This window comes from Mustela lutreola, chromosome 4 (genome assembly GCF_030435805.1).
Source record: "Mustela lutreola isolate mMusLut2 chromosome 4, mMusLut2.pri, whole genome shotgun sequence".
Taxonomy (NCBI): Eukaryota; Metazoa; Chordata; class Mammalia; order Carnivora; family Mustelidae; genus Mustela; species Mustela lutreola.
In genome coordinates this window covers 41,617,785-41,689,873 of record NC_081293.1, presented here as the reverse complement: position 1 = coordinate 41,689,873, position 72,089 = coordinate 41,617,785, and the positions used below count along the sequence as shown (strand labels likewise).

The 72,089-nt window shown below is 44.1% G+C and overlaps 1 protein-coding gene and 1 long non-coding RNA gene across 3 annotated transcripts; one reads left to right on the top strand and one right to left on the bottom strand.

Moving 5' to 3' along the window:
• Window positions 1-42,208: 42,208 nt before the first annotated feature.
• On the bottom strand, window positions 42,209-57,100 carry LOC131830316 (uncharacterized). Of its 2 annotated transcripts, XR_009353105.1 has the most exons (6): window positions 57,013-57,100; window positions 56,634-56,874; window positions 47,071-47,120; window positions 45,726-45,797; window positions 43,205-43,286; window positions 43,065-43,102 (listed from the first exon to the last, which is right to left on the bottom strand). It is a non-coding gene; the product is annotated as an uncharacterized LOC131830316 (long non-coding RNA). The 2 variants fall into 2 exon arrangements; XR_009353106.1 differs by lacking the exons at window positions 43,065-43,102; window positions 43,205-43,286 and adding an exon at window positions 42,209-42,390.
• Window positions 57,101-61,981: 4,881 nt separating this feature from the next.
• ZNF488 (zinc finger protein 488) lies at window positions 61,982-70,168 on the top strand. The gene is made up of 3 exons (XM_059172493.1): window positions 61,982-62,335; window positions 62,548-62,744; window positions 68,866-70,168. The coding sequence occupies exons 1-3, from the start codon at window positions 61,982-61,984 to the stop codon at window positions 69,995-69,997; spliced, it is 1,683 nt and encodes a 560-aa protein (XP_059028476.1). The 3' UTR covers window positions 69,998-70,168.
• The last annotated feature ends 1,921 nt before the right edge of the window (window positions 70,169-72,089 follow it).

Sequence of the window (72,089 nt, the reverse complement as noted above, 5' to 3'; positions counted from 1 at the left end):
TGGACTCCTTTTAATACATGACTGGGTAGAGGATGCTTTATAAGTCCATTAAGCCAAGTTTATTGTGTTATTCAAATATTCAACAGTTTAATATTTTATAATCTTAAGAAGTGAGTTTTGCAATTTCCTAGCATAATAGTGAATTTGGCAATTTCTTCTTATTGTTTACCATTTTCATTTTATAGGTGTATATCATTTTAAAATTGTGTAGCTTTCTGGAAAATGGAACTCTATCATTAGGAACTCACCCTCTCTAACCCTAGTACTGTTTTCCTGTACTGAAGACTGTAGTCCTTTGGTTTGTCCAGCATTCCTGGCATATCTTTTTTCCATTCTTTTACAATCAACTTTTTCATTTCTTTATGTATTAGACAAGTCTCCTTTAAAAAGTTTATAGATAGCTTAACAACCACCACCTGAGGAATTCTGCCTTTAACTGGTGAGTCAAGTCAGTTTGCCTGTGGGACCTCTGGAAATACACCAGCCAGATCTCTGACCTCCAGGGAGATGGATGCTCTGGGATCACTACTCACCATCATCACCGACCCCACTTTATCAAGAGGCAGTACCCTTGCTGGCAGCCAAGTACTAAGCCCAAAAGGGACAGTGTTGCAGACTCCTCCAGTGGCCCCAACACTTCCTGTAAAGATGGCTGAAATTTTCTGGAACTATTCCGTTCTTTGAGACCATCCTACTCATCCTACCTTGATTTTCTCCATCCTTTTTAAGAGATAAACTCTCCCAGATGGTGACTATCCCTGTGATTTTCAGTATAGAGGTATTTCCAGTGGTCAGCATGTTTTCCTGTCTCTGCTGCTCACCAATGGTTCTTGAAACCCTCTCTTTTCATCTGAGTTCAGTTTCCTTTGTTCTGAAGCACTTTTTTATGTTCTGTTACCAGATTTGTGTGGGTGATAAACTTAAGCTATGTACATCTGAAAATATCTGTTTTCTGCTTACTCCTGAATAATGGTTCAGTCAGATGCAAAATTCTAAATGGACGGATTAGTTTTCAGGCTATCCTACTAGATATTTTGCAATTTCACTTAGGCTATATAAATAAAACAAGTTTATTATGTTGTTCAAATATTCTACAGTTTAAGGAATAGTTTATAATCCTAACAGATGAATGTTGAAATTTAGGGATTTGGTATCTCATTTCCATATTCGCAAATGGGCTTTCTTCGCCAAATAAAGTTTTGCTTTGGGGATGATCCCCCAAAGTTTTAATATATCTTCTGAATCAGCTCTCCCCACCTTAGATTTCCCATTTTTGTCTGTTACAATCTTATCTTTGTAATAGATTCTCCTAAAGCTTGGGCAAAGTACAGAGCCTTGACATCTTATGTTGCTACACCATTTCTCCCTGGACATCCTGAGCTTTTACTGAGTGAGTGAATTAAGGAATGAAGGAGCAGGGACTCAGGACTAGTTTTTCTTTCAGTCCCTGAAGGATTCTCTTTCTTTTCTAATCTGCTTTACACTCCCTGGATCCCTGAACCCCACACCTGCTACCATTGCACCAACGGTTCAGTTACTTGAGTCACTTCTCCCATCTCCTCTCAAGTGTCACTACAGGGAGAAGTCCTATGTTGTTCAATTCTTGGCACAAAGGATGCCTACTCAGAAGCCATTCCCTTAAGCCCCTTCTTAGACATTACCTACTCCACCCTCAACCAGTAGTTAAGTTCCCAGACTCATTTGCACTCTGTCAGGTCACAGAACTCACTACTATCTGGTATAATCCTCCCATATCATAACTGTGGAGGGTCGCCAGAGGCAGAGTGGCAGAGGGAAAGCTCCCAGTAAAACCTGGGAGATTCTCAGGGTGTAGCAAAGATACAACTTGTGTGGCCACTCAGCTAGGATGGGGAAGGAATATCTTGAACTCTAATGTGGACTCTTGGTTATACATGGTGTATTCACAAGTGTGGGATGTGACCAGCTGGGTTGATATTTCAGCTATCACTTGAGCCAGCAAACCTAAAAAGGAAAGGTCTCAGCCCCAATGGTGAGTGAGCAGTGGCTAGTGCAGCCTTAGCTCTGGCCCAGGTGCCACCTCCAAAGACAGCATGGGGCCGAATGCACCATGGGGTGGCCTATGCCAAGATGTCTTCTTATGTACCACAGCCTGGAGGAAGCCAACACTGGGCAAAGCCAAGTGGGAAGGTGGATCTAGGTTCCAGGAGGTGAGTCTGCAGTCAGTGTCTGGTGAATGGGGAATAAAAAGAAACATGCTTTTAACACTTTGTTATGGGTGAGGCTTCATTTCTCAGAACATAGTATATCTTGTATTAGTCAATAGAATCATGGGTAGTGGCCCAGGAAGGTTGAGAGATTGAGGAAGAAGTATCCTTTATGGCAGGGAATGCTGGATATTGCCAGAGACCCTATTGACTTGGGGAGCCCAGTATCCAAAGCTTTCTAAGACCCATCAGTTTATATCCTATGATCCAAGTTCTCAGAGAGTTTGGAGAGTCTGGGATTGAAATCAGTTTCAATAGGACAGCCATGGGATGTTACTGAAAGATATGTGTATGACTCTGAAAGTTATTTTGTTGAACTTGGCCTGAGAAGAACCAAAGAAGACAAGAAAGCCTCCTCTAAGGACACAATATTAAGAGTGACAAGAACACATACTATCAGTGATGAGAACCCAGAATGAACTGTTTCTTAACGACAGTGGAGGATAGCAAAGTGTTCATTAATATTGGATGGGAGCAAGAAGAAGGGGGCTATATAGACCCATTCACTGCCAGGGGAGCTTCTGTCTTATTACTGGAAGTTTGTAATTTCTGACCATGTTTTCCCATTTCTCCCACGTGTGCCCTTTCCTCTGGCAACCACCAATCTGTTCTCTGTATCTATGAGTTTGGTTTTTGTTTTTAAGTTCACAATAAGTAAGATCATACTGTATTTATCTTTCCCTGTCTGACTTATTTCACTTAGCATAATGTCTTCAAGGCCTATCCATGTTGTAGCAAGTGCAGAATTTCCTTCCTTTTATAACCATATGTATATATATATATATATACATGTATATATATACATATTATATATGTATATATATATATACATATTATCTATTATCTATTATCTATTATCTATCATCTATTTATCTATCATCTATTTCCATTCATCTGTCAGTGGGCACTTACATTGTATTTTGGCTGTTGTAAATAATGCTTTATTAAACATAGGAGTGCAGATATTTCTTCAGGTTAGCAATTTTGTTTCCTTCTGATATATACTCAGAAGAGGAATTACTGGATAATATGATAGTTCTATTTATAATTTTTAAAAAATTTTCAATATATTCTTTAAAATTTCTGTATAGTTGACATGCAGTGTTTTATTAATTTCAAGTGTACAATACAGTGATTCAACAGTTGTACAGATTACCTAGTCCTCATCAGTATGAGTATACTCTTAACTCCTTTCACCTATTTCAATCATCTCCAAATCTACCTTCCCTCTGGTAACTAGCAGTTTTTCCTCTATAGTTAAGATTCCATTTTTTGGTTTGCCTCTTTTTTCTTTGCTCATTTGTTTCTTAAATATCAAGTATAAGTAAAATCATATGGTATTTGTCTTTCTATGACTGAGTTATTTCACTTAGCATCATACCCTCTATAATTTTTTGAGGAAACTTCTTAGTGTCCACAGTTTACATTTCTATCAACAGTGCACCAGGACTGCTTTTTCTTCAAATCTTCATCAGCATTTGGTATCTCTTGTGTTTTTTATGATATCCATCCTACTAGGTCTAAAGTGACATCTCATTGTGGTTTTGATTTCCATTTCCTTGTGATTAGTGATGCTGAGCACCTTTTCATGTACTACTGTCATTTGAATGTTTTTACTGGAAAAATGTCTGTACAGGTCCTTTGACCACTTTAAATTGGATTATTTGTGTTTTTTCCCCAGTATTCCAAGATTCATTGTCCATGAACCACACCCAGTGTTCCATGTAATACATGCCCTCTTTAATATCCACCACCAGGCTCACTCAAGGGTTTCCTTATCTATCTTGTATATCAATCCCTTTTTAGACATGTGGTTTGCACATATGTTTTCTCATTCTGTAGGTTTCCCTTTTTATTTTGTTTAACATTTTTTTTTAGCTGCACAAAAGCTTTTAATTTTCCCAGAACCATTTATTGAAGAGAATGTCTTTTCTTCATTGAGTGTTTTTGGCTCCCTTGTCAAATATTAGTTAATGGTATATATAAAGAATTATTCCTGGGTGTCAGTTCTGCTCCTTTGTTCTATGTGTCTATTTTTAAGCTAGTACCTACTGTATAGATTACTATATCACTGTTACATACTTTGAAATTAGAAAGTGTGATGCCTCCAGGTTAGTTCTTCTCAGGTATTTTGGTTATTTAGAATCAGCTGTAGTTCCACATGAATTATAGAGTTTTTCTTCCTATTTCTATATAAAAAAAAACTCCATTGGGATCTTGCCTGACATTGCATTGAACCTATAGATGGCCTTAAGAGCATGGACATTTTAACAATATTCTTCTAATCCATAAATACAGTATATCTTTCCATTTATATATTCCTTCTCTAATGACTCACAGTTTCAGTGTGCTGATCTTTTACTCCTTGGTTAGAGTTATTCCTAAATATTTTGTTGTCCTGCTATTGTGAATGGGATTGTTTTCTTTTCTTCTTTTCCAGACAATTCATTGTTAGTGTATATAAATTCTAGTAATTTTTATATGTCGATTTTGTATTCTGCAACTTTACTGAATTTGTTAATCAATTTTAATAATGTTTGAGTTCTTTGGATTTCCTATATATAAAATCATGTCATCTGTGAACAGATTATTTTACTTTTTCTTTTCTGATCCAGATGACTTTTCCTCCCACATTATTGCTGTGGCTAGGACTTCCAGTACTAAGTTGAATAGAAGTAATGATGCTGGGTCACTTCGTTTCGTCTTGTTCCTGATCTTAAAAGCTTTCAATTTTTTTATTAAATTTTCAGCATAACAGTATTATTTTTGCACCACACCCAGTGCTCCATGCAATCTGTGTCCTCTCTAAACCCACCACCACCCTCCGACCCCCCGCCCCTTCAAAACCCTCAGATTGTGGTTTCCAGAGTCCATGGCCTTTCATGGTTCACCTCCCCTTCCAAATTCCCCCAACTCCGTTCTCCTCTCTAACTCCCCATGTCCTCCATGCTATTTGTTATGCTCCACAAATAAGGGAAATCATATGGTAATTGACTCTCCCTGCTTGACTTTTTTCACTCAGCATAATCTCTTCCAGTCCCATCCATGTTGCTACAAAAGTTGGGTATTCGTCCTTTCTGATGGAGGCATATTACTCCATAATGTATATGGACCACATCTTCCTTATCCATTCGTCCATTGAAGGGCATCTTGGTCCTTTCCACAGTTTGGCGACCGTGGCCATTGCTGCTATAAACATTGGGGTACAGATGGCCCTTCTTTTCACGACATCTGTATCTTTGGGGTAAATACCCAGGAGTGCAATGGCAGGGTCATAGGGAAGTTCTATTTTTAATTTCTTGAGGAATCTCCACACTGTTCTCCAAAGTGGCTGCACCAACTTGCATTCCCACAAACAGTGAAAGAGGGTTCCCCCTTCTCCACACCCCCTCCAAGACATGTTGTTTCCTGTCTTGCTAATTTTGGCCATTCTAACTGGTATAAGGTGATATCTCAATGTTTTTTTTTTTTTTTTTAATTTTTTATTTTTTATAAACATATATTTTTTATAAACATATATTTTTATCCCCAGGTCTGTGAATCACCAGGTTTACACACTTCACAGCACTCACCAAATCACATACCCTCCCCAATGTCAATGTTTTTTTTTTATGTTTTTTTTTGTTTTGTTTTATTTTTAATTTTTTATTTTTTATAAACATATATTTTTATCCCCAGGGGTACAGGTCTGTGAATCACCAGGTTTACACACTTCACAGCACTCACCAAAAAAGCTTTCAATTTTTGATGATAGATTATGATGTTGTTTGGGAGACTGTCCTATATGGCCTTTATTATGTTAAGGTACAGTCCTTCCATATTCAATTTGCTGAGGGTTTTTTATCATGAATAGATGTTGGTTTTGTCAAATGATTTTTCTGCACTGATTAAGATGATCATAAGGTTTTCTTCTTTCATTCTATTAATGGGATGTATCACATTTATTCATTTGTATATGTTGAGTCATCCTTGCATTCCAGGCATAAATCCCAATTGATCATGATATGGGGCAATTTTTGCATTATAATCATCAGTGGTATTGGCTGGTAGTGTCCTTTCTTAAGGAGTCCTTATCTAGTTTTGGCATCTGGGTAATACTAGTCTTGTGAAAATGAGTTTGGGAGTTCTTTTCAACGTTTTGGAAGAGTTTGAGGACAGTTGTAAATTCTTTAAATGATTGGTAGAATTTGCCAGTAAAAGTTTCTGGTTCTGGACTTCCTTTTTTTTTTGGGAGGATTTTGATTACTGATTAAATGTCCTTACTCATTATCAGTCTTCTCTAATTTTCTATTTGTTCATTATTCAATATTGGTAGGCTGTATTTGCTAGGAATTTTCCATTTCTTCCAAATGATCCAGTTTGTTGGTGTATAATTGTTCATGGTAAATTTTTATGAACCTTTTTATTTTTGTGGTATCAGTCATAATGTCTTCTCTTTCATTTATAATTTTATCGATAAGTCCTTTTTCTCTTTTTCTTGCTTAGTCTCAGTAAATGTTTGTCATTTTTGTTTATCTTTTTGAGGAACCAACTATTAAATTTTGTTAATCTTTGTATTTTTTAATTCTTGATTTCATTTATTTATGCTCCAATTTTTATTGTTTCTGCTCTTCTGCTAATTTTTTGCTTAGATTATTTTTTCTAGTTTATCAAGGTGTAAAGTAAGGTTACCTATTCAAGATTTTTTTTTTTTTGTTGATATATTCAAGCTCGCTTTATTTCTTTCTTTTTTTTTTTATTTTATTTTATTTTTTTTTTATAAACATATATTTTTATCCCCAGGGGTACAGGTCTGTGAATCACCAGGTTTACACACTTCACAGCACTTTTTTTTCCCTTGCCTTATATGTTTATTGTATAAACTTTCCTCTTAAACTGTTTGTTCTGCATCCTATATGTTTGGTATGCTGGGATTCCATTTTCATTTTGAAAGATATGTATTTTTTATTTTCCTTTTATTTCCTCAAATTCCACTGATTGTTCTAGAATGTGTTCTTTAATTTGTGTCTATTTAATATTTTCTAGGTTTCCTCATGTTATTAATTTCTAGTTCCATACCTTTGTAGTTGGAAAAGATACTTGTATTTCAATTTTCTCAAATTGGCTAGGGCTTGTTTTATGGCCTTTCACATGATCTACTTTAGAAAATGTTTCATTGATTCTTTAAAAAATTGTGTATTCAGCTGTTGTTGGATGGAATGTAATGCATATGTCTGTTAGGTCTTGTTAGGTCTATAGTGTTGTTCAAATCTACTGTTTTCTTATCAGTTCTGTTTGGATGGGCTTTCTACTATTAGAGTATAGAATAGGTATTAAAGTTCCCAACTGTTATTGTATTGCTTCTTTTGTTCTGTTAATAATTGCCTTATATATTTAGGTGCTCTAATGTTGGGTGCATAAATGTTTGCAATTGTAATATCTTCCTGATGGTTTGATCTCTTTATCATTATAATAAGGACCTTCTTTTTCTTTTGATCATTCTTGAATAAAGTCTCTTTTTGTTTGATTTAAATATAGCTATTATTGTTATTTTTTGGTACCATTGCTTTAAATATCTTTTTCCATGGGGTATCTGGATGTCTTAGTCAGTTAAATGTCTGACTCTTGGTTTTGTCTCAGATTGTGATCTCAGGGTTGTGGGATAAACAGGTTCTGCATTCAGCAGGGAGTCTACTTGAAGTTTCCCTCCCTTTGCTCCATCCCCAACTCATGTGCGTGCATGTACATACTCTCTAAAATAAACAAATCTTATAAATAAATAAATAAATAAATATTTCCTTTCCTTAATTGTCAAACTGTGTTTCCTTAAGCCAAAGTGAATCTCTTGTAGGTATCATATCATTGGATCTTTTCTGGCTTTTATCCATTCAGGCACTGTACATCTTTTGATCAAAGAATTTATTTTTTATTATTAAAGTAATTCAGAAAATCAACAAAGAAACAAGAGCTTGGAATGACACACTGGACCACATGTTCTACATATATCATAGATATATGTAGGACATTCCACCCTAAAACAACAGAGTACTCAGTTTTCTTGAGCGTGCATAGAACTTTCTCCAGAATAGATCACATACTGGGTTCACAAATCAGGTCTCAACTGATACCAAGAGAATGAGATTATTCCCTGCATATTCTCAGACCACAATGCTTTGAAACTAGAGCTCAATCACAAGAAAAAGTTTGGAAGAAATTCAAACACTTGGAAGCTAAAGACCATTCTGCTCAAGAATGTTTGGGTCAATACCCAGTAGGGCAATTCCAGGGTCATAGGGAAGCTCTATTTTTAATTTCTTGAGGAATCTCCACACTGTTCTCCAAAGTGGCTGCACCAACTTGCATTCCCACCAACAGTGTAAGAGGGTTCCCTCTTCTCCACATCCTCTCTGACACATGTTGTTTCCTGTCTTGCTAATTTTGGCCATTCTAACTGGTGTAAGGTGGTATCTCAATGTGGTTTTAATTTGAATCTCCCTGATGGTTGGTGATGATGAACATTTTTTCATGTGTCTGATAGCCATTTGTATGTCTTCATTGGAGAAGTGTTTGTTCATATCTTCTGCCCATTTTTTTATATGATTATCTGTTTTGTATGTGTTGAGCTTGAGGATTTCTTTTTAGATCCTGGATATCAGCCTTTTGTCTGTACTGTCATTTGCAAATATCTTCTCCCATTCCGTGGGTTGCCTCTTTGTTTTGTTGACTGTTTCCTTTGCTGTGAAGAAGCTTTTGATCTTGATGAAGTCCCAAAAGTTCATTTTCGCTTTTGTTTCCTTTGCCTTTGGAGACATATCTTGAAAGAAGTTGCTGTGGCTGATATTGTCAGCTTTGGGTCAATGGGACCAAGTGCATTTGACATCCTATGACTACTCAGAGCTATACACATGGACTATCGAAAGGGATAGATCTGGCATTTAGAAGGACTATTGGCAGTACTTTCAGCCAGGTATTTGAGGGCCTCTAAACATTTTGCTAATTGAGTCTTAATAGTGATGCCAATTTATCTAATTCTTAAAATTAAAGAAGACATGCACAATAAAATTGTGGTGAAACTGTCCAGACAACACACACTTGTCAAAGCACCCAATAAAATGGGTTCTCTGATCATTATGAAGCCAGAGGTTTTCCCAGGTAGGGACACTCTTTTCTAGCAGAATTTTAGCCACAAAAAAACAATGACCTATTTATAAGGGAAAGCTTCAGTCCAGTGGGAAAAAAACCCCAAATCATCACAACAGCATCTTTATATTTATATATTTATATTTATATTTATGAGATGGGGAAAGCTGTATGAAATATATTTGTGCAGATAGGTTTACCTGGATTATGCTTTGAACAGGTGGGATAAGAGCAGTAGGTGCTTTTTGGGCCTTATTATCTCCCCACAAATATTGGCTCATGAACACTATCATTTTGTCAGTAGACTAATGTATATACAATGTTAAGTAGTGAGAATTTTATAATTTCTGGTAGGGCTGGATTATTATTTGGTACAAACTAGAGTTTTCTTTTTATTAAGCCAATAGTTATTTTTTTAATTTAAATTTTATTTTATTTTTTTAGTGTTCCAAGATTCATTATTAGATTTCCAATATTGGTTTTCCCTTTCTGGGGCCAGTTGTTGGGTATCTCTTGTTAGTTTTTTTTTTTTTTTAATAATTTTTTATTTTTTATAAACATATATTTTTATCCCCAGGGGTACAGGTCTGTGAATCACCAGGTTTACACACTTCACAGCACTTACCAAAGCACATACCCTCCCCAAGGTCCATAATCCCACCCCCTTCTCCCAAACCCCCTCCCCCCAGCAACCCTCAGTTTGTTTTGTGAGATTAAGAGTCACTTATGGTTTGTCTCCCTCCCAATCCCATCTTCTTTCATTTATTCTTCTCGTACCCACTTAAGCCCCCATGTTGCATCACCACTTCCTCATATCAGAGAGATCATATGATAGTTGTCTTTCTCCGCTTGACTTATTTCGCTAAGCATGATACGCTCTAGTTCCATCCATGTTGTCGCAAATGGCAAGATTTCATTTCTTTTGATGGCTGCATAGTATTCCATTGTGTATATATACCACATCTTCTTGATCCATTCATCTGTTGATGGACATCTAGGTTCTTTCCATAGTTTGGCTATTGTGGACATTGCTGCTATAAACATTCGGGTGCATGTGCCCCTTTGGATCACTACATTTGTATCTTTAGGGTAAATACCCAATAGTGCAATTGCTGGGTCATAGGGCAGTTCTATTTTCAACATTTTGAGGAACCTCCATGCTGTTTTCCAGAGGGGCTGCACCAGCTTGCATTCCCACCAACAGTGTAGGAGGGTTCCCCTTTCTCCGCATCCTCTCCAGCATCTGTCATTTCCTGACTTGTTGATTTTAGCCATTCTGACTGGTGTGAGGTGATATCGCATTGTGGTTTTGATTTGTATTTCCCTGATGCCGAGTGATATGGAGCACTTTTTCATGTGTCTGTTGGCCATCTGGAATACTCTTGTTAGTTTTTCCAAATGATTACCTGGGGAATATCCCTTTGGTCTATGACAGTGGTTTAGCCAAACTACTGGTTTCCTTGAGAGCAGAGTTTTTGGTGGAAATATCAGTGAGGTGGTTTACTTCTGCCTCTAGGGATTGAGGCTGGAATGTCCAGGCACCTTAATAATAACCAGAGCAACAGGTAAATATATATATCTAATAAATTTTGGGTGGGGAGCCATTTTAAAATTTTATCCTCAGTGGAAATAAGGACACATCATTGTTTCAATAATATTCTAAAGTAACGAGGTTCCCCAAAGGCATACCAACTATTGGTATAAATATTTGTGCTTTTTACTCTTGGCTAAGGTACCATCTCAAGTAAGGGCATTAACTTAGCCTACTGGGCCAAAATAGCCAAAGGGACTGACTGACTTCAAGAAGAAGTTGCAATAGCATAACAATCATGATTCTTATCATTTTCATCGTTCCAACCATCAATAAATCATGAAAAATCTGCTGTTGGTAGGGAAGACTATTGAAAATTGTCATGAGAAGTCAAAAGGTAATCTGTCAATAATAAACAGTCATTAAGAATTTTGCATGGATCCATATAGAGTCCTTGCTCCAAGGTCAAATGCCCGAGGAATCAAACATGAGCTTGAGTAAACTGCAATTTTTCTTTGGCTACTGGATGTTCTTTTAAGGCCAAAGGTTTTCACAGGTGGATGCTATTTTCCTGTGAAAAGGTGTGAGAAGGGAAGCAGAGCAAACTGTTTAAGTATTTTAACAAAGCAGAAATTTTTCTATCATCCAAATCAATTTGGAAGGCTTATAAAAAGTAAGAAGGACTCTGTGAAACTCGGACTGTTATTGTCCAGGAGGATTTCCATTCTTCCCAAGTAAAAGCAAAATGATATTGGCTATGCTTCTCAACTGAAATACTAAAAATACATTGCATAATTAATTACAGTGAAAAATTTGCTGGAATGGATGTTAGGGGGTTAGGGGTTAGAATCAATAAAGTACCAAAGGAAAACAGTGTTATTTATTACTTGAAGATCCTGGACAAACTTCCTTCCTCAGTTATTGGCTTTTCTCACCGGGAAGATAGCGGCATTATAGAGATTAGTACAGGGGATAGCGAGACCTTAATTCTTGTAATCTTCTGTTATGGGCTTAATGCCTTGAAAGTCGTCTTTATTTATAGGGGATTGATTAATTCTGGGAAGAGGCTTTGAAGGATTCATTAGAATCTTGATGGGAGTTGTACTGTGGATTCTGCCAGTATTGGTTGAAGGATTTTTTTTCCCGTATAGAAGATTGTAGCTGATCGAATAGGAACAAATGATCATTGTTCCCAGCTGTAGGGCCAGATACAGCAAACAAAAGGTGCTGAAGTGTTACTTAATTCTCTGGCTGGATATTTTGATTACTACTGTCAAATTTCATAACTATTTCCCCCCATTTGAAAGAAAGAAATTCTGGCATGATAATTTTCTAAAATATCTCAGCCCAATATGTGAATAGGGCAAAGGAACTAAGGAGAAAATGGTATGTATCTCTCAAAGGGCCTAAACAAAGGAGAATAGGTTCAGAGACAAGAACCTGTTGAGGTTTATTACAAACCCCTACTATTTGAACTGTTTTAGTACTCTGAGACTGGGGCTGCTTTATAGCAGTGGGGTTGAGTTCTGAGAGTGTAGCTTCAGTGTCAATAACGACAGAGACAAATTCTGTCAATAGCAATTGAAGTTCTAAAGAAGAAAGAAACCACCTGGAGGGTGGTTTTCTTTGAACTGATTAAAAGGGAGGATTGTGAAGGATCCCTGTAGCTCCTTGCCCCATCATTAGGAAATAAGGAGAGACTGGAAAGAACGACCAGAGGTCTGAAGCTGCCTGGAGTGTGTAAGTTTGTAATTGCCTTCCCCATCTCCACAATGTCCTGGTGCTTTTCTTTCTTTCTTTTTTTTTTTTAATTTCTTTTCAGTGTAACAGAATTCATTGTTTATGTACCTCACCCAGTGCTCCATGCAATATGTGCCCTCCATAGCTCACAGCCTTCCACTGAGATCAGGATGCCCACTTTCACCACTCTTATTCAACGTAGTATTAGAAGTCCCAGCAACAGCAATCAGACAACAAAGAGAAATAAAAGGTATCCAAATTGGCAATGAAGAAGTCAAACTCTCTCTTCGCAGATGACATGATACTTTAGATGGAAAACCTAAAAGACTCCATCCCCAAACTACTAGAACTCATACAGCAATTCAGTAATGTGGCAGGATACCAAGTCAATGTACAGAAATCAGTTGCTTTCTTATACACTAACAATGAAAACACAGAAATGGAAATTAGAGAATTGATTCCATTTACTATAGCACTAATAGCCATATAATACCTGGGAATAACCTAACCAAAGAGGTAAAGGCTCTGTACTTGAGGAACTATAGAACACTCATGAAAGAAATCGAAGAAGACACAAAAAGATGGACGACCATTCCATGCTATTGGATCAGAAGAATAAACATGGTTAAAATGTCTATACTGCCTAGAACAATCTATCATTTTAATGTCCTGGTGCTTTTCAATAATAGCAGAGACTAGGAGATTGTAAGTTCTGTAGAGTAGTCTTCATTTGCTGGAGCTAACAATTTAGAATTGTAGTGGTTTTTCTTTTAGGTGAAACAGTTTGCCAAATTAAATAAATCTGGAGTGAACATAGTTTCCCATTCCTTCTTGGTCCTTTTATCTAAAGAAGAAAGATTCTACCTCAGTCCATTAACAAACACAGAGTTAAATGCTATTTCGAGGGCTTCCGTATCTAAAGGAAAACCAGAATTTTCTTTAAAAAGCAATTTGGAGTCAACTGTAACAGTCACGGACAGGTTTACTAGGCTTTTGAGAGTAAGACTGAATTTTGTTTCAATCAACAGCCTTAGGAAAAGCTACTACAATTGCTCAGTGGAGATTTCTAGCAAGTGTTCTAGCATCTTGACAAAAAGGGTTCTCTAAATCTTTTTCAGGATGTTCCCACTGGGCTAGTTTTATCCAGTGTTTAACCTTGCACTTACCAACAAGCATGTGGAGTAATTGATATAAACCTGAGAAACCTGTTGGTAAGTTTGAAGTACTTCAGCAAACTTTCCCTCAGTTGCTTTAGGGAAACTCTTTAACTATGTCTTGCAATTCAACCTTAGTCCAAGGAACATAAAATATCTGGGGTTTATTTAGATTCTCAGAACACATAACTTTAAAGAAGCAGGTTTTAACAGATTCAGGAGAGGAGGGAGTAAGGACAGGTTTGGAGGAAAAGTAAGTTTGACAGAGAGCCTAGGATTAGGGCCTGAGCACAAAGTGGTTGCCAAGTGTCTGTGGACAAAGAAGACAGGAGAGGGGGAAAAAGTTCTCAGAAGCCATTTTAACTTATTTTGATTGTTTGCCTCAGTTAATTTAAGAAATAGTCTTTTGCAAAGAGCAACCTTAGAATCCTGAAAATGTTTGGAAGTTTCAAGATACCAGTTAAAATAGGCAAGCCATTCGGTTGGTTGTTTGTTTTTGTTTTCTGGAGCCATGGCTTTCTAAGTTAATTTAGAGAAAATTAAATATGGGGAGATTGAAAGTTCCCCATAATAGCGATTGAAGTTCTAAATTAGATTAGGTTGGCCCATTTAGTTATAAGTGTGCATAAGGAGAGACCATGGTTTTTAAATATAAAATCAGCTAGCATCCCAGTGGTGGTGGTGGGGAGCCTCAAAGCATTTTGATAACTGGGATCCCATTTCTTGGAAGTTTTTTCCCCTGGAGCATGAAGAAAAATTTCGAAGTGGCACAGTTTCAATATGAATACCCTGGTTTAAGAAAGAATCAGACGAAAGGCCAGCACAATACAATTGGAACAGTCCAGTTCCAAACAATAGTCAGGCCAAAGGCTAAACAGGATTCCCAGAAAGGACAAGGCCTTAAAACAGATTCTGAATAAAGCCAGGAGAACTCGAGCACAAAGAGTAGATCTCAAATCCAGGAGAAAACTTACCCTCAAACTCCAGGGTTGGCAAGAAAGTAGTGAGTCCAATTAGCTCTGGGGATACCGGCATCTTTTTACTCACCAGCCTTGGAATTGTTGGGGGTCTTCTCTGGATCCCACTTCTGACTGCCAAATACTGTTAACTTTAGAAGTAAAACTGTCAGTTATTTTACCAGCACAGATAGGTTTATTCAGGAATAGCAGAGAATTGCAATTTGGAACAGGCAAGTTACTGCAAAACCATACACAAGTCCTGAGAACAAAGGAGAGGAATGTTCTTTTACAGAGGAGTAGGTAAGTTGGGAAGGCTATTATGAACAAAAAGTCACTAGAGAAAACTGAGAGTCTGAAATATAGTGAATCTGCATTGGCTGAGTTAAGACACTTTCTCATTGGCAGGGCTGTTGCTGGAGTGGGAGGAAACCTTTCTTCCTCCTGTGGTGTATAAGCTAAAGTACTGGGACCTTGCAAGATAGGTCTCTTCACACCTGTGGAGTCTGCAACTGATGCCCCGAGAGAGGGGTCTGAGAGCTCCGCCTGCTGGCCTCCTGACTCCACTTCAGTGAGGCCTCTATTTCCTTGACCTCCTTTGGTTCTGGCATTGTTTTACTAATTTTGTTTAGTTTTGTGTATGTGTGCTCATGTAGTTCACTAAAATTCTTTAAGAGGATTATTCTGACTTCTCTTTCAGAAAGCTCATATATCTCCATTTCTTCAGGCTCACTTATTGGAACTTGATTACCTTCTTTTCATTGTGTCATTTGTACTAATTGTGATTCCCGGCGTTTTATGTTGGTATGTGTACATTTGACTGAGCAGTCTCCTTGTTCTGACTTTACAAGTTTGCTCTGGCCAAGACAGTTCTTCACCAGTCAGTTCAGCTTGGGGTTCTGGAAGGGTCAGTAGACGGTGTACTTGAATAAGTGGGGCTTGCTATTGGGGTTTCTATTTGGGGGAGACCACTATCCAAGCTCAGAGGTTAGTGGGATGACACGGGCTGGGAACAGCTGGATAGCACCACTTTCTTGATTCCAGCCTGAGTATGCTTGTAGAATGGGCTCTGTAGTTGCCCCAGTTGTCTGCTCAGGCTTCCTCATGCTCTACTCAGTAGTATGTAGAGCCATGAACCATTTTCCTTAACTATACAGGATTGCAGAACAGATTCCAAGGCCAGCATGGTTCACTGGTTAGGGGAAAACATCAGGGAGAACTGTCCACAAAGTTCCCTGCCCATATAGAGCCACCACATTGGTTCTGCAGTTGGGAAGAGTTAGTGGATGCGTTCTTTGCTTGGATGCCATGGTTACCAGTGCAATAGGTTGGGCAATGCAGCTTTCAGGTGTTCTAGTTGGGCTTCCTGAGCAAGAACTTGGGGCTATACTCTTCAGTGGATGGGGACAGAAATTTGCTTCCTTTCCTGGGTGAGGGACTACAACAGGCTCCAAGGGCTGCATGTCTTGTTGGCTGGAGACCTGAATCAGGAGGAACTGCCCCAAAGTTCCTTGGCTATATGGGACCATTGGCTTGAGTCTGTGGTGGGCAGAACCATTGGCTGAGGTCTCTATTCAGGGACCACTGAGAAGAGGAACAGTCTGCCAATATCTGAACACTGGTTGCTATAAGATCTGCCTATCTTTTCCATCCCAGTCCAATATCACATTCAATCCCTGCAGCTTTCTCCTTTGATTCTGGTAAGGAGAGACTAGAATGGGCCTTCTGGGAATGTGCCCTAAAACTGGGAAAAGCTAGATGTCCACCTTAGGCTCTCTTCTTCCCCCTCAAGAAACCACAGGCCTGGTGGGAGTCTGGGGGTTCTCCTGCAGTGCAATGACAGCCTGGAAGAGGGGTGATGAAGTCAGAGTTCAGTCATTTCTCCTACCTTTCTCAGACACTGGGGTCCATAGAGATATTTTAATCTCACTCCCATGTTCTGGGATTTTCAAAATGGAGTCTTTTCTATAGATAGTCTTCAAACATGTTAGTGTGGAAGAAAAATGTTGATCAGGTCAACAAAGGCTTAATGAGAAAGGATTTGAAAAATTGGGCGGTCTGCCTCTGTCAGGAGGAAAGCAGATTTTAAAGCTCAGGAAAGTGGGTACCATAATTTTCCTTTGTATCATGAGAAATACTAAAGGTATGGAAAGGGAATTAACATTTCTGGAGAAGGCAGTAGATGCCAAGGCCTTTCCCAATGGTGTCATGGCAGTCACGTAGCAGGGTGGATCTGAGGGTGTACTATCCCCATGCGCTCATGTCCAAAGCAGAAAGGCTCAGACATGGCCTCCATTCTGACTGCCCTGACCTCACCAGATATGTCTTGATATCTCTTGGCTCATCTTCCTGTCCACTCCTGGAGCACAAAAAGAAGACATTAGTTACTGGATACCTGAGTATTTACCAGGCACCTGGCCCTGTGCTGGGCTCATGGCAGCCCATATCACTACCCTCAAGGCGATTGTGTAGAGGAGATACAGTTATCCCCATCTTTTCAAAGAGTTAATTGAAGCACAGGGAGATTAAGTGACTTGACAAAAATATTAAATAAGAACCAATGACTGGTAGACACAGGGTGTACTTCAAGGACATTATATACTTTCTTCAAAGAACAGAATTTGGCTAAACCCACATGTGACAGATGAAGAACAGGCTGTGGGGAGTGAAACTCATCTATGTACACACCCACAGGACACCAGAGTGCTTTGTCCAGACAAGAGCAGTACAGACTGTACATCTCATGCAGTGAAACAATGTTCACCAAGTAACAAATTCTTGTTGATCAGCAATAATTTCAGCTCCTTTTGACCATAAGCCAAGCCTCAATATATATGTCCAATTCAGTACACAGAAGGCTCTTAACGGTCTTGGGTTTTGGGGGTTTTAGAGGCTGGACTGTGGGAGTGGGAGTGACAAATAGTTCTTCAGAGAGCCTGGGAAGAGGGAGAGACCAGTGGCAGCATCTTGGTGGGTGGCTGGGAGCACACGGGTGGGGGGTGTTGGCACTGTGAGCACCGGCTATTGAGGGGAAAGCACTCCTAGCTGGGTGGAAGGCTGATCTTTGGGTTGCACGGCAATTGCCTGCAGAGTGGCTTCACTAGGATGAAGCCAATATATCTGTCCTGCAGGGAAGAGAAGAGAGAGAAGGTCACTGAGGAGCCATTGGAATGAGGGCCAGAAGGCTGTAGTGTCCTTGGCCTAAGGGAGTTGAACTCAAGAACTTTCAGGACATGCATGGTAGGCCTTTGTTGATACCCTTCTTCTCCCTGGGTGCTGGCTTCCAGGACGGGCTGCTATTTCAAGACTATGTTCAGGTGATGGAAGTCAACCCTGCCTCCCCAGACACCCCAGGTTTTTGGATTCTGAACACCTTTTGCTTTGCATTGGACTTGATGCTCCTTGCTGGACTGGGTGCCTTGAATCAAGGAGGAGGCCTTGAAGCTCCAGTGTTTCCCAGGCTTCCTCAGGGAGTGTGCGATGAAGGGATGAGCCTTCAATTCAGCCCTCAGCCCGGGATGCAGGCCCCTAAAGCCAGGGAAAGTAGGGACATGCTCCCATGGGTTCCAGACTAAGGAGGCAGCAGAACCTATGGGTCTCTTGGTATGAGAAGAAAATGAAACTGGCTCAAAGATTCTGAATGACCACAAGCCCAGTCACAGATAGTGAGTGTCTGAATGTGACCAAAGCAGTCCTAGCTATAGATACGGGTGATCAAAGTGTTCTCCAGACTTCTGGCCCAGTCTGAGCAAAGGATCTGAACATGGGAAAACCTAAGCATGTGGCTCCCAGATGAACCAGGAATGTGCTCTTCATGGGGTCTAGGTCTGAGCCCTACAAATATTATAGAGTAGCTATCATGAGATTACTGACCTCAGTGCTGACATGACAAGGGGTTCAAGTGTTGACCAGACCCTGAGGTTCAAGACCAACTCTGCCATGCCCAGGGTTTGTGATCTGGGGCAGGTCACTAGACCTCTCTGTGCCTTATTTCCCTCCTTGGTAAAATGGGCATATTACTTGTAACTGCTTGGAGAGATACTGGCAGGATTAAATACTGAAAATACGGAAACTTCTTAGACTGGCAGCAGGCCCACAGGAAGAACTCTATAAAAATGAGACATCACTACTATTCAGTTCCATGGAAGACACCTTTAATAAGCTGGCTTCACCCTACTGTCAAAGGCAATGACAGAAGGAGGGACTCTACTACCTGGTAAGGCAGTCAGTGTTGGCCAAAATATGGAGGTGTCACCACACCCCCCACCAGTCCTAGCATGCGGGTCAGCCACACAGGAGAATCTCAGTGGGTGGGGGAAGCCAGAAGACCTCCAGGGGGGAGCTCAGTGGTGAGGCATGATGGTGAAGGGGTCAAGAAAACTCTCTGGCTGGCTCCCAGTAAAGGAAAATTCCCTTTACAGCTTCTTTGACTTAAGTTTGGAGGCACTGGGTCATAATAACTTTCTTGTTATTCTGGAGAGGATGTGCATGAAAATGTAGGTGCCAGACCCAAATTGGCCTGTGAGCCTCAGGAACACCACCTCTCCATGTCTTGGAATCCTCCTGGCAGGTGCCTAGACACAATCTCTGACCCACAGTCCCGGAGTGCAATGGTCAAGGGCAAAGAGCAAAGGCCTGCTGGCCCATGGCGAGCATTCCCATGCTCCTGCTTACCTGGTCACCAGGCTGACACCGACACCACATCAATGGCAGCTGGTTGCAGCTTTGAACAAAGTCACACAGGGTATCCAGTTTGTCCTGAGAAGCAGATGTAGCCATGAGGAAGCTGTAGGCATGGCAGTCACCTCCAGAGGGTACAGTTCTCTCTGGCTTGAGATGGTCCCAGAGGGCTCTATCCCCAGGAACACACTGAGTGAGCCCTAGAGCATCTACCTGGGGCAGGGACCTAGTAGCCTTTTATATTTGGGGTCTCTGGAATCGGAAACATGTCTTCCTCATGCTGGGCTGCCTAGGGCCTACCTATCCTGGTTTTCACAACCCCCTGCAGAGCTGGGGGCTCCCTATTGGGTGGGGGCCTAGCACATCCTGAGGTGAGAACATTTCCTGCAGGCCTTCTCCTTCACGAGGCCCTGGTCCCTCCATGTCACTGGATCCCCAGGACAATGGAGTTAGCTCAGTCCCTCACCCTCCTGAGCAGAAACATGAAAGGCTCGCAGGAGCCACTGGTGTTTCTGGATACTTTTAGTAGTGAATAAACCTTGCTCAGAATTCTCCTGTAAAAAATTTTGTTTCTGACCCATAGGAGCCTGATTATGACTGAGCTTGTGTTTCGTCATCCCCCTGCTGGCTGGTGAACCCCAAGCCATTGCTGGAGCTGCTGAGCAGCTCTGAGCGAGCCCAGGACTGCCAAGCTATAGCCAGCTACCAACTTCTGCAAACCTGGGCCCATGCCAAAGGGGAGACACTAGTGCTGGGTCCCGCGAGGTAGTGGAGGCAGGGACCATCCCTTCTGTTCTCTCCTGGGTCTGGGGATCAGGATGCAGTCTGCTTTTCCTGTAGTGCCAAGGGATCAGTGTCCATTTCCATAAAGTTCATCTCCCCGAAGCCACGGTTCCCGTGGGCCATGAACGGACTGCTCCCTTTTCTTCCTCAGCCTACCTGGTGGTCATAGCACCCTCCCTAATGCTCTTCTTACCTCTATGCGACTCATGTCTTCCTCGTAGGGACAACAAGGGATGACCACTGGAGTGCATCTCTGTATACACGTGTCTGACTCCTACGAAGAGAAAGCACAGCTTGCTTCTTTGTCAGCAGCTCCTGGACAGAGGCACATGACATGTGGCCCCTCAGTGGCCACTCAGGAAAAGAGCACTGCTAGGAGGTTTAGAGGAGCCTCAAGGAGCACCGTGCTCTGTGACAGTCTCCCCAGGGGAAATACAAGCAAACCCAATGCACTTGCAAATATGGCACTTTCCCAGAAGACCACCAAACTCTACCCTGTCCCTTTGGTCTCCTGGGGCTACCCCTGGGGGAGAAGCCCAGTTGTGTGTTTCTCCAGTGTACAGGAGGGCTGTCCAGGTGGGAGCACTGGCAGGGGACAGGGCCGCACTCACCCGACCCTGGCAGATTCTTTCTCAGCACGTGGCACTGCGCCCAGTCCCTGTACAGCCACAGGCAGTGAGGCCTGCTTCCTACCAGCCTAAAGGGGGTACCAGACTCTGGTACCCCCTTTAGGACACGGTCTAGCCATATAACTCTTTTTTCCAAAACCAGGTTTTGGCTCCCACCCTGGGATATCCGAGCCTGCTCCCTGACCCTGGCTCTCTGTGCTCACCTGGACTGGGTCTGTCTCCCAGCTTGATGCCAGGTAAGACACCTTCCAACCTCCATAACCCTTCATGTCCCTAGAGTCCCACCCTAGCCAAGCTCCTGGCCCTGCCAGGGGACAGGGATGGAAATCAATGACATGCAGCCCAACATACATCAGAGTCCAGGCAGAGGATCAACGTTTGAAGTCTAAGGTTCCTATTCTCAAAGTTCACCCGACTCTCTCAAACAGTCCTTTGGAAATTGACCCAAAGTCCCTAAATTTTAATAGGGATCCCGGTGCTTGCTGAAACGGGCTACCTCAAGTTGCTAATTCGGGGGCAAAGTCCCTGGAGCAGCAGAGCTGCACACATGGGAAGGGTGTTATGAGTCCCAAGTCCTTCTGAGCCATCCCCCCACCCCACCCCACTGTCCCTCAGTTATTCTCTTCTTTCTGCCAGCTCTCTTTGCACAGGGAGCTGGGAGGTGCTGGGGCAGGGAGTGCAAATATCCCACAGGCAGCAGGAGCCCTTGTGTGTGAAGTTCAGTGTGGGCATCGAAGATGCAGACCGCATCAGGACCAAAATCACGACTTACACTTTCTATTATCTCCATTGGTGGTGGCTCCTTGTCAGTCTAGAATGTTAAAAAGAGACACGGACAGAGGCTGGAGTGGCATGGAGGGAGCTGGGTCCGCCATGCAGACAGGAGGAGACCTTATTCAGCAGCAGGAAAACGGAACATGGACTTTAGGGTGACAGTCTATGAGCCCACTGCCCATGATCTCTGGCTAACCAGCTGCACCGCCCTGAGCCTCAGGCTCCTGGGTTATTCAAGGGGGATCAGAGCTCCCTCCAGGGTGCACGGGGAGACAATCGGAATAGGCTTCCTGGTCCTTGGCAGAGGCACCCCAGCTGGTAGTTTTTGTCAGCAGCCTTTCCATCACATGAAGATGGGAGAACTTCCCCCACTTCCCTTCCTCCCCTTCCCGTACCTACCAATTCCTAGCAGCCCTCTCTGATCCCCACTGTGGGATGGCAGTGCCCACCTCCTCTTTCCGTCTTCACAGCTCCCCCTCCGGCCCAATGGGACCTGCTTGTGTCCTGCAGGTTTGTTCTGTCCTTTCCCACATCTACTGTCCCCTCCTCCTTCACCAGCTCTGGCCGGGGCCCTTGCAAACCCAGTGGCCAGTGTGTCTGCCCTCCTGCCTCTCCCAGGGCCAGTGTCTGTCCTTTGCTAGGACTCTGCTTGCCATACCCATGAAGGTGACAATTTACCCTCCATCCCCAGATACCTGTCCTGACCAGACACTAGACTGTGAGTTCCTGAGGGCAAGGCTGGTGGCAGGTCCATTCCTGTCCCTCTGTGGCCAGCAAGGGGCCCAGCATGCCCTGGCCAGCAGCAAGGAGAAAGGAAAGCCAGGCCTGCTGTACAAGGGCAGAAAGTCTTGTTGGTGTCCAAGGCTCAGATGTCCTAGAGGTCAGGAACCCTCCTAGCCTGGAGGGTTCTCCCTTAGGGCTCTCAGTGCCTCCTGTAGGGGCCACGCTCTTCCCTCAGCACCAGAGGCCTTATCTGGTGCTCAGTCTGCCTGAGTCTCCAGAAGCCTGGCTGCTGTGAGGCCTCCCTGGCATCTGGGTCCTGGAGTGGCTTCTCCCCAGTGGCCAGGACAGCTCACAGGCCACCTCCAGAGACATGCATGAGGCCAGTGGTCCCTCAGACACAGTCTATCTCTGCCCAGGAGGAGAAGACAGGCCGTGCCTCTGGTTCTTCCTGTGAGGACCTGGTTGCTGATGGGCAGCTGCCCCAAGGCAGAATCTAAGGGTGGAATGGGCTTGGGTCCCTTGTGGTTTAGGCAGGCCATGTCCCAGGCTGTGCAGCCAGAACTCACTCACGTTCTTACAGCAGCAGATGCAGCAGATAACCACAGGGATGATGAGCAGGGTGGGGACGAGCACTGGGTAGAGGAGAGATTTGTCAAGGATTGGCTTTTCTGTGACAACCATAGGCCCTGTCCTCACTGGTGTGACTATTGCTTTCCCAGTCATCCCCCATGTGACAGTGGTGGACACTGTGATCGTCTACGTGGTTGTCATAGGTGTTGTAGGTGTCTGCTTGGTCGTTGTGGGTGTTATGGTTGCCTGTGTGGTTGTCATAGTCATAGATGTGGTTGTAGTGAGTGTCGTGGTTGTCCGCGTGGTCATTGTGGTTCTTGTGGTCATCATGGTCGCGGTGGTTGTCATGGTCATTGTGGTCATTGTGGTTGTTGTGGCTGTTGTAGGCGTTGTGATCACTGTGGGTATTGTGGTTATCTCTGTTCGTTTTATGGACTTTAATGGGTCATCCTGCAAAATCCAGTCATGTCAGAGACAGGGGTGGGCATGAGTGACCTCTTACTGGGAGCATACCCTAGTACCCACACCAGACCTCCCCATCCACCTGTTCCCATGGACCTCTGATTTCCCCACCCCAGGGAACACTGAAGGCTGGAGGACAGACACAGCACCCAGAGAGCCACTGAAGAGCCCTGGGCCACAGAGTGCACCACCAGCCCTGCTCAGAGGCTCTGTCCCAGAGCCCTGACCAGGGAGCAGAATCTGCATGGTGGGACAAAGCCAGTGGACAAAGCCACTACACCCCTCGGCGGACATGCTGCACAGCCCTGCCCTAAGCTAAGTGGTCTCCTTTCCCAGAGGCAGAGGAGGGAGAAGACTGAGGGTCTGTGTCCAGGAGACAAAGCGGCTGAAGGGAGAGGCAGGGTCAGAGCCCAGGGTGGTGTGGCTCCTCCTGAGGTCTTTCTGACATGTGTCTGCAGGGGGCGGGCTGTGGTTGGTGGGACTCCTGGTGGGCACATGGGTGAGTCAGTCTGCTGATTCAGGAATGTATGTCCGGACATAAGCGAAGACATAGTCGGAGGACTGTCAGCACTGCTGGGACTCTCCCCAGCTGGGACAAGACACTACAGTGGTAGCAATTAGGCACCATCATCCCTCCTCCCAGGCAGCTGTCTTCTCCATCCTAACCCTCTCTGTCGCCCATGTCATGGTGCCCTATGCCAGGTATCGAGGAGACATGGAGCTCTGAGGAGGAGGAACCTGGGAGCAGAACCTTCTTTGTTTATGTGCCTGTCCTTGAGCTGAGCCCCAGGCCCTTCCCACAGCTCTGGTTGCTTCCCTTCCCATTGCAGGAGAGTAGGGTTAGAGAGCGCTAGCAGAGAGGGACAGCTGAGGATCATGAGAAAGCAGTGGAGGTAGAGGGGAGGCTGATGATCTCTGCCAAATGACTGAGGGGGGCATGGTTCCCAAGTGGGCTGGGGCTTGGGCCAGTGATGGGCATGTGTGGGTTCAGCTGTACCAGCAGCTGCATCCATATGGTGGAAAAACACTCTACCCCACCCTCTAGATGTCCTGTGTCCAGGACCTGGATTTGGAGTGTCCCAGTGTCCCAGAGGTCCTGGATTCTGGCTCCTAGCCCACAGCCCCCAAGCCTCTCTCAGCTAACTGGCTGGAATGCAGGATGGAGCCCTGAGCTCCCCCACAAAACAGCAGGGCCAGGAGAGGTGGCAAGGGGGGAGGCAGGTGTCAGAGCTCAGCACCATTTCTAGGGTCTGCTCAGGGCTCTGGCTGTCGTCTTTCATGTGCCTCCAGTGACATGAGTTTCTGCAAGGCCTAGAGAGGTGGCTGCATTGCAGGGACTCCTATGGACCTCCTCTCAGGGCACCTGAGAAGTCTGAGTATGGGGACAGCTTGCCGATGACAGGATGAGGGCCCCAAGCTGGCTGTGAGAAGCTGCCCCAGCTGCCTGTCTGCAGGAGCTACTTGCTCAGGCCCTTGCTACCATGTCCCTCTCTTTTGCATCCAGTACAGGCACCCTGGACTGCCCATGAGGAGGGCTGCAGTTCCACCATGGCACTCACAGAGTTCAGGCTGGTGGCTTTTATGTTCTCCTCAATGAAGGTAACCCCATTGTTTAGGCTGTATTCAATGATGATCACCCTGAAGCACAGAAAGGTCATATGGTAAGAACCACCTGGATAGGTATAGTTCTTATACTCTGTTCACACCACAGCCTGCAGCTTTTCGCATTGCAATGGATTGCTCATCACACCTTGGGGCCACCTGTGAGCATACAGCATAGGTAAGGGGGCTCACCTTAAGCACTTGAGGTCAACCTCTACAGTAAAGGCTGACCAGGCATGAACTGTCTTCCCTGGGGTCAGAATCCCTCATGGCCATGGGCTAAGTTTCAGGGAGGGTGGCTTGGTGACTGACTCCTCTATTTACAGAGTACATTGGCTTAGCTTGGAAAGGTTGCCTGGAGCAAAAGGACCATCCTTGGGGACGACAGGTCTTATACTTCTATCTTCAGCACAGACTGGGCCACAGCAGATCCCCAAGCATCTCAGAGCACCACTGGTAAGAACAGTCATGAAGAATGCCCTGAGCATTCTGAAAGACATGTGGTGCACCAGGAAAAGTACCATCCCACATTCTATACACCTCGTGGTGACAAAAACTGCCCACATGGCCGCTGACCTGAGATACTTACTTTCCAGGCTTCTCAAAGATATGTCCTGGGCAAAATAAAGATTCATCATCCTTAAATATGGCTTTTTTATCTAAAAGAAATATCACAATGGAATAATGTTAATGCCATGTCCTTTCATCCATCTCTTCCTTTCTGCCAGCCCCTGGCAAGCAGAGTTAACACTTTGAAAGACACCAGCTTCTCTTTTCTGTCTTCCTCTGAGCCCCTACTGTGCACCAGGTTCTCTAGAATGTTCCAGTTGGATGGAAAAGCCTGGCTGAGTCCCAGTTCGCAAGGGACTGGAGGGAGACAGACATTGAAATAACTAACAAGGAACAAAATAAATGCAGACAGTGAAAAGTGCTGAGACAAGAAGCAAGAGGAGGACAGAGAGTGGAAGGGAAAAGACACAGCTTAGGAATGGGGAGACCTGTCCTGTCCTTAAGAGATACCATTTCCTTTTACAGAAGTAGAAATCTGTATTCTTCAGTGACTTCACTGATGTGATGGCTGGGATTTGCTTCAAATAGTCCATGGTGAAGGCATCAATAAAACCAGATTGTCCAGCATTGATAATTATTGAAAGTAGGTGAAGTTGTGTCAAACTCATTCTACAATTTTTGTTACTTTTCTTTACTGCTGAAAATTTCCATCCCAAATAAAGTATCTTTGAGGAGAGGATGTTAGAACTGAAACCAGGTGAGGGGAAAGCCAGGGAAAGATCCAAGGAAAGAGTGTCTGGCTCCTGTGAGCAGCATGTGCCAAGGGCCTGGGGCATAACTAGCTGAGGTTATTGTGGAGAGAAGTGAGTGAGAGGTGGGAAGGTCATTGTGAGCCCTGGGAAGGGGTTTGGTTTTTATTCTAACATGATGAATCTGACCAGGGGCTGGCCAGATCCGCGTGTTGGATATTGAGGCTGTTGGAGCAAAAGCAAAGAGGAAGCAGAGTTGATTGGCAGGGTTTGGCCACAATGCCTGGGTGGATGGTGGTACCATTTAGTGAGGTAGCAAAGTATGAGAAAGGAAGAGGCCCTCTCATTGTCTTTGTTCTCTCTCTCTCTGTGTGTGTGTGTGTGTGTGTGTGTTTTAAATGGGATCCTGGGAGTTGGCACTCAAGAGGCTCAGAACAGTTCTGTTTCTTGCAGCTCTGGCACCCTCTCTCTCCTGAGACCAAACTCTTTTCATCCCTCTAACTTTGGTCACAAGCCAGGACTATTCCCTACAGAACTATTCATTTCCATATGGACCAGCCCTGGCTTAACTCAATGCTCATGTTAGCTATGAGCTCCTGAACTGTCTGACCCCTCCACTGGGCTGATGATGAATGCTAACCACCACATAAGATTTCAAGAAAGGCAGTTGTGGCTGAGAGGTAATTGGGGTTAGTGGGGGAAAAAAAACCCTAAGAAATGCAATTTACTTTTCAGTAGGGTGTTCACAGTCCAGAGCAGAGAGGAAATGATGGCAGGTAGCTGGCATACTGAGGGCCCAGAAGCTTGCTGAAGTGGAAAGGAATTTTCAGACCACTATTAACTGATTAAGCTGAATACTTTATTTATTTAAACTAGTATAAAATTTCTCAAAATGTAAAAACATTACACACTAAAGACAGAAAACATAAGGCACATTGCAATACTTATTTTAAAATTTTCTATATGCTTCTCTGTATTTTCTAAAATGTTTTCCCAGACATACAAACCTAAGAAAAATATAATTAGAAAAAATTGTTTCACTCCCCATCAGTGCATCAGAGGTTTTGGCAATTTAAAAAAAAAAAAATCCTCCTAGGCCACTTGCTATGAGCCATTGAATGCATGCAGATGGCCAACTGCTGAAATGCAGAGGAGTATGTGTTGGATTCTCCCATGTAAGGCCCTGGCACCAGCCCACACTGGAGAGAAACACTGGTGATCTCCAGGGTGCGAACCAGTACAGTTACAGGCCACAGAGGAAGTATCTGAGCACATTTTCTAGGAGATAGGTTGCGTCCACCACTCCTTAAAAATGTCACCTGAGAGGGGAGGAGTCAAGATGGCGGAGAAGTAGCAGGCTGAGACTACTTCAGCTAGCCGGAGATCAGCTAGATAGCTTATCTAAAGATTGCAAACACCTGAAAATCCATCGGCAGATCAAAGAGAAGAAGAACAGCAATTCTGGAAACAGAAAAACAACCACTTTCTGAAAGGCCCCTCCCCCAGAAGATCAACAAGAAATCCAGCCGAGACCAAGTTCACCTACCAAGGAGTGCGGTTTCAATACCAAGGAGAGCAGCAGAATTCTAGAAGAGGAGAAAGCAAAGCACGGAACTCATGGCTTTTTCCCTGTGATTTTTTTTAGTCTCGCAGTTAATTTAATTTTTTTTTTCATTTTTTGTTTTTTTTTCTCGCCTTCGGGTAATTTTTTTTTTTAACTGTTATCTTTTTCTTTTTTAACAATTTTTTACTAGTTTATCTAATATATATATTTTTTCTTTTTTATATTTTTCTTAGGTGTTTTCTTTTTTTTAAAAATTATTTTCTTTTTTTTTTTTTCTCTCTTTTTTCTTTTTTTTTCTTTCTTCCTTTTTGAACCTCTTTTTATCCCCTTTCTCCCCCCTCACGATTTTGGATCTCTTCTAATTTGGTTAAAGCATATTTTCCTGGGGTTGTTGCCACCCTTTTAGTATTTTACTTGCCCCTTCGTATACTCTTATCTGGACAAAATGACAAGACGGAAAAATTCAACACAAAAAAAAAGAACAAGAGGCAGTACTGAAGGCTAGGGACCTAATAAATACAGACATTGGTAATATGTCAGAGCTAGAGTTCAGAATGACAATTCTCAAGGTTCTAGCCGGGCTCGAAAAAGGCATGGAAGATATTAGAGAAACCCTCTCGAGAGATATAAAAGCCCTTTCTGGAGAAATAAAAGAACTAAAATCTAACCAAGTTGAAATCAAAAAAGCTATTAATGAGGTGCAATCAAAAATGGAGGCTCTCACTGCTAGGATAAATGAGGCAGAAGAAAGAATTAGTGATATAGAAGACCAAATGACAGAGAATAAAGAAGCTGAGCAAAAGAGGGACAAACAGCTACTGGACCATGAGGGGAGAATTCGAGAGATAAGTGACACCATAAGACGAAACAACATTAGAATTATTGGGATTCCAGAAGAAGAAGAAAGAGAGAGGGGAGCAGAAGGTATACTAGAGAGAATTACTGGGGAGAATTTCCCCAATATGGCAAAGGGAACGAGCATCAAAATTCAGGAGGTTCAGAGAACGCCCCTCAAAATCAATAAGAATAGGCCCACACCCCGTCACCTAATAGTAAAATTTACAAGTCTCAGTGACAAAGAGAAAATCCTGAAAGCAGCCCGGGAAAAGAAGTCTGTAACATACAATGGTAAAAATATTAGATTGGCAGCTGACTTATCCACAGAGACCTGGCAGGCCAGAAAGAGCTGGCATGATATTTTCAGAGCACTAAATGAGAAAAACATGCAGCCCAGAATACTATATCCAGCTAGGCTATCATTGAAAATAGAAGGAGAGATTAAAAGCTTCCAGGACAAACAACAACTGAAAGAATTTGCAAACACCAAACCAGCTCTACAGGAAATTTTGAAAGGGGTCCTCTAAGCAAAGAGAGAGCCTACAAGTGGTAGATCAGAAAGGAACAGAGACCATATACAGTAACAGCCACCTTACAGGCAATACAATGGCCCTAAATTCATATCTCTCAATAGTTACCCTGAATGTTAATGGGCTAAATGCCCCTGTCAAAAGACACAGGGTATCAGAATGGATAAAAAAACAAAACCCATCTATATGTTGCCTCCAAGAAACACATTTTAAGCCCGAAGACACCTCCAGATTTAAAGTGAGGGGGTGGAAAAGAATTTACCCATGCTAATGGACATCAGAAGAAAGCAGGAGTGGCAATCCTTATATCAGATCAATTAGATTTTAAGCCAAAGACTATAATAAGAGATGAGGAAGGACACTATATCATACTCAAAGGGTCTGTCCAACAAGAAGATTTAACAATTTTAAATATCTATGCCCCCAACGTGGGAGCAGCCAACTATATAAACCAATTAATAACAAAATCAAAGAAACACATCAACAATAATACAATAATAGTAGGGGACTTTAACACTCCCGTCACTGAAATGGACAGATCATCCAAGCAAAAGATCAGCAAGGAAATAAAGGCCTTAAACGACACACTGGACCAGATGGACATCACAGATATATTCAGAATATTTCATCCCAAAGCAACAGAATACACATTCTTCTCTAGTGCACATGGAACATTCTCCAGAATAGATCACATCCTCGGTCCTAAATCAGGACTCAACCGGTATCAAAAGATTGGGATCATTCCCTGCATATTTTCAGAGCACAATGCTCTAAAGCTAGAACTCAACCACAAAAGGAAGTTTGAAAAGAACCAAAATACATGGAGACTAAACAGCATCCTTCTAAAGAATGAATGGGTCAACCGGGAAATTAAAGAAGAATTGAAAAAAATCATGGAAACAAATGATAATGAAAATACAACGGTTCAAAATCTGTGGGACACAACAAAGGCAGTCCTGAGAGGAAAATATATAGCGGTACAAGCCTTTCTCAAGAAACAAGAAAGGTCTCAGGTACACAACCTAACCCTACACCTAAAGGAGCTGGAGAAAGAACAAGAAAGAAACCCTAAGCCCAGCAGGAGAAGAGAAATCATAAAGATCAGAGAAGAAATCAATGAAATAGAAACCAAAAAAACAATAGAACAAATCAACGAAACTAGGAGCTGGTTCTTTGAAAGAATTAATAAAATTGATAAACCCCTGGCCCGACTTATCAAAAAGAAAAGAGAAAGGACCCAAATAAATAAAATCATGAATGAAAGAGGAGAGATCACAACTAACACCAAAGAAATACAAACTATTATAAGAACATACTATGAGCAACTCTACGGCAATAAATTTGACAATCTGGAAGAAATGGATGCATTCCTAGAAACATATAAACTACCACAACTGAACCAGGAAGAAATAGAAAGCCTGAACAGACCCATAACCAGTAAGGAGATTGAAACAGTCATTAAAAATCTCCAAACAAACAAAAGCCCAGGGCCAGACGGCTTCCCGGGGGAATTCTACCAAACATTTAAAGAAGAACTAATTCCTATTCTCCTAAAACTGTTCCAAAAAATAGAAATGGAAGAAAAACTTCCAAACTCATTTTATGAGGCCAGCATCACCTTGATCCCAAAACCAGGCAAGGATCCCACCAAAAAAGAGAGCTATAGACCAATATCCTTGATGAACACAGATGCGAAAATACTCAACAAAATACTAGCCAATAGGATTCAACAGTACATTAAAAAGATTATTCACCACGACCAAGTGGGATTTATTCCAGGGCTGCAAGGTTGGTTCAACATCCGCAAATCAGTCAATGTGATACAACACATTAATAAAAGAAAGAACAAGAGCCATATGATACTCTCAATAGATGCTGAAAAAGCATTTGACAAAGTACAGCATCCCTTCCTGATCAAAACTCTTCAAAGTGTAGGGATAGAGGGCACATACCTCAATATCATCAAAGCCATCTATGAAAAACCCACCGCAAATATCATTCTCAATGGAGAAAAACTGAAAGCTTTTCCGCTAAGGTCAGGAACACGGCAGGGATGTCCATTATCACCACTGCTATTCAACATAGTACTAGAGGTCCTAGCCTCAGCAATCAGACAACAAAAGGAAATTAAAGGCATCCAAATCGGCAAAGAAGAAGTCAAATTATCACTCTTTGCAGATGATATGATACTATATGTGGAAAACCCAAAAGACTCCACTCCAAAACTGCTAGAACTTATACAGGAATTCAGTAAAGTGTCAGGATATAAAATCAATGCACAGAAATCAGTTGCATTTCTCTACACCAACAGCAAGACAGAAGAAAGGGAAATTAAGGAGTCAATCCCATTTACAATTGCACCCAAAACCATAAGATACCTAGGAATAAACCTAACCAAAGAGACACAGAATCTATACTCAGAAAACTATAAAGTACTCATGAAAGAAATTGAGGAAGACACAAAGAAATGGAAAAATGTTCCATGCTCCTGGATTGGAAGAATAAATATTGTGAAAATGTCTATGCTACCTAAAGCAATCTACACATTTAATGCAATTCCTATCTAAGTACCATCCATCTTTTTCAAAGAAATGGAACAAATAATTCTAAAATTTATATGGAACCAGAAAAGACCTCGAATAGCCAAAGGGATATTGAAAAAGAAAGCCAAAGTTGGTGGCATCACAATTCCGGACTTCAAGCTCTATTACAAAGCTGTCATCATCAAGACAGCATGGTACTGGCACAAAAACAGACACATAGATCAATGGAACAGAATAGAGAGCCCAAAAATAGACCCTCAAATCTATGGTCAACTAATCTTCGACAAAGCAGGAAAGAATGTCCAATGGAAAAAAGACAGCCTTTTCAATAAATGGTGCTGGGAAAATTGGACAGCCACATGCAGAAAAATGAAATTGGACCATTCCCTTACACCACACACAAAAATAGACTCAAAATAGATGAAGGACCTCAATGTATGAAAGGAATCCATCAAAATCCTTGAGGAGAACACGGGCAGCAACCTCTTCGACCTCAGCCGCAGCAACATCTTCCTAGGAACAACGCCAAAGGCAAGGGAAGCAAGGGCAAAAATGAACTATTGGGATTTCATCAAGATCAAAAGCTTTTGCACAGCAAAGGAAACAGTTAACAAAATCAAAAGACAACTGACAGAATGGGAGAAGATATTTGCAAACGACATATCAGATAAAGGACTAGTGTCCAGAATCTATAAAGAACTTAGCAAACTCAACACCCAAAGAACAAATAATCCAATCAAGAAATGGGCAGAGGACATGAACAGACATTTCTGCAAAGAAGACATCCAGATGGCGAACAGACACATGAAAGAGTGCTCCATATCACTTGGCATCAGGGAAATACAAATCAAAACCACAATGCGATATCACCTCACACCAGTCAGAATGGCTAAAATCAACAAGTCAGGAAATGACAGATGCTGGCGAGGATGCGGAGAAAGGGGAACCCTCCTACACTGTTGGTGGGAATGCAAGCTGGTGCAACCTCTCTGGAAAACAGCATGGAGGTTCCTCAAAATGTTGAAAATAGAACTGCCCTATGACCCAGCAATTGCACTATTGGGTATTTACCCTAAAGATACAAACGTAGTGAGTGATCCAAAGGGGCACGTGTACCCGAATGTTTATAGCAGCAATGTCCACAATAGCCAAACTATGGAAAGAACCTAGATGTCCATCAACAGATGAATGGATCAAGAAGATGTGGTATATATACACAATGGAATACTATGCAGCCATCAAAAGAAATGAAATCTTGCCATTTGCGACAACATGGATGGAACTAGAGCGTATCATGCTTAGCGAAATAAGTCAAGCAGAGAAAGACAACTATTATATGATCTCCCTGATATGAGGAAGTGGTGATGCAACATGGGGGCTTAAGTGGGTACGAGAAGAATAAATGAAAGAAAATGGGATTGGGAGGGAGACAAACCATAAGTGACTCTTAATCTCACAAAACAAACTGAGGGTTGCTGGGGGGAGGGGGTTTGGGAGAAGGGGGTGGGATTATGGACATTGGGGAGGGTATGTGCTTTGGTGAGTGCTGTGAAGTGTGTAAACCTGGTGATTCACAGACCTGTACCCCTGGGGATAAAAATATATGTTTATAAAAAATAAAAAATTATATTAAAAAAAATGTCACCTGAGCAAGGCAAGGTCCAGACTAGGCAATAAGATCGCCTCTGTCTGCTTTCCAGCTCTTTCTACAGTGGCTCCAGACCTTGGGCAAATTCATTATTACCCCTCTGCCTCATCCCAGAGCTATACTAAGAAATAACAATAGGTCTGTTTTGAGAAATTAGGGACATGGTATATGCAAGGCCCTTAGCGCATTACTTGGTACAGTAAGGGCTCCATGAACATTGTTCTCCAAATAAAGGCTTCCTCAGTCCTTAAGCCACTCCTGAGAAAGTACTGAGTGAGGAAAATCTAATCCCCTGAGGCCATCTACACACTGCAGCTGTGGGAATGTGGCCACAGCAGGGCCCTATCTTGTTCTGTGTGCCCACAGGAAAGAAGAGAGACTAGAGATACCCCAGGGGAGAGCATTTGCTAAGGATTGATTGGAGGAGGATGTCACTGAACATACTATAATCAGGTCAAATGATGGCATCAGGGGGCTAAATGGGAAAGCAAAGGACGACACAGCAAGTCTTCCTGCCCCCCAGATCTCTGGGGAGAATCACACCCACTTCAGCACTAAGGGCACATCTGCCTGTCCACCCGTGTACTTCCTCAAGCCATTCGACCCTACAGAGGTATGCCTGAGCCTGTTTCCCAAACGTTGGTTTACATAGGCAACATGGCTTAGTTAGTTCAGCTACCATATTGGCCTCATTTTATGGCAGAGAAAAGAGAGGCTGAGAATAGATTCCTCATTTGGTGAAGGTCACACATGTGACATACGCCTGTGCCAGGATTCCAGGGTCCGGGCCTGGCAGCTGGCAGCCTCTCTCCGTCCCAGGTGATGTACCCTCCGGGGAAACTACCAGTGCACCTGGCCCATGCTCAGAGCCTCAGGGCTGCCTCTGTTTCCACCAGCAATCTCCATGGATTTGGGTCCTTGTCACTCAAAACAAGTGAGTGCTGAGCCAAGGGAGGGGAGAGCAGCTCTGGGGCACACCCCGCACCCAGAGCCATTCTCAGTAGGGGGAAAGCCCTGCTCCAAGAGGCTCTTGTGTTTTGGGGTTGATGACTTCCCAAATTCTCAGTCAGATCCCTCCTTCCCCTTGTCCACATGGGTCTATCCTCACAATGTTCACAGTGCATGGTCAGCAAGGGCTCTGAAGGCCTGGCTGGCTGAGGGGAAGGCAGCCTGAAGTGGGGGACTTATCACTTGGAGGCAACATTGGGGCTACTTACCCGTAGAAGATGCTGCTTTGAATTTCAACTTGTATCTGCAAACAATTTCATCCTTTGTGTATAGATCTAAGGCAGTATCATAAAATGTCACAGCATATTCTTCTGCAAAGGCAACATTTGAATGTCTGTGTGAGGCAGAACTTAGGGCTGCCTCCCCTCTTATCTGCTAGTTATAGCAGGTCACCCCATAATCTTATTCCCAGGGTCTCCTCCTGAGGAAGCAACTATGTTCAAACCAACATGTGTGACACTCCAGGGCCAGATCCTCACCCAGTGTCACTGAGAGTCCTCTCGGAGTGCTGAGGGGACTTGAACACTCAGGGTCCCCTCACATCCATCCCTGACCCACGGAGCCCATGAAGGCATCCAGCCTCATCTCCTCCATGGGGGCAATGCTTGTCCTGGTTTTCAAACCCTGAAATGCCCAAGTACTCCCTGAGGGGTACAGGCAATGCTCTCCATGGGGTCTCCCACATGAATGAGAGAAGAGCCAGGACCACAAGCCTGGAGACAGCCCTGTCCCATGCCTGAGCTGGTTACCCAGGCCTGGTGCCTGTGTGACTTTCTGACGCTTAGGGTTTTCTCATCCTGCCTCTCCTCCTCTGTGCAGGCTGGAGATCCCAGGAGTAGGACCTGGACTAAGGCGTGGCAAGCAAGGAGCCCAGGACCCTGTGCAGAAGAATTTGCCAGGGAAAGAGAAGTCCAGTCTCAACTGTGGTTCTGGAAGTCTACAGATGATTACATCTCCACTGCCTCCTCCTGAAGCTTCATGGACATAACTAATCCACCTGGGGTTCAGCAAACACTTCCTCTCTCAGTGTGGAGACACTGAGATACTCAAGTGCAGGTCTAGGCCCTAGACCTTCACCAGGCTGCTATATGCCCCTGGTGCTTCCTGGTGCTGGAGGTAAACAGCAGGGGACAGAGAGGATAGTTAGTAGATAGGCTCTAGCCGGGAGGGATAAATCCTAGTAAGGATTTAGCCAGGATAACAGGCAGGTCTTCAGCTGCAAGCGCAACGTCATTAGCATCCTCCTCTGTACCTTTCCCAGCATAGGTCATTCCAGTTCCTAAAGCTTGATTTGCCTTAGGTCAATGAGTTATTGGAACAATTTCTCAGAATTCCAGTGCAACCTTGGATATGGCTGTCCTGATTTCTCCTACTTCAGTTCTTACTGCATCTCCCACTGATTGAGGGAAAGTTTGAAAATTTTCTGCTTTAAAGAAAACAGATTCTTACTCTGTATATTTTGCAGACCTCCTGACATGGTATGTTTGTCTTTCAAGTATTTTCTAAAAATGGAAGTCAGCACTCAAAGTCTACATAGTTTCCCTAAAAATCCAGATTACTGGATTTTTGGAAAATGGGAACACCTGGCATCAGTGGGTTTACATTTCTGCAAGGCAACAATTGGCTTAGCCAGGGGCCACAGTCCTGCTCACAAGGGAGCATCTCCCTGGGGCCAGTGGCTGCCTTTTCTCCATCACACTGCAGCACATCATCCTTGGCTTTCCCTGACTCACTGTTTCAGCTCATGGTATCTGCTTGGCCTCTGAAGGCTCCTGACACCAGCGTCTCTGCCTTAAAGGAGCATGAACCACATGGAAGCAAGATGAGAGTACTGAGGACTTGATAGAGGACAGAAAAGTCCAGCTGTTGGCCTATGCAAAGAAATCTGCATGTAGTCTACTCCAGGTAGACTTCATATCCCTAAGGAACACATCCTTTCCCACGTACAGTAGCCAGTACCACAATGCTGCTTTGAATTCGATTGCACTAGGCTGCCTACTCACTGCTCACCCTGCCAGCCATGACACAGCGCTCCGTAATTGGCCTGAAACAAGCAGTTGGGGTTATCTCCCCTGAAACCATTAGCCAGCCCAGCTAAAGCCACCCTGAACACAGCTGCTGCCCCTCAGTCTCACAGAAGTAGCATTTACACATTATCCCAGGATTTTTTATTGCAAAAAAGTATTTCCTTGCAAGACAACAGTAAATGCATAGCCCACATTGTTATTAGATACAGGCAGAGAAGGGAAAATTCAGCGGGCTGTGTGTGGCAGCAGGTGAGATCAGGCTCCAGAGGAGGCCAAAACAGCAAGTAGACTCTTCCTGCCACTAGCAAACAGGCAGAAGGAACCAGAAGTGGGCAAATCTGTGCCAGGCCAAGGTGTGTAACACCGGTGTTCATCCAAAATAACACTCCCCACGAACAGCATATTCTATGGGCTGATCTATACTTTCCCTCACCTCCCAACATGCCCGCACTAGGCATTATGCCCTAAATTACACAGAAGGAAGCTGAGGCTAAGAGAGGGCAGGTGGCTTTCCCTGGAGCCCTGGCAGGTACAGGGCTAGGATCTGACCTCATGTGCCCAAGGCAAGTCCCACTTCTGCTCTTCTCTTAGTTCTGAGCAGCTATCACCAGTTTGCGCAGGATATAGGGCGGCCGCTGAGGGCAGGGCTGCCTGACAGCCTGGGACCTCACAGAGCCTGCACTCCTCGGGAATCTTGCACACTGTACTTCTGCCCACATGCCCCCTTCCCATGAGGTGTGCACTGTAGCCCTCGGGGCCCTCCTCAATCATCACTCCTCTGTAGCAGTGCCATCTGTGTCCCCAGGCACTGCTGCTCTCAGAGGGTCCTGTCACTTTGGCAAAACTCTGTAAGTGGAAAGCAGGGTGATGGGCTCAGATTTTTGAGCAGAAGAGATGTGGAGTTAAAGGATTTTGCTCTGTCCAGTAACTGCGCCTTCTGCTCCAAGACCCCCCACCCAATTCCTCCAACAGTAACCACCACTGGATGAAAATGAAGCACAGACTAACATCGGCTTGAGGGAGCTGCATTTCCTACACAAGGGGCCATTGCATCGCAGCGGTTGGGTGGCATGAGGACCCGGATCCCCTGGAAGGGAGACTGGTCCTTCTGGATGGAGAATTTTCTTTCTGGAGAAGAAGTTGTACAGTGGGCCTCCCAGGGCTCCAGACAGAGGAGCTCCCCAAGGAGGCCAGGAGGAAACCAGCAGTGAGGAAGGGCAACCCACTGACCATGCGACTGACAAGGTCACACGAGTGGACGTGACTGCCCTGGGGAGGGTCAAGCTCTGGGAATACTCCCTGCTGTTCAGCACAGGTTCTTTGGGAGAAATCCGACTCTACTGACCAATATTTATCCTGTGTGTCCTCTTCATGCTAGCAATCCTACTTGTGGGATTGACCCAGGGAATCCTGACCCATGCCCACAGAGAGTGAGCCTCACGGTGTTCACAGCCTGCTGTAGCCACGTTAGGAACAACCAGAATATTGACCAGGGAGACTGGTGAAAGAAACTTCCTCCATCTGTAGAATGGAATATGTGCTGATGGTTGGGGAATGTTACATGCTGCATGACCCCATTCATGTAAAAACATCCTTGGAAAGCATATTTAAATAGCTCTGTATAGACATATGATGAACTGTCTATGGTAGTTATCTCGGGCAGACAGAGGATGGGATGAAAGGGGAGCTTGATCATGGTAGATGGATAGCAGCTACCCACGTTGGTGGCAAAGGTGTCTCTGCCCAGCACCATGGGTCCTGCCTTCCCCCTCTGGGGGCTCCTGCCCCACACAGCCCACCCTGCCCTCTGCACACAGTGTAGCCCTGCTCGCTGGATCTCTGAGGAGAGCCCTCCTCTGCCCTGGGTCCTGCTACGTGCCACCACGGACTCGCTCTGGGCCAGTCACAGACAGAAAAAAGAATGACAGCGTGCCCCCTCCAGCCTTCCTCCCTGACACAAAACTCCAAGTCCAGCCAGCACACACACAGGAAGGATGAATCTCCAAACCACCGTGCCAAGAGTACCAGAGCAAGCATGATGTTCAAACACGGTGTTCGTACCACATGAGTCCACCGAGAGGATGTTTTAAAGCAGCAAACTAGCCTATGGGAGAAAAACTGAGAAGGGCAGTTGCCTTCAGGATGGGGGGAGGGGGGCAAGGATCGCCTGGCAAGTGATCTGAGGGGTTTTCTGGGGTCAGTGGTAAACTCTTTGTCTTCCTGAGATGTGCATTTACCAGAAGTCATCAAATGATACACTAAAGTTTGCTGCAATTTAAAAAAGAAAACTCTTAACAAATATTGGTGTAAACAGCGAAATACATACAGAATGATGGGTTTTGGGGATGAGGTAGCCTGATGCCTGTAACTGGTTTGAAACGCACAAAAAATTAAGATGCACTGTGTCTGTATTTGTGTGTGGGCATAGATGGGTGTGTTTGCAAGACAGAGAGAGAGCACTAGATAGACAAAATTATAATGAAATATGGTCAGATATTAAATATGAACTGTAAAACCCAGGTAGTAGAGATGGGGCTGTTTCTTGTACTGGTGTTTCCACTTTGCTGTAGGTTTGGAAATTTCCTTCACAAAGTCTGAGAAAATATCAAAGTACTGATTGGTAAAAATAAATGGTGACACAGCCAAGGCAAAGTCAAGGCAGGTACAAAGTGACAAGTGACTAATGAGAGGGACAGACCAAGGGCTGTGTGAATCCAGAGGGGCCAGTGAATCAGGGAAGGGGCAAGGGGCAGACTCCTGGGAGTGAGGCCTCAAGGGAGGGGTAGACTGAACCCGGGAAAGTGGACAGAGGGGCTTGCAGAAAGCCCAGTGTCACCCCGTGCCCCAGCCTTAGAGCTGAGGGAGGACCTGCCTGGCCTTGATGGGGGCTAGGGACCTCACACTCTCAGGACAGGCTGGGGTTTGGGAAGAGGCTTGCTCAGTGCCCTCGGGCCCTGTGTAGGAGATGCCAGCCTGAGCCACCACAGTGGAGAAACTGAGTCTGTGCTCACCCTGCCAGCTTTTCTAGGTGCTCTGGCCATGGGATTTATTCACCATGCAAAGACCAGCACTCAACACAAGTCTCACTAACACCAAGCACCCACACAGGGCCAGAGGGCACTGAGCTGAGGATGGGCTGGGGACCAGACATAAAGGCAGGAAGGCTAGCAGAGGCCTCTGCCTCACCCTGGAGAGTACCCTGAGGGGCTGAAAAGGTCCTGAGTCTCATGCTCATCCTCTGTCTGCTTCCCAAGGCTCCCTGACCCACTGATTTATTTCAACTGACAGCCTGATGAAATGCCTCCTTTGATTTCATTTGGGGTCCAGGATCCTGCCTTGAGCTTGGCCTCTCAGTGACTGTCACGTTGTGGCAGCTTCCTCAAGAGGGCAACAATTGAAAAGGTCAGAACAGGAGTGCTGAGTTAAGCTGTCAGTGGGTGTGCGGCAGGCACCTGTCACCCCGGCCTGGCCACCATGGGGGACGGACGATGACTGCCATTTGCACCTGCAGTTTGACAGGCTGCTGCGACGCCATGGCCTGTGCATGTCCAGGGGACATAATCAGAGAAACGAAGCTGTCAGGTCAGCTACACGGCTCAGTGCTTTAAACCAGAAGAGCCTACTTGTGTGGGGTCTCTTGCCCACCTCCCTCCTCGTGTAGCAGGTTGGTGCAGAAGACAGGAGGAATCAGAGAGTTGCAGGCCCACAGCTTATTTGGCTGGAGATGCTTTCATCCGGGATGATTTCCCCACACCCTCCACACATGGCCTCAGCCCTGGGGTCGGGGGCACCATGATGATGGGAATATTAGTACCACTACTCCTGCTTAGGGCTGACCAACTTCTAGACCCTGTGCCAGTCCTCATAAAATCCCCTGGCCTTCCGTCTCACATCTGCTCATGGGTGTTATTGCTACTTCTGGGAGACAAGACGGGAGCTCACAGATGTTCAGTGGTTTGTTCCGGGTGGCATTTCATGGGCAGCACAACCAGATGTGAACACAGGTCTGTCTGACCCCATGGTCTGTGGCAGTATGCCCCTACAGTTAGGAGTGCAGAGGCCAGAGCAGGCCTCTGGGTCTGCATCTGGCTAGATCCAGCTCAGTGCTGTTAGCAGTGGAAGAAATGTGCTTCTCCCTCCACTTCCGCTGTACTGATCCCCAGTGGGCACACACAGAGCCCATTACAGAGAGGGGGCTTCTGTCCCAGTAGTCACTGCATAGGAGTTCTCACCAGACTGACACAGAGACCCCTGGATGGGGAGAGGGCACCCTTGTGAAGTTCCAGATGTGAGGGAGAGGAGTTCCCCATATAACCACTGGATGAGATGTTAGCTGTATTTCTATGGATGCCTTCTGTCTGGCTGTGTTCCCAGTATGATGCTGGCCATTGTAATGTGTCCAATTCTTTAGTCATCCATTGAGATAATGTTTCTCTTCTGCACGTTGCTGATGTGGTAAGTTACACTGATGCTTTACATACTGAATCGGCCTTGTATTGTGGGAGTTGTCTCTAATTCTTCTTGATGTGCTGTGCTTTTTATATATTCTCAGATTTCATTTTACAGTGTTCTGTTGAAGGTTTTTAAATATATCTTTTCTTGTTGTGTATAAACTTTTGACTGTGAGATTTAAAAAGTAATGACACTGTTCTTATTGTGGTAATCATTTCACGATATATGCATGTCAAGTCTTTACATGGAATACCTTAAACTTATACACAGGTATGTGTCAATTATATCTCTATAATAATGGGGAAACAGTTATTAAGGATATCATCACACCACAACCCATGCTTGACATGCACACTCCAGTGAAACATAGCTGTACTACTATGCTCCATGCACACTCATATGCCCAAAATGTTTCTGTACAACTGTGTTACATGCACATACGACACTCTTGAGACACCCACACACTACCCACATACCAAATGTTCACACACCTCATATCACACACACACATGCACATAGCACATTCTGTCTAGAACAGTTGACTACAGCTCTTACCTCCTACACAGACAAAGTAACTCTCCCCAGCTATGACTTCATGACAGGAATTTACCACCAGCTAGAATAGAAAGAGGGGTGGCAGGTCAGGGATAGTGAATGGAGCGGACAAGGTAAGAAGCCACCTCATTCCTTTTCTCACATTTAGCCCACACTCACCAAGTTAACAATGTCTTCCAGGGACTTGAATCCATTGTCTACACCATACATTTGATCCCTTCTTTGTACAATGTCATTCAGCTATAAGAGAGAAGAAGTGACTTGAGCCCATTGCCAGGAGTTGAGGACACATACGTCCCCATCCCAGGAGAGGGTTTCTTCCCTCGTGCCATGTTGGACTCCAAGGGCCAGGCCTTGGCATCGGTCAGCAGCCCACCCTTAGGGAAGGGAAAACCCTTCCACCTGTGCCTCTGGTGGCAGGTTTTACACACTTGTCATTCATTTCTGGAGTGGCTATTTGCTATACAGACACTACAGGTGGGTTAGAGGAACATTCCTAGGAAAGCTGCCTGTCAACCCTTTCCCCATCTAGGCTCACGAGGGGCACCTGTTTACCTGTTCTGAATTACCTGGTCTTTCTTATAGTCTTTTACACCCATGCAATAAACTTTGGCACCCATATCTCGAGCCTTCTCAGCCTAAGAGAAAGAACCCTTTGAGTACAAAGTACCAAATACATGGAACAAAATGCTGGTAACAACTGGTTGGACTCACTTCAGACTTAGTCTCCTCAAATGCCTTTTTTTTTTTGTTAAAGATTTTATTTATTCATTTGACAGGGAACATAAGTAGGCAGAGAGGCAGGCAGAGAGAGAGAGAAGCAGGCTCTGCACTGAGCAAAGAGCCCAACGCAGGGCTCAATCCCAGGACCCTGGGATCATGACCTGGGCCGAAGGCAGAGGCCTTAACCCGCTGAGCCACCCAGGCGCCCCTCCTCAAATGCCTTTTGCGTCAGTGGTCCTGTGTTCAGAGCAATATCAGACTGGCAGCACTATTGCCTGCAGGGGAAATGGGGAGTGACTCCGTTGGTAGGGGCATAGAAAATGAGGCTTTTCAGGCTGCTGGAGCCACAACACTGCTCCCCGTACCTCCTTCTCCAAGTGAAAAGTGCCAAGACCTCAGCACCTGCCATCACAATCATCTGGAGGACTAGAAGGCCAGATCTGGAAGGAAAAGGAGCCTTAGCCAGGATGTTAGATGAAGATGGTCTGGGCAGAGCACAGCCTTTCCCAGTGTTGGAAACACAGTCGCAGGATGATATCAGCCAAAGGGAAGGAAAGGAAGGGAAAAGAGCCAGGACCAGAAATGTAATGGAGACCAAGTGTGGGCAGCAAGGGGAATCCATCACTTTTTTCGGGAAATGGAATCTTGTCTGCTCTAGGTCCCCTGGCTTTTCCGTTTTCTTGTTCAGGCATCCCAAGTATAGTTCAACCACCTCTCAGTTACCAAGAACTTAGAAGGTACACATATGGCCTCATATTACTCTGAGACACATCACTAGGGATGGTTTTCATTTTCAATGCACAGAGGAGGGAGCCATGGTCCAGAGAGGACAGCACCTTGCTCCAAGAGTCAGTGATAGTAAGGGGCTGACCAGGGTCTGCACCAGACCTCCCTGAGGCCCAGGCCTGCTCTGCCCCCAAACCTGCCCATAGTGAAGTCACCAGGCAATTTACCTTTAGCATTTTCTTGTTCAATATGCTCATTTGCCTGCAAGGAAATGAAAGAGTATTGGGGGAGGACAGTGGGAGGACCCAGGAATACTCTAAAAACTCCATAAAGCAGAAGTCATCAGAACTCTAGATTCGGTACCTTTTTAAATCCTTCCTGCATATTTGTGGCTCCGGTAGGCACTATATTCTGGAGTTTAGTGAGCCCATCACTTATTTCATTTCTAAAAAAAAAAAAAAAAAAAAATCAGAAAAGTGGTTGAAGTGTAATTTGGTCTTGATATTAAAGGCAGCCCCAAGCCGTTCTGGAGCCACTGTGCAGTGTGTACATGTCTGGCTGGGACAGGACATAAGTCAATTAGCTGGGTCATGACCTTCAGCCCCCTGTCCTTGCTATTGACAGGCCATGCTCAGGCCTCCACTGTCTCCATTCGGGTGAGCATAGGGTGGGGGATGCTGCTTTGCTAGTCCCATGGGTATGGCCTGGCTTTCTCTGCACTCATCACTGTGTCAGGCACACAGACCTCGGGGACCCCCAAGGCCTTGCCTTGACCATCCACGGTCAATATGGGGCACACCCATGGAGGTGTCACTGTGAATCCCACTCACGATGTGATGGGCAGGGATGCTAGAAGTTACTAGGTCCCTCAGGAAGGCACACTATCCTTCAACATGTAAGGCTGAGTTTGGAAAAGTCATCCTTCTGATTGATTCTCCTGCTCTGTCCCATCCTCCCTTGCCACAGACCCCTGAGGTTGACCCAGTACCCCCAAGGTTCTTTCCCTTCTGGACTGGTGCTAAAGGAAGTAGCAAGATGCTTTGTGAGTACACTGGGGCTCCTGAGCTCATGTGCTCCTGAAGAAAAAGGCCAAAGCCTGGGGAAGTGGCCCTGAGGAGTGATCCCCTGGCAGCCACGGGTCTGTGGCCAGACAACTGCTGTGAAGGCAGATCTCATAGGTGGGATGGGGACATAGGAGGGGCTGGGTGTTTAGGTTCAGGCCAATCCCATGTGACAATCTGGACTGGCACAGCCAGTCTAGGAGAGTGTGGACCCTGAGAAGGCTTCTCACTGTGCAGATGTTGCTGTGGGGGAGACTTAAGAGCCCCAGGTCCAGCCCTGCCCAGCCCACCCAACCCAGGAGGTGAGGCCTGGGACCTGAGGCCAGTAGAGGCCACACCAGGCACTACCCAGCCCAGCAGAATCATTCTCCTTCTTCTTGCCATATTTTGGATTTTTTTTTTCCTGAACCCTCAAATATGGGGTAACTCTCATCCCTTCTTAATCTCTGGCCTAGGAGCCCCCTGGCCAGGCATACACTTGCTTGCCCCAATGCCCCCAAGGAAGTGTTGCCTCTCCAGCCCTACTCCTAGCTCTGAACTTGGAAGGAATACAGGCTCTTATCACCCTCAGACAGACTCCTCTTAAGGTATTACTCCCTTGCCAAAACATAATTACTCATCATTTCCACTCTTCTGGGCACACTGATACTCCTGTACCTTCATTTGGGGAAGATGTCACTATATTCACTGTCCAGAGAGGAACAGGAGGCCTTCCCTAAGCCCCCACACAGCTTCTCACATCTGGGCCCCGAGACTCTCACCTTGGAGAAGGCAGAAGCCTTTCCCTCCCCAAAGGACGGCCCTTCCACCAGAGCCCCATGCCCAGTAGTCTTGCATCTCTCTGCCACCTGCCAGCATCACCCCCAATGAACATGCTTTCTTCCACCTCATATGCACTCAGGTCTATCTGTTCTAAACACGTAACCACACATATCATGCCTCCACTAATGCTTGGAGCAGCCAGCCCACGCCCTGCTTCTCCTGGAGTCAGACATGGGAGTGCTGTTTCCATGCACTGACATCAGCACTCTGCTGCTCCTGATTGGTCTCCATGGTATTGAATGGCGGCTCTATGTTCCAAATCCTGTGTCCATCCAGTTCTAAGGGTGCTCAGCCTCTTTTATGTATCCCCCCTCTCTAAATTAGGTTTCAGCCATTTGTGTTCATGAGAATCTTAACCACCATAATTTTCCACTTTCAGACTTTTGGTAAACTGCTGGGCCCACCATGGTCCACCTAGGATGCAGGCACATCATGCCTTTCTCAAGTGCCCTATCCCAGCCTTGTGCTCAGAACCCTACTCATGTGCTCTCTTGTCTCAGACCCACCAAGGGAGCAAAACCCCTCCACTGAAAACATCGATACTTCGATGCTGCCCATCCCTTCCTTCCTGTGTCTGATCTGTCTCCCATCCACCCCTCCTCCCACACTGGACCAGGGCAGAGAGTGATACACAACACAGGTCACTGTTCATAAAGGACCTGCACATCTGCTCCATACAATCCTAGGAGTCCTCACATATAGCACATTCTTCAAAAATCAAATAGCATGGAGGAAAGCATTCAGGACAGCTCTAGGTCAGGGCTTAGAGTGGTGGAGATGGTCTAGCGACATATCATCTGCCAATGTCAGTGAAGCCAGGGCTCAGAGAAGGCTAGGGAGCCAGATCTGGGAGTCAGGGTGCACAATGAGTGGACCTCAAGCCAGAGCAGCCTGTACTCCATTGGCCTTTCCAATGTGGCTTCAGGGAATACTTCAGCTTCCTGGCTGTCCCTGAGACTCTGCTCTTCATGTCTGCCATGGGGGATCCAATCAGTGCTTACCTGTCTGAGGTGAGCTCCATAAGGGTGTGGCCCTGTGTGGAGTAGGTAGTGAAGGGCATCCGCATTTTCAAGCTAGGGAGGAAGCATGTGCTTGTGAGAAGCCATCAACACAGGCTCAAAATGATGCCAATAAAGCTAAAAACAAAAAACAAAACAAAACAAAAAAACACACTCAACCCCCCCCCCCCCCAAAAAAAAAAAAGTTTCACTGCAGCCAGTGAGAGGCAGTCTATGTCAGTTTCTACAGTTCCCACTATAACTCTTCTGATTTCAGGTCCATTTCCCAAACACTGGAAGTTCCCACAAATGTAGTGAAAAGCTTTGAGGCTGGTAAGATGTGTCACCTCCTCAGAATAGAATGCCAAGATGGCATCCTGCTCCCTTCTTACATTCTTAAAGAATGTATTCCACATACACATGCACATGCACATACACACACACACAAAGAGGCATATACAGAACATATCACAAGGAGATAAACACCTTCACATTCCTGCAAGCTCCTGTGGAGCTTGCCCCTGTCTTCTCTTCTACTTTAACATTCTTTGGACCTTCATTCCCTTCCCTCCTAACTCCTTCTTCATCTCCTTCTCTTGCCAAAGAAATTATTCTCTTTCTTGGAAGCCATTTATATACATCCCTTCCTTTCCAACTAATTTTATCCACTTAGTAACAGACTTCTTTTTATGAAGCACATCCTTGATCATGTGAGATCCCTACTCAAGAATCCTATACTTTCTATAGGAAGTAGGAATTTCCAGCAGGAAATTCAAGCCCTGTGGCTTGGCATTAAGAGCCCCTATACTCTTGGCTCCAAGTTGACTGGTCCAGCCTCATCTTCAAGTCTTCTCCTGACTAAACATATTCTACCATTTCTTCCACAAGACATCTTCTTAATGGTTCCTGTTACTTTGGCTTTCCCCATTCTTCAAGGTCTAGTTCAAATTTCCACATATTCTAGGTAATTATCCTTGACTTTTTCCTCTAGGAATTCTTGCTTTTACCTTTATATTGCCGTGTAAGACTTTTGTAACTTTCTCTTGGCCATTGGTATCATTTAACCAGGTGTTCAGTTACTGAACTACTGGTCAGTGTGCTTTAACTTCCTTTTCAAGCTGGTAAGGTTCTCAGAAGCAGACTATGTCTCCTTTAATTTCGCCTCTCAGGCAAGAGCCAGCAAAATCTGCTGAGAAGCAATGGACAATTTGACTTTCCCTCTTTCCTGTTTCAGAACACCATTGTGAGCACTGTGCTTTTGGCCTGAGGGACTCCCATGTCCACTGAATCTAAGCAGCTGTGTATCTTCCTGGCAGAGGAAAATACCCTGCAGCATGGAGAGCCTTACTTTGGAAACTTCTTCACTGCATCATCCAATTGTTGTTCACACTCTCTGACCTAAAAACAAAGACTCGAGTCAGACAGAAGAGGCATATACATTGGGTGGGAAGTTTCTGCCCAATACCTCCCATAGCTCCTTTAGCAAGTCCTCTTTATCCCACATAACTGAAGTCTGCCACGCACCCTTGGTGACCTCTTTAGGTCACCCTGGTGGTGATTTTCATCAGTGTGGATGGTGGGAATGTTGAATAACCAGACCCATATGCTTGGGACCATGTGAGTTCCAGGGAGGAAGGACTTTGGGTGGCAAACCAGGATGGTTGGTTTGGTTATGGTAGGTGATTACAGTAGGTGGACAAGAAATGAAGGAGGATACATTTGCTGGAAAACCCATTCTGATTCTGACATGTTAGCTCTCTTGGTTCCCCATTTTCCTTTGGAATAGCTATTAACAGCCATATGCTCCTCATCTATTCTTTAAAGTTGTATAGTGGGGTGCAAGGCAGGGCTTTTGGCACTGCATTCTATTATATACCTTTTTGAACCAACAGATACAGCCTCAGAAGGTAGCCCAAGCCAGTCCTGTAATCCTCTGCTGGATTCTGGATTCTTGGGTATCAGGCTACCCTTACATACTTCCTTAGATTGGGGATCCATTGTAACCCTAAGTCTGACCTGCCAACCATCCCTCATGATACACACAAATTCTTCTCACACCTTCATGGTTTCCAGCACTCACAGAGCAGGAAGAGACATTCACAATAGGGGACTACACCTCAGGCCAGGAAGGATGTGCTACTCAGACAATTTTATTTTCCTCCATCCTTCAAAGCTGAGCCACTCTGGACATGAAAGGCCTATTTGAAGACCACTGCAAGAGGAGAGATAGGAATAGACCTGGGACACTGATGTTCTGTTGCCATCATGCGCTGACCAGCAAGGAAAGCCACAGATCCTTCCTCTCCCTATTTTCCATTTCTTACTCATCAGCTCCCACCTTAGTTCCTGGATAGTGAAGATGCTGAATGGGGGTGGAGCCTTATGATATCCCCTCTGTCTAGATGAGAAGTTCTTAAATGTGCTCTACCAGCCCAGGGTTCAAAGATCTTTGCAGTCCAACATACATAATCTATAGTTCTGTACTAATTCAAATTTATGATTCGCAAATGAGGTTCACTAAGTGTTTTGGTCAAGATCCTGCTGATGACAAAAGGTGAAACAGTTGGATGCCTAGCCTAGGCTCTTTTTCTGGATCTATGACAAGTCATGTCTTTCCCATGTCATATGAATTAAAGAAACCCACAAGGAGGCCCTTCCTCTTTCCTCCAGTAATGACTACATCAATTTCCAAGTAAGATAAAACATGGAAATATTAATTACTCAACATAAGTTTATCTACATTGGTCTTTTATTACAGAGGAACTAAAGCTATTTGGGTTTAATAAACATGTTGTATGCAACACTGAAAAGTTTATAGTGAGGAAGAATATACTTCCAGAAATTATGAAATGTATTCATAAATTTGCCAATCTTCAGAATCTTGGGAGAAGAGTACATAATAGCTCACCTTTCAGTTTTCACTAGTAACTAAAGTTTCCAAGGGCTAATAATTTTAATTAATATGTGCAATTAAAACTACTAGAAATCATAAGACAAATGACTCTCTACTGGGAGAACAGAAAGTATTTTTGTTAAGAAAAGGTATGAGATATGAAAACGAACTTTTGTTAAGGGAAAAGAAAGTAAATTTGTTCTAAAGAGGATGGTCATTTTAGAATGGAAAAAAAAGGAATAGAAGATAAAAACCAAACGGAAGTAGAAAGCAGAAAGCAAGATAAAATCTTATTTAGTAAAGCTGATGGAAAATGAATAAATTTATTGTTGGGTTTTAAAAATAATGGTATACCTATGCAAAATTAAAATGTAATTCTTTCTTTTGTTGAACAGAAAGTTTTCTTAAACTATTGGTGTGCTCTTAATAAGAGATTAAGAAAGGTTGTTATTTACCCTGTAATCTATTTTGAAAGCAAATATATTTCATCTTACCAGAATAATTTCTTGTGCTTCATGTTATCATTATCAGGTCTTTGATTATTTGGGGTACTGAGCCTTCTCTATTAAAAGAGCTAAACTTTTTTTTAGCAACTATGTAACTTTTTTAGTTTGCCTTAGAAATCTTTGTCACTTTTGTTGAATAGCTAACCCAGATCACCTTTTGATATTTTTTATAAACTTCCCATAGAAATTCTAAATGAAGTCCTTTTGATTTTGAATTAACTTTGATATATATAAGAAGGTCCCTGGAACATCTCAAAATATTTTTTTCTCTCTTTATAAAAGATACATGTTAGACTAATTAGGTTAATTTAACATGTCAAATTACATGGGAAACATTGTCAAATAATAAGTGATGCTAAACCTTCTTTAGGTTATATTTGTATGGATATATGTTACTGATATATGTTCCAGAAATTGTATGACATTTCTAGAAATCTGATGTGTTGGTATAATGTTATCAGTCATAATTTTAATTATTATCTTAAAATGTCTGTCAGAAAAAATAAAATTTTCTTGTCAATTTCATTGTAACAGACTCTCATGAAATCTTTCCAATTGGCTACCTTTAAGTCTTTTGACATTTACAGTTATTGCTTTACTTTAATGCATTTGCAAAAGTGCTTCCTCTTCAAAGAGATTCATGAAAGGGACTGACAAATACAGGCTTTTTTTTTTTTAAAGATTTTATTTATTTATTTGAAAGACAGAGATCACAAGTAGGCAGAGAAACAGGTAGAGAGAGAGGGGGAAGCAGGCTCCCTGCTGAGCAGAGAGCCCAATTCAGGGCTCCATCCCAGGACCCTGAGATCATGACCTGAGCTAAAGGCAGAGGCTAACCCACTGAGCCACCCAGACACCCACGAATACAGATTTTTGATAACTTTAAGAACATACTTTCAGCTGTTTATACTACAAGAATTTTTTTTAACTCTAATTGAGAGAATTATAGATTCATAAAACTGTTAACAAGAATTAAGTACACAGGACTGAAAGAACTGATAAGGATGATTATAATTTTGTAAGACTTTGAAACATTGCTGTTTTGTCTACATTTTGTTTTCCAGAGTTAAGAAGCATCATTTCTCTTTTCTTTTAATATATCTATAACATAGCAATTTCCTAAAGCAAACTTTTTACAACAAAAATGGAATACTGTTGGCCTTTGTACAACATGGGTGTTAGGAGTGCCAACCCCTTGTGGAGTTGAAAATTCACATATAAATTTACCTCCCCTCAAAATTCAACTGTATTTTAAATCACACTGTGATTTAAAAGTAAGGTAGAAGTTTCCAAATGACTAGAAGTGAAGGGAAGGTGGAGGAAAGATGTAGGGAAGGCTGGAACAGCAAGCAGCAGGGTTCTGATCTGTTCCTGGCCCTCTTATGTGAAGCTTAGATCATGGAGATCCCAAACTGAGAGGCATAAAGAAACCAGTTCTGTGGAGGGATTCTTGCCAAAGTGGTGGGTCCAGTCACTGGCCAGAGTCAGCGAAGGACTACAGAAAAAGGACCTCTGGGATGGGGGTCTAACAGAACACCAGGTGCGGGATAGCAGCAGGCAGCAGACAGCAGACAGCAATAGGGTGCTGTTCATGGTGCTGAAAATTCTCTGGGCTTGGTAACTAATACCACCAGGGAACTGGAGGCTTAAGGCTTGTCATAATTTCCTGCAAGTAGGAACTGCATTACAACCACATAAGAGGGGTCAGGTGGAGCAAGTGACCTAGAGGGATGATTAAAAATGCTCTGTCTTCCCCCAGACTTTGCTTGGAAGAAGGGTTCCCGGGGCACCTGGGTGGCTCAGTGGGTTAAGCCTCTGCCTTTGGCTCAGGTCATGATCTCAGGGTCCTGGTATTGAGCCCTGCATCGGGCTCTCTGCTCAGCAGGGAGCCTGTTCTCCCCTCTCTCTCTGCCTACTGCTCTGCCTACTTATGACTTCTTTCTCTGTCAAATAAATAAATTAAAAAAAAAAAAAAGGAAGAAGGGTTCCCATATTCCTGGGTAGAGAGCAAGGAGTGGTATAAGTACTGCCTGCTAACTGATTCCACCACTGGAACTCTGTGAGCTCCTAAAGGAGGGCATGTGATGTGATGAGCACTGGGTGTTACATGTAACTAATGAATCATAGAACGCTATGTCAAAAACTAATGATGTGCTATCTGTTGGCTAATTGAATTTAAACTTAAAACAAACAAACAAAAAACCCAAAAACAAGAAAGAAAGGGAAGGGAGGGAGGGAGGAAGGAATGGGCATCATTTAAGGATCCAGCTTTGCTAACTTTGGATGCAGATGAGGAGAAATGTAATGTCTCTTTCTACTGATGTCCAGTATTTATATTAAAAAAATCTATGTATAAATGGACCTATACAATTCAAACCCCTGTTGTTCAAAGGTCAACTGTAGCTGTCTTTTTCTATCTGACTCCTCTATTATCCAGAAATTCTTGAGTATTTTTGTTTTACATGACAATATAGGTATTTGCATAAGTTCAATGAAAATTTGTTCTTGTTACAGGACAAAATTGGGCAACTGCTTAGTCTGGTTTTTTAGCCTAAAAAGGCTTTTAAAAATGAAATCTAAGTTATGATAAGGTTTAAGAAAACAACATGGACTTTATAAAGGCAATAAATCCCCTTAGCTATCACCAAAGCTTTAACTGGAATATTATATTTGAGATTATATGCTAAATCACTATTCTTGCTCTACTTAGGAAAATAACCATACCCAGTTTAATAGGATTAGACATGTTTTGCAAACAGATTAGTCTTACTATGATAGTCTCTGGTAGAAATTGGAGGAATTGTAGAGATAAAAAGTATTTTCAATAGAAACTATAACACACCCTGATGGGTATCAGATTTTAGACCTGTTCACTGACTTTGAATGTTGTTATCTACTTGTAAAATGAAATGGATTCTAAATTATTGTTTTTCTCCAATATTTGTCTCCAACTCTCCAAACTAATGGTTTCAATTTTCTTCCATCCTTATATTAGGAATTACCAAGAACAAAAACTGCCCTTTTCCCAAAGCCCTGCAAACTGAGCTGGATAACTTGATATGAAACTTCATAGAAATCAACACAATGACTCATGAACAGATAATTTTTGTGTCTCTTGCTATGTGGGCCACTTAGAACATTTACTTTAGGATCCAGTAACATCACCAGAGACAATCAATTTACAGAAGATGCTTTGAACCAACATCTAGGAACCCAATGACTAGAAGTCTTCTCATCTGGCTTCTCTCTGAATTTAGAACCTTATGAAGAGTCTGCTTCAATCATTGACTGTTTTCACTGAAATGCCTCGAATTAAATACCTGATTGCTGACATGGTATAAGTCAAACTTTGGAAGTGCACCTACAATACCATCTCCTGAAATGAGATGTCACTGTTTAACTGAACTGACCTATTCTTGAGACTAAGGGATGGGTTCAATGGGAGGAAACAAACTACCAACTCAACTTCCAGACTGAAAATTCTTGAGGAAATTTCAAAGTGTGCCTGATTTAAGGATTATTTCAAGCTGTTAAGGTGGTTTTATTTATTTATTTGACAGAGAGAGAGAGGGAACACAAGCAGAGGGAGTGGAAGAGGGAGAAGCAGGCACCTCGCTGAGTAGGCAGCCTGATGCTGGGCTCGATCCTAGGACCCTGGGATCATGACCTGAGCTGAAGGCAAACGAGTTAAGGTGGTTTTAGATACAAGACTCAAGCTAACAATGAGGAGTCTCTGACATAGCAATTACTTCCTGCTGTAATTATTTCAACACTGATATTATATACATTAAAATATGAGAAATTAATAAATAAGCCACTTAACTAAACAGGTGGATGTCTCTTCTGGTATTTTCTTTGATTTATTTGATACCAACTGGTTTTACTCATGTATGCACTGGCTAAGGTACATTCTTCAGTTTCTTACTAGTGTCCTCCTGATAGTCAGCATGGTAGTCTCCCTGGTGTGCTATATTCTCTCAAGAGTCTTAAATATATGTCTGCAACCATCATCAGTACATCAGATGGTCTCAGTGCACTTGGAGAAACAAAAAAGATGAACAGATAAATAGCAAAAACAATTCTTCCAATGTATCTGACATCATTACCTCAAGCTTAATGACAAGACAAGAACAATTTAACCCTAATGGTAACTAAAAGTGGCACTAATATCAATTTTTTAAATTTAAATTCAATTAGCCAAGGTAAGCTCATTGTTTGTCTTTGACATAATGTTCAATGATTCATTAGTTGAATATAACACCCAGTGCTCATCATACTGAATTGTTGATCAGTCTCTCCTATATGAAAGGGTGACCAAAAGGGGGGAATTATTAAAGTGTTAACACAAAGAGCCATTGTACTGAGGTGGCTCTAATGCCTAGAAAGCATACATATGCACACCAAACACAAGTAGCGAAATAGGCTTTCCCAAATAAGGCAACTGCTTAAACTATAATTATTCAAATAATTTCTTTGATTTTCTTCCACATCTTCTCTATATAAAACTCCTATCAGTGGAGTGTCCCTAACAACTGGGCTTTTGAGCTTCCTGATTCAAATCTATGCACACTCAAATCCTTAAAAATTATAAAGTGCCTCAGTTTATCTTTTAACACCAAGGAAGGTGGCTGTGAGCTCCTCTCCCATCCCCAATGCGCCCACAGTGACAATGTCTAGAATTCCAATGTCCTTAGAATGAATGGATCTTGAAGCTCTGCTTCTCCCCTCTACATCAGCTTCTCTTTCCACATCCATACCACACAGGCAGGAGCTGTCTTGGGGTCAGTCCATCCATTCTCCTTTCACGGGACACATCTGCCCTGGGATCCTACCCATTTTCCCCTAGCCTTTCAGGCCTCCTGGGAACTCCCAAGACCTTCCCCTTTTCACTACAGCTGTTACTTCTATCCTTCACTCTTTCTTACCCATGCTCCCCAAGGAAGCCAACTGGCTCTAACAAAAACAGATCTGATCCATCTCTCGTCTGATAAGAGCCCTCCTTCCATGGACTCCCAGTTACCCTTAAGGTGAAGTACACACCTCCTCCTTCAGCTTAAGGTTAAGTACCACTCCCACCCCCATCAGCCTGTCTTCTTCCTTCACCCTCTTCCTCCTTACACTTGGATCCTCTGGGATCCCCTGAGAGCCTCAAAGCTCAGGTCTTTGCAAAGTCTACTCCCTCTGCCTGGCTTTCACATACCAATAAGGCAGGCACACTGGGACAGTCACTCATTTTCATCCTTTTCAGTCTAATGAATGACCAAATAAATAAGGAATCCAATGAATAAACTGGAAGCAAACCTTCAAGACCTTCCTACAGGTGACAGATTCCTTTTATATTTAAGATGAGCACACGTATTCTCAGAAATTTACCCAGCCTTGAAGTCTTTGAAATGGGCTTTGGAATCAGACATTTCGGAGTGTCAGTTCTGGTTCCATGTCTCTCTCTTTGAGGGATCTGAATCAGGCAATGCCAAACCTAAGGGCCTAATTCCCTGCCCTGAGAAGCCTCCCTCCCTCATCAATAAAATAGGGATAATTACATTTATCTACAGTTGTGAGGAAGATTCAGTGATGAAGCTGTTTTCCTACCTCACTCTTACCCCCAGTCTAGAGCCATACTTGGTCTCCCCCATCCAATCTGTCTGGATTCCTGTGAACTCTAGTTTCAAATTAAATGTAGAATCTGGCCATTTATCATTATCACCCCTACCTTATTGGTCTATACCATTATCAGGTCACCTGTGGACCTCTGCACCAGCTCCTCACTGCTGTCTTTGTGTCCACAAACAATGATCCTTTTAGAACAGGTTCTAATCACATACTTCTCCTCTGCTCAAAAACATGGTCCCCACACCAAACCTCCTCATAGTCCTATCAGCCCTGCCTTTTCTGACCACCTCTTTAGAATGCCTTCTCACTCCCCCACCTCACACCTTCTTTGGGAGAGAGGAGAAGAGACCAACCCCTATTGTTTAATTTTGTGCAGCAAACTAGCTTAAATGATACTGAGAAAATCACTTGACTCTCCAGAGAGATCTTGCTCCTCCAAGCAGGAGGAGGCTTAAAGTGGTCAACACATTGCCTGGCATACAAAAAGTGCTCAATTAATATTGTTTTATATTCTACCTGTGCCAAGAGCCCTTCATATCCATTGCAGGGTTGGACTGTGCCCACATTGGGCATAATAGCAGAAAGAGAGGTTTGGACTGGGGCACTGTAACAGGATGGCACCAGAGGGAGCCCTTTGGACTCAATGCTATTCTCTGCAAAAACTGACAGAAAGGGAAACTTCATTTCCTCACAATTCCCATCCATACCCCAGCCCCAATGCCCAAGTGAGAAACCACCATCCCTTTGGGCTATGCCAGGTACCAATGAGGCACAATCTGCTCAGGACAACTCAGAAGTCCCTCCATGGGACAGTGTGAAGGGACTTATTCAGTGGGCACAGTAGCTTCCACCTCTGCTGGCTTTCCTTAAATGCTAGTGGACCGGGCATACATCTCCCCAGTCAGTAGCCTCCATGTAGAATAGAAGGAATCAGAGGCAGTACAGCCTAAGATGCTGCAATCAGGGCATGCAGGAAGCTACTTCAAACCTCTAGATGCCTCCCACCTTTCTAGGAGATCAAAAATGCAAATACCTTCCCTACTCTACATCCCAGGATGCTTTTTTCCCCCCAGTATGGCTTTGAGAATGACAAAAGTGCAGTAAAATGGGCTCTGGAAATAAAAAAGTGCTTTAACATTTTATTGACAGTCATGTTACTGTTACTGTAGATTTAGTAAAGTTCATTCTCAACCTATTAGAGAAGTTGAAAATGGAACCAAGGTAATGTTTGCAATCTCTCCAAGCATGAAGATCCACCTTCTTTCCTTCTTAAGGGCCACAAATTGTCTAATGCATAGCACAGCTGCCTAGGACAAAACCTGGTCAGATCAAACTATTCTGAAAGTACACACTTTCAGAAAAGTGGTCTCCAAGTTGTCAAAGAAAGAAGGAAAACACTTAGCAGCAGGAAAGCAAAGAACTTCCCAATCAGTGATACTATAAGAATGCCCAATGGAAGCAACATGTCAATCTCTGTGGTCCTATAAAAACAGAACTCATTTGGGTATTAAACAACAGACAAAAGCCCAGACCCATAGATAGCTTCTAACAAGTGCTGAGAAGGAGCTTCTAGCAATCACCTCCCCTCCAACTGTTTAAGGGCATTCACATTACAGAACCAGGCCATGCTGATGGAGGGACTGAGAGCCACCCAGAAACTCTATGGTGGCCTTTTTTCCTTTCTAAAAGGAAGAGTCTCAGGGAACAAATTCTTGGGGCTTTCCTTCTATCTCAGGAATAAGGTGCTTAAAGAGGGTTTTATGTTAGGTCTGTCAAGAATTTTACCACCTCCCCTTTCCCAGAGGCTGGGGTCTCCTTGAACACCTTCATGCCAGCAGTGACCATGGGGTCAGAAATGCCCTGAGGGGCACCCCGGATCAGGGTGGGAGGGCTGCTTACGTGTTCAGGATAAAGTAGAGATCAAAGGCACCCTCGCAGGTTTTCACCTTCTCTGTCTTGCTCCTGTAGTACCTGGTGCCCTGGTGGGAGTTTCTTCAGCCTGGGAGGTGGTGCAGGAAGCTCCCTGTGCTCAGCAATGGAGGTGGCAGCAGCAGGAGCAGGAACAGGGAAAGTGCAGGGCCTGGGATGCAGATGCTGCTGCTCCCTATTTTCTTAGCTGTCCCTGAGGCCCCACTCTCTCCTGGAGCAGAAGTGGGATTAGTGCTGGCCATGCCCAACCACCACAGGCCTCTGCCTCACCCACTGTCTCCCCGCAACCCCTGTGCCCTGAGGCCTTGTCCCCTCCAGCCCTTTCCCTAAGATGCTCTGAGAGCCCCACCTGGTACCTGCCCTTTGGGCAGAAGAGGCCAATGGCTGGCTCTGGAAAGATGGCCCCACTGCCTTAGTGGCCCTTCCCCTGCCCCCACAGAGGCAGAATTCCCTGTGGTGTTCCTTATGATGGACAGGAGGGTTGGCATGGTGACTTTGTGACCTGCAGCTCTGCTCAGTGTCCTGCCTGTTGACAACCCCATGTGGGAGTCATGGGATCTTTGAATGGGGGATAAGATGAGGCTGCCATTTTTCCCTTATCCCAAACCCTCCAGATGGCCATTCAAATCCTCAAGACCCTGCCCTTTTGTAACTCAAAGCAGGTAGCTGAGGTGGTTTAGATGAGGCCATCCCTGTGGGTGAGAAGGTCCAGGAACCGGGATACTAGAGTACATAATAGTCATTGGTGTGAACACCCATGGACATGGAAGGATCTAGAAGGTCAAGAAGGTTTGTGCAAGCATTCCAAAGTCCTTTGTGAATGACGGACACTCCAGTTAGGTACTGCTGTGTAACAAACCACCCCAATGTAATGACATACAAGAGAACCATTTCCTATGTGCACAGGTTCTGTGGATCAGAAATGCAGAGAAGGCTGAGAGGGGATGGCTTGCCTGTGCTTCATGGAAAAAACACAGGCATGGACAACTCTGAGTCAAAAGTGATTGCAAAAAGTCAGTAAGCAATGTAAAAAGCATTTAGAAATTCATTAACTGATTTTATTTTCTTCATTTTTTATATACACAAAACAAGAATGATATATACTAAATATCCTTCTAAGTTTAAAATAGATCTTCCAATGTTTATTATATAAAAATTACAAGTGATAAAAAGGCAGTTTTGTTTTCTTTTTTTGGAGTGGTATTTAAAACCATGGAACATCTTTTTTTATTAATTATTTTTATTAACATATAATGTATTATTTGCCCCAGGGGTTACAGGTCTGAATCGTCAGGCTTACACACTTCACAGCACTCACCATATCACATATCCTCCCCAATGTCCATAACCCCACCACCCTCACCATACCCGCCCCCCCCAGCAACCCTCAGTTTGTTTTGTGAGATATAGAGTCTCTTACGGTTTGTCTCCCACTTGCTCCCATCTTGTTTCATTTTTCCCTTCTCTACCCTCCAAACCCCCCACTCTGCCTCTCAAACTCCTCATATCAGGGAGATCATATGATAATTGTTTTTCTCTGATTGACTTATTTCACTCAGCATAATACTCTCTAGTTCCATCCACACTGTTGTAAATGGCAAGATTTCATTTCTTTTGATGGCTGCATAGTATTCCAATGTATATATATACCACATCTTCTTTATCCATTCATCTGTTAACGGACATCTAGGTTCTTTCCATATTTTGGCTATTGTGGACATTGCTTCTATAAATATTTGGGTGTATGTGCCCCCTCAGATCACTATGTTTGTATCTTTAGGGTAAATATCCAGTAGTGCGATTGCTGGGTCATAGGGTAGCTCTATTTTCAACTTTTTGAGGAAACTCCATTCTGTTTTCCAGAGTGGTTGCACCAGCTTGAATTTCCACCAACAGTGTAGGAGGGTTCCCTTTCTCCGCATCCTCTCCAACATCTGTCTTTTCCTGACTTGTTAATTTTAGCCATTCTGACTGGTGTGAGGTGTATCTCATTGTGGTTTTGACTTGTATTTCCGTTATGATGAGTGATGTTGAGCATTTTTTTGATGTGTCTGTTGGCCATCTGGATGTCTTCTTTGCAGAAATGTCCGTTCATGTCCTCTGCCCATTTCTTGATTGGAGTATTTGTTCTTTGGGTGTTAAGTTTGATAAGTTCTTTATAGATTTTGGATACTAGCCCTTTATGTGTATGTCTCAATACCATCCTTTTCGATTTATTGACTGTTCTATTTTCTTCTGAATGATTTTCATGTCACCTCTGATGTGTTGCAAGTCCCATGAAGGTATGGATGTGGATCTGTGCTCTCTTATCCATTCCGTGCATCTATCTACTGGTTTATATTGATAGTGTGAATACCACACTATCTCAATTATTATAGTGTGGATGTTTGTATTATTTTTCCTTGCTGTCCCTTCCTCTCGTAGAGAAGAACTGTGCTTCCCTACCACATTCAGGACAGGCTTGGACTTGATTCCACCAGTGAAATGTTAACAGAAGTACATGTGCCACTTCTGGACAGACACTTTAAGAATCTAGATATGATTCTGGTGGACCCAACAGCAATCCCAATGGTAGTGCCCTCCTGGTAATCTGAGGTGGTTGTATATATGTGGGAGAGTGAGAAACATGGGTAGAAAATAATATTTGTGCCTTAAGCTGATCAGATTGGGGGGTTGTTATCAGAAGACAGCCTGGCCAAATATGATACACACAGGGCATTGGTTACTAATCTAGCATACAGAGGTCTACAGCAAGTTCTGGCAGGGGCAAGATAAATCAGCTACCTTATTTTTCTTATAGCCACTTGTTCTTTCATGTAAATCTTAGAATCAGATCATCAATTCTCCACTCCCCCAAACCCTCTTAATATTTGATTACAATAACATTAAATATATAGATACATTTGAAAGGATTTGAAATTGTCATCTATTTTTAAAATAATAAATAAAATTAAAAAATTTTAAAAAATTAAAAAAAAAATGAAATTGTCATCTAGCCTCACCTATTGGTGAACATGGCAATAGCTCTGTTTGGTCTTTTTTAACGCTTTCATATAAACTTCCCTACGAACATCTTAAACTATTTAGCCACATGCCTTTCTATACTGTATATATACCAATATATGTCTGCTTATGTACATGCATACATATACACACATATATTTACATACATATACATATACATATAGCTGCTATTATAAATGGCATTTTAAAAATACAGTTTTTAAACTGTTAATTGGTGTTGTGGACATATTTATTAATTTATTGATTATTCAGCTAACTTGCTAAACTCTTTTATTCTAAAATATATCTGTAGAGCCATTTGGGTTTCTATAAAAAACAAAAAACATGGTGCTGACTAGTTCTCTAATGACATGTTGACTGGAAGATGTGATAGAGGCATTCTTGATTTTAGAAAGAATACTTCTTTTGGTGGACATCTTCTAACAAATTAGGGAGTTTCACTACTCTTCTTAGTTTGCTACAAATCATTAATGAGTTATCTAAGTTCTTTTTCTGACCATTTTGTGATGGATTTAATTTTTCCAGTAATTTATTAATATGATTAACTACATTAATGTGTACAAAACCAATTTTAATATTTTATAAATAAACCCAACTTGGCCATGATTTCTGTAAATACTGCTAGATTGAGTTTAATATTTGTTTAGAATCTTTTTTTATTTATATACATGAGAGAGGCTGATCTGTAATTTACTATTTTTGTGCTGTCCTAACTCATTTGTTAGGTAATAAATGTGCTTAGTGTGTTTTTGCTTTTCTTTCCAAGATCTTGGAAATACTTCCAATGTGATCCTAACAATCTGCTCCATGTATATTTGGTACAATATCATCTGTGTCTGGTGTTTTCTTTGTGAGAATTTTTTAAACTACTGGTATCATTTATTTAATGTTTCCTGGACATTATATATTATTATATATTATATATTATATATTCTTGATTTGTGTTCCCCAACCTCAATTCATATTATGAAGCTCTAATAATGTGACTATTATTTAACTATATATCTAATATATAATGTCACATTACAGTCACATAGTACTCTATACTATGAGGAGGTGATTCACGTTAAAGGAGGTCATTAGAAATTGGCTCTCATCCTATAGGTCTGGTTTCATAAGAGGAGGAACTTTTTTTTGTGGTACTTTGTTATGGCAATCTGAGGAGACGAACACACTGGCTTATTTTGTGCTTGTATTTCTTTTATCAGTCATTTAGATACCTTTTTTTTTCTAGGAATTTGGACATTTGTTTCCATGTATTGGCATAGAGTTGTTCAGAATATGTTTGAGTTTTCTATTTCAGCTCTATCTGTAGTATATCTTTTTAATTGCTAATATTACTCATATCATTCCTTAGCCTATGCATTCACAACAGGGAGCATATTGCCCCAAGAGGGTGAAAATATTTCTTATGGTTTAATTACAAAGCACAGTACGTAAAAAAATATACAGTAAATTCTTGGTATTAAGATTTCATGGGGGTCTATAAGGAAAAAAAAATTTTAAAAGCTCCTGGGGGAGGTTATAATCATCATCATAATCATCATTGAGAAGCACTGTCTTGTTTTATAATCAATTTCATTAGAATATTATCTATAGTAATAATCTTTTCAAGTAACTTTTGGCTTTGTTTTACTACTTTACTATTTTTTGGTGTTTATTTTTTCTCTAAAATATTCTCCCTTTCATTTTCTTTGGGTTTCATTTTAGTATTCTTTTTCAAATACTTTTAGGTTAATTATCAACTCATTTATTTTTCACCATTTTTTCCCCATAACATAACCATCTTTGGCCACAAATTTTCCTCTAAGCTTCTCTTTCACTAAAGCTATATAAATACTCACATTAGGGATTTGATGTCTCATTTCCAGATTCATCAAAAGAAAAGTTTTGCTTTGTGGATCTTCTAATGTATGTTCTGAATCAGCTTCCCCCCCACCCCAGATTTACCATAAAACATTTTTTTCTTTTTTGACGATCTTATTCGTTTAATAGATGCTCCAAAACCTGGGGAAAAGCAATGAACCTGTCCCCTTCTGTCCCTGCATCCCCTGCCCCCCACGGGCATCCAGAAAACTGACTGAGTGACTGAAGGAAGGACGGAGCAGGGACTCAGGGCTGTTCTCTCTTCAGTCCGTCAAGAATCTCCTTTCCTCAGTCTAATCTGCTCTGCACTCCCTCGCGCTCCAACAATGGGACCCTCACGTCTGGCTGCCATTGCAACCATTCTGGTGACCTGATACACTTCTCCAATCTCTTCTCACCTGTCACTACGAGCTCATTCGAGTCCTGTCATGAATGTCCCCCCTCAGAAGCCGTTCCCTTCCGCCGCCCAGCGGCGCGTCCCACCTCCGTGGGTGCTTAAGTTCCCCGACACCTTTGCTTTCTGTGAGGTCGCAGAACTCACCGTGGTCTGGCGCAGTGCTGCCATCTCCCCGCAGAGGAGTCCCCGAAGCAGAGGGACAGTTCCAACGAAGTTTGGGAGATTCTCGCGGCGATGCAGAGATGCAGTGGGCTCCGCGGCTCAGCGGGCAGGAGGAAGAATTGCCCGGACTCCGGGAGTGGGGGGCGGGGGGATCCCCGCACTAACACCCGAGCCGCAACCTGGGATCCCGGGCCCCACGGAGAAGTCGCGGCGTCTAGGGCGGGTGAGCAGCGGCAGGGGCGGCTCCGCCGTGGCCTAGGCGTCACCTCCCTAGGCACTCGGTGGCGTGGCCCGCATCGGCACGCTCCGCTTCAGCCCCGCTGCTGCGAGGCGTGGGCGGACGCCGAGACCCCTGGAGGCGGATCGGGGCTGGCCGTGCAGAGCGCGGGAGGCCTGCACGCCGCTCCTCTCTGAGCGGGTTGCGTCGACTCGCAGGCCCCTCCCGGAAGGGGCCGTGGGGGTGGGCTGCCCGAGGCCCCGCCCCGGAGGCGGGAGCAGTCCGGGAGGGCGGGGTCCGGCCGGGCCCCCGGGGTTTGCGCGCCAGGTTCCCACTCGCGTGTGGTGCGGTCCGACCTGGAAGCGGTCGCGGCTGCCAGCGCCTCTCCAGCGCCCAGCGCCGCGGAAAAGCCGAGGTGAGACGCGCCGTCCTGCCCCCGGGACGGGCTGCGAGTGGACGTGGGGGGTGCGTTTCATCCCACTTCTGCTGGCCTTTCCCCAGGGCATAGTGAGCAGTTCTGCCCTCGACTGCCTGGCTTTTTCCTCCCCTTCGGCGCCAGCGTCCTTCACCGCGCGCCCCCCCCCCCTTTTTTCTCCCCGTGCCCCCCAGTCCCTGCCTTCTGCCTCTGTCTTTTGTCTCCTTGTCTCTTCCTGTTTTTCTCCGTCGTCTATCTCACTTTTTCTTGTCTTTCTCTTCTTCATTACCTACTTTCCCTGTCCTACCCCTTCTCTTTTTCTTTCTCTCTCTTGGTCTTTCCCTTCGCCACCCCCCCCCCCCCCCCCACCACCGCCCCAGGAATTTTGCCTTTTGATTTTTTTTTTTTTCTCCTAGGATGACTTTTGAGGCTGCAGTTCTTTTCATCCATCCATTTATCCATCCACCCATCCTCTCATCCTGGGTTGCTCTGTTATACTCAGTTGGAGCTTGCGCTGGGCACTAGGGTAATAATGGTGCCTCTGTTCCAGATCCTTTCTCCAACAGACTCTATCCAAACATTTGGGCATTCAGCGCCTGTTTTGGGAAAAATACATAAATGATCTAGTTATAAATATCTGAGGTTTAGGTTGAGCTGGAAGAAAATAGTTCTTAGAGACAAGGCATTGAATGAATCGTTTTCTTGACATTTGCCTGTAGTAATAGGCACAGACAGCACACCAGGAAGCTAAATCATGCAGAAACATTGAGGGGACATTGGGACCCACACCATCCTTCCTTGGAAATCGTGTAAGGCCAGGTTGATAGGGAGGGGATGGGTGGAATTCAGAGCTTACTTGTGGGAAGACAATAGAGATGACAGGGCTTTTCATGTGAGACCATTGATAGTTAAAATATGAAATTAACTGTATCTTTCTAAAATAGATACTTGTCAGTGCTGCTGATGTGCAGAATTTAAGTTCCATAATTATGGTGAATCAGGCAGGCATTTTATAGCAATTATTGTGGCATTTAAGATTAATGTTTTTGTGTACATTAGGTCAGACCACAGTTGAAAGTATCCTCATCTTAATATCAAAGATTGTCTTAGGCACATACTAAGTGAAGAAATCTAGAAAAACAAACCTGATTCATTTGGGGAGAATAAAGTAGAAGTATTGTATATTAAGGCAATGTTTTTCTTCTTGTTAAAAATGTGATTTTGTTGGAGGGATGTGATTTCATTGTTTTATGTTATTTTTACAACATATAGCTGTATGTTCAAACACACACATGCACTATATATATATAAAATTATATATATATATATATATATATATATATATATATATGTTTGTTTTTAAAGCTAACCTAACACAGGTTTTTAAAAAATAATTTTACCTTTTGGTTTATTATGATTTTAATGATATTTCAGTTTCTTTGACTTTTCAGTTGTTATGGGAAAGGAAATGTGACCTTCCATAAATCACACAAACAAAAGTGAAGCATGATGGAAGAGGATTGCAGTGTATTTATTGAAAGAATTTTTTCATTTTAAATCAAAGAACATTGGACAAATTCTTAAGTATATGCATGGAACTTTGATTCAGGGGGGTGTTTTCTGTGCTGAAGAGTCAAATTGACTTTTAAGTCATTGTACTGTGGACTTCCAATGTATCAGAACTCTGGAGAGGTGGGATGGAAGGGATGCCTTTGCAAATGATTTAAAACCATCATGTCTGCTTTGCTTAGCAGATTTCTTTTTCAGAAACCCAGGAAATGACAACTTTTCTTTAAAATAGGTAATACTGTATGGTGACTAACATAATAGAAAAATAAAGTTTTATTTACTTGTTTTAAACATTCATTTCTTAAAAAAAGAGATAATTACAATAAAAAGATTTTTTCAAGGTTATGTGTTGAGCTGCAATGCTTTTGAATTTCATTTCCTTCTTTTGGTAGGCTGTATCTCTCCTTTCTAGTAGATGATGATGCTATGATTGGCATCAGGTAAAGTCTGGATGAACAGTTTGATATACAAGCTATAGACTTTCCCCAGAAGGTTGCCAGTGGCATTGGTCTACATGGCCAAGCTGTGTTAGGACTCCAGTTGAACATATTATGGGCCTGGTGACTGGCTACATTCTGGGAATTCTGCATTTGGTTTTGCTTGAACACAGCAGGCATTGTTGCTGAAGGAGTATAGGCAGAGCTCGACGTAGAGCCTGTGGGGATTGGCTGGAAAGATCTCTTTTCTCCCAGCTCTGTGGCATCATCAGCCAGCCTCCAGGAAAGCCTGGATAGCTCCCCAGTTTTTAATTTTCTCAGGGTTCTGGAGCTAGGAGGATGCATGTGTATTTCCCTTTCAGGAAAACCCAGGATGTTAGAATTCATATGTAGAAGAGGTGGATAGATAATTATTATCTGGCACCTTCCAGAATGGTCTGAGAAGCATCTCCAAGGTCTAAGGAAACCAAAGGATTAGAGCACAGGAGATATTATCTGCCTTGTTTGTTTTAGCTAAAGAGGAAGGCAGGCAGAGGAAGACATAGGTGGTGGTATAAATGGTATCACTGAATAAGATCCAGTTTTTAAGTGAGATGCAGCTTGGAAAGGCTGAAGACTGGTCAGCTAACTGAGGTTCTAGAGTACCCCCAGATACCTCAGGAAAAGGAGGTCATCCAGTTGTTTACTAAAAGTTCTTTCTTACATGAATGAAGGGGGAAGGAGGAAAACAGGCAGGCCATTTGGTCACTCATTGTGCACTGGTTCACTGTGCACTGGTCACTACTGTGTACTGGCTCCTGGGAGCACATGAGGAGAGGAAAGGCAGCCAGGAAGTTGACTCTTACCCTTTGCACTTGTGTGATAATAATGAATAAATTAATGCTACCTAACATTTATTGAACCAGGCTCTTTAGCACTTTCGATACCTTAATCGATCTAATATTTACCAACCACCTGATGAAGTAGGCCCCAAGGTGATCCTTTTTCAGAAAGTGTCTTTTTAGTTGAGAAGATAGGCAGAGAGAGGATCAACACCTTGCCTGTGGTCACCGGGTTGGTAAGAGCAGAGTTGAGTTTGGTCGCCGCATCTGACGTGAAAGCCCATGCACTTATCCTCTGTGTGATATGTGGCTTGATGATCATGGGATGGCCTGGGCATAGCATGAACGGAATGTGACCAGGTGAAAGAATGATCAGAGTCTGCACTTGGTGCCCTGGAAATGGGTAATAAACAAGGACACATGTGCTTGTAACATTGTGAAGTGGGTGAAGCTTCATCTCCCAAGAATGTAGCCCTTTTTGTGTTCATCAGTGGAATCCTCACTGGTGGCCCAGGAAGGTTGAGAGCGTGAGAGAGAAGTATCCTGTATGGTAGGGAAGGATGGATATAGTCAGACACCATGTCAACTTGGGGAGCTCAGATTCAAAAGGTTTCAAAGAAGATCACTTATAAACCCGTGATCTAAGGGCTCAGAAATGTTGGAGAGTCTGGGATCAAAATGAGGTCCTTTCAATAGGAAGACTATGGTGTGGTACTGAATGATGTCTGTGTGGCTCAGGGGGTTTCTTGCTAAGCTCAGACTGAAAAAAATCCAAGGAAGACAAGAGAACCCTTCTCAAGACACACACAACAGACTGATGAGGACGAGCAGATCGTGTCAGGAGGTGAGAGCACAGAATGAACTGAGACCATTGAGGAGAGTGGAGGGACAGCAAAGGGTCCCTTACTATTGCATGGGAGCAGGGAGAACAAGAGCTGCATAGATTCACTTGAACGTCTGGCAGAGAACCATCCTCCAGTTACAAAGGGCATTGGAAGGTCCACGTAGGAAGAAGGAAGAAGCAGCAAGGCAGCACGAGCAGCTGTGCATGTGGTCTTCTGACCCAGAACTCACGGTCAGGGCATGATATGACCCCAGAGATGACATCGTGTCTCTGTACAGGTCATCTGGGAGGTGGATCACAGGAGAGGTGCGTGAAGCCTGGAGCTGGATGAGACCCAGGGTCCAATATTGACCCTGGGAAAGGGCCTGTGAGCCATTTGACAGGAAGAGATGAGCATCAGGAGTTGGCACAGGCTCACTGGGGACAGGCCACGTCAGACACACATCATTTTTCTCGTTGAGAGGCTTCTATCTGGCAATGTCACATAGTAGACCGGTTAGATGGAGCCTCAGCCAGTGTTGTAGGACGTGGTTTGTACTTAGCTGAGTAATCTTAGCCCAGCAAGGCTGATGCATGAGAGAGGTGACCCTCAGGGAGCTTGGTCATGCCAAAGGTCCCCAGCCAGCCAGTTCAGTACCCTTGTCTCCTCCTTTTCTTCTTCTTCTGCTCAATATTATCATTATTATTATTATTTTATATTATCTCCTTTTCTTTCTCCTCCTCCTATTGGTCCCATTATTATTATTAAGATTTGAATAATAAAATTGATGGAGAATGAAATCGGATGGATATCTAATACAATGATTGACAGAAATCAGACCCACAGTGGTCTCAGGAAGCTGGAAGGCAGCACTGCACTCAGCAATATGGCATTTGGCAGGTTGGAGATGAATACACTTGGGTTGAATCATGCAGCTTCCCTCATGTGGTTATGGTGAAAATTCCATGCAATAAGGCGTATGAAGCCTCTGTTGTCTCTGGCATGTGTTCACCTACATACTCAACAAACAGTCACTGCTATGTTTACATGATGAAGCATCTCTGGCAGTAAATATTTCATTCCGCAGTAAGATCCCATGTTTCAAATCTGAATGCTGAAAGCAGAGTTGTCACGTCTGTGGCTCAGGGCACTCTGGGTATTTCTGATGATTGGGTCTACATGGCTGCGGTTGGCTGAGGTTGCCCAAGCTGAGAAGGCAGCCCAGTGAGCCTGTATGCAGAGGGGTGCAGGGTACAGCCCAGCCCGCTGTAGCATGGGTGGACATGGGAGGACAGTAGCATGGGTGCCTGTCCAGGCTTGGGAAAGACATCATGTCATTCTAAATTGTTATCTGGAGGGTTTTCTGAGGCATATCTGGGGGGAGAAAGAGAGATGGATTGGGGGGAATGTGTGTGTGTGTGTGTGTGTGTGTGTGTGTGTGTATGACGATATAAGTGCAAGTGTATGTGTGTGTATGTGTGTATGTCTGAGTGTGTACAGGTGAGTGTTTGTATGTATGTGTGTATATGTGTTTGTTTTTCTGAGTGTATGTGTCTTTGAGTGTGTGTGTGTGTGTGCATGTGAGTCTAGTTCAGCCAGTGCTGCTCACAGTGGGGGGGAAGCTTGAAGAAGGGTGTTCTAGCTTCAAGAACTGGCTGGTGGAGTTGATTAGGGAAGGACAGGGAGGAAAGCCTCCCCAGCAGAGCTGATGGTCCTCTCTCGTCCTCATGGCCATGAATGACTTTCCTCCAAGCCTTGAGCACCTCCAGGGCAAAGTGGAGGCTGGTCTGCCTGAGTAGGCCCAGCAGACCGGCCCAAGAGGACAGTTGAAATGTGAGCAGAGGAGAAGGAAATGGATTAATGTCTGAGGAGAACCAAGTGTGGGCACTCTGGCGAGTGGATACAGGGTAGACCCACGCTTGCTCCAGGGCCAGGGCCAGGTGGAGAAGAGGTGGCTGTCCCCCAAGAGTGGGGTCAGGGCCCAGACCCACACAGGCATGCCTGAGCATTTTATTGTTCAGCCTTTACCCTCTGGCCACGTGTGCTGCAGGAACTCCATTCCCAGGTGCTCAGTGTCCTGCCACGTCTGATGGTGTGGAAGGAAAATGGACACACTGAGCAGCAAGACTGCCCTAAAAAATTGAAAGCTTTTCATAAATCAGGGTATAAACACATTAGATTTGTCAGCTGGGTCAGAACTCCCAGGTGGTTGACACCTTGTGTTCTGTGCGAACACAGTAGCTGCTGCCTGGATGCGGGCAGGTGCAGGGGCAGTGCTGAGCCTGGTTCCTGTGGGGCAGGGCCCGTGGTGTGGTCCTTCCTCCCTGAGGGAGTCCTGGAGGTGAAAGCAGGTGGCACAGTGCTCTGAGTCTGGGTGAGCGGCTGCATCTGCAGCAATCAGGCTTCTTTGGATGCACAAGACAAAGATGAAGAGCGCATGTCTCACTGGTGTCGCTTCCTCTCTGTGCAGAGTCCTGTGGTCCAAGCGTGGCTGGTGCAGCCAAGGGGAGCTCTCCAGTCTCAGGGCTCCTCCCTGGGCCAAGCCCTCCAGAACACCAGCACTCCCGAAGACCAACAGCTATTGGGGCCTCTACCTTCGTCAGCCGGCTCACACCCTGCTGGTGAACATGGCTGCTGGGAAGGGTGCTGTGTGGAGCTCTTCGGCTGAAAACAGATGGCGGCTTAGTGAAGCCGACCAGGGCAAGGGTTGCAAGCCAGTGCTGCTGGAGAAAACCAACCACCTGGACTCTGAGGCTGCCCCAGGCAGTGGGGGCCAGCATGAGGCTTGTGCTGAACTGGTGCCATCAGCCACCCCAGGCAGACTCAGACTGGGAAGGCCAACGTTGCAGAAGGTATGCTGGGGACAGGGGCAAAGCGCCTTCACGGAGGTGCCTCGGCTCAACAAGAGGCTGGTGGGTGTGCAGGCCAAGGAAAGGGAGCATGATAACCCCGCAGGCCAGCGTGATCCCCAGCAGCTGACCCAGGATATCCCCAGGGATCCAGCTGGCAGCAAGGTCTTCTCTGTGTGGCCCAGCGAAGCCCGAGGGGAACAGAGAAGTGCCTTCAGCAAACCAGCCAGGTGTCCCACAGGGAGACCGGGGCCAACCTCTATATTCCAGGCAGGCGGACCGGCAGATGTCCTTGGGGAGCTGTTGGGACTCATCAACACGATGGATGTCCCTTGTTGGGGTCAAGTTTCAAATTCTAAGTTTTTGGTAGGTGATTTCTGGCACCTGCAAATGTTGCCACAAAATGCTCCTGTCTGGAGTGCTTTAGTGGGTGCCCCTACACTGTGGCAAAAGCATGCCATGGGCCAGATGCCCATGCCCTCATCGTCCTCCTCCTCTGCCTCTTGGGCTCTGCTGCCACCCACGTTCACATCCCTGGGCCTGTCCACCCAGAACTGGTGCGCAAAGTGCAACCTGTCCTTTCGCCTGACCTCTGACCTGGTCTTTCACATGCGGTCCCACCACAAAAAGGAGCACGCAAGGCCTGACCTACATTCTAAGAAGCTGAGAGAAGAAGCCCTCACATGTCCCATTTGCCATGAATACTTCCGGGAGCGCCACCACCTGTCTCGGCACATGACTTCTCACAGTTAGTTAGTGTCTGTGGAGCAAACCTGTAGGGGAAGCTTCTAGGCTTTGGCATGGAACCAGAGATGGCTCACGGGTGTTTCCTTTGGAAAGGCTGGTCAGACTTGTCTGCAGGACCATCTGCATTGAGTTTGTAGACGAACAGCTTGGTCATCATTTGAAAAAGAGAAGTCCTTGAAAAAGAGAATCCTCAGCTCTGATGTGTTTTGATCGAAATAAAGTCATGTAATAAAATGATATGCTTTGTAAACCTAGGGCATCGGGACTATGAGGCACAACATGGAGGTCCTGCTCCTGTCACCTTTCTGTTTGTTCCATGTGGAGGCAAGTTTGGGCTTTGGAGGCAGACAAACCTGGATTCAAAGCTTTCACATATTAGCTCTGACCTTGGACACATTGCTTTATCCGAGTTAAATCCCCAGTATTCTTATCTGTAAATGCAGAGGGTGAACACCTGTGTCTTAGGGGTGTTGTCAGGGTTATTTGGGAAGATGTGTGGAAATAGCTTGCATAACACTTGGCGCAGTGTGATCACTAAGTAAATGATATTTATTATTGTCCAGGTCGGTCAGCTATTGTTAAATAACAAAATTTCACTGGCAAATAACTTAAAGCATCTATTTCTCACTTGAGGGTCTATGGGTTGGCAGGGTTGAGTTGGTCTTGGCTAGGCTTGGCTCCAGGTCACAAATCATCTCTAAGTTCATATGTTTTATTCTAGTACTGATGGGCTTCTCAGGTAATACTTCTCTCATGTTTATGCCAAGAACCCAAGAAGGAAAATCCAAATACAGAAGCACACGTCAAGTCTCTGCTTGAGTCACTTTTTCCTTTTTTTTTTTTTTTTTTTTTTTTTTTTTTTGAGAGAGAGAAAGAATTCAAGAGTATGGAGGGAGGGGCAGAGAGATAGGATCTTAAACAGGTTCCATGCTCAGCATGGAGGCGGACATAGGACTGGATCTCAAGACCCTGAGATCAAGACCTGAGCCGAAACCAAGAGTCAGACGTTTGACCATTGCCTGAGCCATCCCGGCATCCCTTGGGTCACTTCTACGTACATCCTCTCAGCCGAAGCAAGTCAATGGCCAGGCCCAAAGTAAATGGGTGATGACCACAGTGAGGCCATGATGAGGGGGCAGATGTGAAATCCTACCGAAGGGGCATGAAGAATTGGGACGAGTAATTCAACCAACACTCGCTCCATTGTTTTTCACATTCTAAATATGTGAATTCAGTCCCACACACCCCTTAGCTCTCAGGAAGTGATCATGTACAACAGTTTAGGCTTAAAACCTTGTGGGAATTAAGAAAGCTCTGGCTACCAGAACCTATTGCATATTGTGTTTCTCTCGGTAACTGCTCTGTTTATCTGCCTTTGTCCTTGTAAACCTCCGGTCCTAAACTCTGAGGTAACTCAGGCCAGTCTGTGTGTAAGGCCATCAGCTGGGAGCTCTTTTGAGTCAGTGAGTTCTTTTGACTGGTTTCCACTTCCCTTTGAGGACATGTTCATTTGATCTGCAATTTTCAACCCTCTGGTGGGGCCACCCATGCAGAGCTCAGGCTGTGGTTGGGAAACTGCTGCTGGGGCATCTCAGAGACCAGGGATCCACCCACATAGCCCCCAAACCTGACCTTTTCTCTCTCTTTCCATGTGCCCACCTGGTGCAGGCAGCAGCTCATCCCTCCTGGCCCACCCGACCCCCATCCCCTTGACTCTCTTTCCCCTCCCCTTCCACCCACACACCCCTCTATTCTCTACCCAGAGCCAGCCATTTATTCACTCATTTATTGATCTCCCCCAGGCACCCCTGCTGTGTCATGCTCAGTGCCAGTCCCCGGGGGAGACCCCTGAATTCAGCCCATGGTCCTTGTTCGGGTCTGTAACCTAGTGTATGGCGTGACAGATGCCAAACAGAGGTCTGTGTGGGGTGCCGGGCACATGGGAGCAGGCCCGCACCAGACTTGTGGGAGGGAAGGGCAGGGCTCCCAGAGGCTCCTGAGGATTCAGGGCAAGAGCAGATTGTGGAAGTTCAGCAGGTGCTGGAGGTTTAGATGCAGGGTGTTGGATTGGGGTGGGGCACCATAGCTACAGATGCTT

Bases quoted from the DNA above. Each gene is read 5' to 3' on its own strand.
- ZNF488 (XM_059172493.1), top strand. From the start codon at position 61,982: ATGAATGTCCCCCCTCAGAAGCCGTTCCCTTCCGCCGCCCAGCGGCGC. The intron at 62,336-62,547 runs GTGAGCAGCGGC...GTCGACTCGCAG, and splicing joins AGTCGCGGCGTCTAGGGCGG to GCCCCTCCCGGAAGGGGCCG. The intron at 62,745-68,865 runs GTGAGACGCGCC...CTCTCTGTGCAG, and splicing joins AGCGCCGCGGAAAAGCCGAG to AGTCCTGTGGTCCAAGCGTG.